The sequence below is a fragment of the Mercenaria mercenaria genome, chromosome 12 (genome assembly GCF_021730395.1).
Source record: "Mercenaria mercenaria strain notata chromosome 12, MADL_Memer_1, whole genome shotgun sequence".
In the NCBI taxonomy this organism is placed as follows: domain Eukaryota; kingdom Metazoa; phylum Mollusca; class Bivalvia; order Venerida; family Veneridae; genus Mercenaria; species Mercenaria mercenaria.
The window spans coordinates 46,654,201-46,726,289 of NC_069372.1; the positions used below are offsets into that span (position 1 = coordinate 46,654,201).

At 34.2% G+C, this 72,089-nt stretch overlaps 2 protein-coding genes across 2 annotated transcripts in view; both read right to left on the reverse strand.

The window, feature by feature from the left end:
- Positions 1-28,092: 28,092 nt before the first annotated feature.
- Positions 28,093-58,937, reverse strand: LOC123534956 (sodium-coupled monocarboxylate transporter 1-like). The gene is made up of 15 exons (XM_053519956.1): positions 58,407-58,937; positions 48,184-48,252; positions 47,040-47,091; positions 46,392-46,459; positions 45,393-45,473; positions 39,621-39,694; positions 38,406-38,543; positions 38,027-38,162; positions 37,390-37,478; positions 36,650-36,762; positions 34,574-34,644; positions 33,739-33,825; positions 33,231-33,460; positions 31,965-32,083; positions 28,093-28,947 (listed from the first exon to the last, which is right to left on the reverse strand). Exons 1-15 carry the CDS (start codon positions 58,740-58,742, stop codon positions 28,766-28,768), a joined length of 1,845 nt encoding a protein of 614 aa, XP_053375931.1. The 5' UTR covers positions 58,743-58,937; the 3' UTR covers positions 28,093-28,765.
- Positions 58,938-65,000: 6,063 nt separating this feature from the next.
- The window catches only part of LOC123534772 (transcription intermediary factor 1-alpha-like), a 14,137-nt gene continuing 7,048 nt past the window's right edge, over positions 65,001-72,089 (reverse strand). Inside the window, exon 2 of the mRNA XM_045317195.2 lies at positions 65,001-67,588. Coding sequence (XP_045173130.2) covers positions 66,544-67,575 — 1,032 coding nt within the window. The 5' untranslated portion in view covers positions 67,576-67,588 and the 3' untranslated portion in view covers positions 65,001-66,543. The remainder of the gene's footprint in view (positions 67,589-72,089) is intronic.

Genomic DNA, 72,089 nt, shown 5'->3' on the forward strand with positions numbered 1-72,089 from the left:
TTTTCGTTATTCTGGTACAGAATGTGATATTTCATAAACTGAGGAAAACAAGAATACCGTTTTCAACATGCCCATTGTCATGCCGAGAAGATGAACTGTCCTTGACTGGAAAAGCCTCTGTAAATACTGCAATTATAAAATGTTCAGTCAAGATTATTAAAGCCGCCTATTGCAACTTCCTTGCTCACTTAAGTTTTTTAATATATTTTTTCTGCTAATACAAATATTTTATAGATTCTATTCTTACATGCTATACAGGACTTTCCCATGTTTTTGTCTGTGCTAGAAAATCTCGTCTTACACCCCGGGGTGAAAGATGACTCATTGTCTGCAACAGTATAACAGTGCTCAAAAAGAAAGAATTAGTTTTACTTTATTACTTCTATTAATTAAAGAATACAGCATGTTAGAAAAAGAATCTGTCACTAGTTAAAGCTGCGGATGGAAATATTTTTCTCTCGGGTAACTGTTTTTCGGTAACTCTGCAGATATTTCCGTTCACACCTTCGACCAGTAAAAGTTTTCCTATATGCTTAAAAGCGCATAGCCAAACACTATGCTATGTAATAAACGAAAAACTAAATACATTACAAGTACTATAGCAAATTATTAACACATTGCAAAATTTGCTTTAACATTTTCGGTTTAACATAGCGGATCACGTTATTTCAGTATTTCTACTTTTACCTACATTTTGCAAATTTTGCAATGTTTTGGGATGTGCATGTTTTGAAACACTTTCATCACTTGGAAAACTTAGCGAAAGTAATTATGTTTAGACACAATGATTATAAACATAATGACAAAATATCTCTAGATAAAGATTGTGATTTGTTGGTAAATTGTCATGTTGGTTGTGTAATGATGTATATCCTTGACCTTTCCTTATGCAGTACTCTCTAAGAATAATTTTCATTCGCTGCGATACCGGTTTTATCTAAATAATTTATTTAATATTTGCCTTGGCAGTTTTTGCTGGGACCAATTTAATAAAGTTATTTTAAGTATACTGATACTATTTATACATAAGAGTTGAATATGTATTTTATGCATTTTAAACATTCACCCAATTATTCCACTTAACATGATGGTTCAGTATTTCGTCGGCATGTTCCAATTTGATAATATTCCCTTGAGGAATCGCACTCCGTTCGTCAAATGTTATGAGATTTTGCTACTTCTCTTATATCATTGCGCGGATTTCAACCCAGCTTTACAGGAGAGATCAGTGCTGAGCCGAATTGTTTATATCATCGGTATGTACCGCTTTGAGGATTTTAAATGGAGTAGTGGCTCTTGATTCATAATTTGTTTTATCATGTTTGGCCACTTCTCTTATATAATTTGGCGGATATCCAACAAAGCTTATTCGAGTGCCAAGCTTAACTGTGCATATTGTCGGCCTCTTACGGTTTAGTGATTGACGTGGAGTGATGTCACTTGATTAGTCCAAGTTAATCGTGTTCGCTCATCTTGCTCCGATATCACAAGGAGGAATTGCCTTTAACTTCATACAAGCAACCAATGCCTTCATTCTGTTATTCAGTTGTGTACATCGTTATCATATGCCGTTTTGGTGATTTTCGCCAGAGTTACGGCCCCTTATTTGTCAAATTTATTATTATTATTATTATTATATACCACATTTATATAGCACTCTTTTCATATAAAAATACGTTCAAAAGTGCTTTACATAAAAACATTTATATAATGTTCAATAAAAATGGAAATTGAACTATTATAGAAGAAATTAAAATTACATTACGGTAATAAGATACCAAGCATTTTAAATTGGAAGGTAGGCAGATCAAAACATGAAACAAAAATACAATATCATAAAACATTAACTGACCTATCAAAGACACAGGTCAGAGCAGAATAGAACAGAAGATATCTTACATTTTGAACAGACAGAATTAAACAGTATGATGTCTGCGAAATGCATCACAGCATGCAAACCGACCCGGATGATTGGGTCAATCCCTACCTAAACGGTCCGGAGAACATCCATGATACATCCCACAGAAAAAAAAACACCGCCAACATTATTCTGTCACACTGGAGTTCTTAATTAAAGTAATTAATTGGCCGGCAAAGTACCTACATTATAAATCAGGTAATCAGTGAGATGTTAGTTGCCAAAGAATTGTATGAAATAATGCGTCTTTAGCGCTTTTTTGAAACTTTGCACGGTCTTGCACTCTCTTATGCCAGATGGGAGGGCATTCCATAACCTCGCAGCAGCTGTCTGAAAGCTCCTGTCACCAAATCGTATTGTTCGACATTTGGGCACCACTAGTTTTAATGCATTATTCTGCGATCTCAGATTTCTGGATGGTGTATATATTTCTAGCATGTTCGCTACATAAGCTGGTGATTGATCTTTGAGTGCCTTATATGTATGTGTTATAATTTTGTATTCTACCCTACATTGCAAATTTATGACGTTTTGGCAAATTCTCTTGCACAATTGGGCAAGTTTCCTCCCGACTTTAATCAGCACCAAACGGAGTTATGCATGTCATGGTCATCTTTCAGTACATGTGTGGCGGCCGTAAACTGTCGCCCCGACTTCATCGCATTGTTGTTATATTTTCTGGTTCTTCGGGATCATTGATTATAACACATAGATTTGAAGATTGAATACAGCTTAATTGGTGCTAGGAGGCATGGGCAGTGTTGCATTTTCCATTACTGCTCAGCTCATGGACAGACTCAGTCAAACCGAGTCTGCAATTTTCAGTGCTTGCCGAGGGATCTACTTTACATATTTTACGTTAGAGCTATTAATGCATTCGCTTTTGTTTATGTGTACATTTGCTCAGGTGCTATGTACGTGTTTACATTTACATCTACCCGTATCTATATCTTGGGTGATGTACGGGCTGTTGTTGTCTTTGAATGTTGACTTTGTTTCATTTAAGATAAAATATATAGAAAATGGGGTGAGTGGGTGAGTTGGGTTTTACGGCGAAACGTCACAAAGTGGTCATATATCGCCGTGAAGAAGCCACATTGCAAAGGCCAACTGTAAAGTATAAGCATTTTTGTAAAAATGTAAAACATACCTAAAAATCCATGTAAAAATGTAAAGCACACTACATAATTTAAAGCATATCTAAAATCATCCATGTAAAAATGTAAAGCATAAGTAAAATCAGTTTTGTAAAAATGTATATACGTATGTGTCAAAATATCAGCTGCAAACATAATAATATTGCAAAAGATGTAAGTAAAAATATGAAATGTTAGATGTTTTGATAAATTCCTATCTGCTTTAAAAACGAAACTGAAACGTTTTCAAATAACTCTTTCATAGATTGAACGTCATAATATGCACTGCGTTGTGTAGCAAAGTCCACACAGTCGATTAAAATATGTTTAATTGTTAGCGGTGTTTGACATGGTACACCTTCGGGTTGATATTCTTTATTCAAAAGATAAGAATGAGTCAAACGGTTATGACCTATTCGACAGCGAGAAAGAACAACTTCCTCCCTGCGAACAGATATGTTCCCTTGGTGCCATTCTCCACGAGTAGGTTTGAATTCATGAAGTTTATTGAATGAAGCATTGTTCCATGACGATTGCCATTTAGATAAAATGTGTTTTAACGTTATTAATAAACGTAAAAGACTAACAATTTCACAAGGGCGTAGCCCGAATGATTGATTGTTACGACGTTTAACCATTTTTTAGTGAACTAATTTAAGAAAAACACGAGCTATACATTATTTCTATTCTAATATGCCCGTTAATTAAACAGAAGATAAAACACAGTAGCGCTTTTCTTGGTGGCAACAAAAACACTGCCGTCGTAACGTCATTATAGCGTAAGCGTGTTTCTCTGAAAAAGCAAAAACAAGCGTATCAGAGAGATGAATAAACTGGATAGTAACGTTGAATAAATTTGGTCAGATAAAAAATTCTCTTTGGCACCAGATTTATCGTATACAGAAATATGTTGTCCTTTGCATTTATTTCAAGTGAAGTAACAGAAAATATTCATAAACTTTTACTGAAATAATTTTAGTTGTTTCGTTCAATTGTTATAGAGTAAATATCGTACCTCGTATGCGCTAGTCAGCCTCAGTGGCTGCGCTAAAGGCACGATGAAAATTGCCTGTATAAGATATGCAATAGTCACCCCAAAGATCGTGTAAATCACCATAGTGTTATAAAGATAACTTTCACTAGGGGCTCCAAGTATGGAAACTGCGGACTGAAAGGTTACTGCCAACGACAGTGCAACTGGAAAAAAAATGTAACTGCCGATTGCCAAGAATGTACTCCTCCGTGGTCCTCTGCTTCTTGTAAAAGCCGTAGTAAATTCCGATCGCAGAGGATATAACAACAAATATCACCATAACAACATAATCCGCAGGGTGAAATTCTAATCGTTTCATTATAATTGTTATTTATCAAATAATAAGAAATAACAAAATAGTGAAGTAATGTTTAAAAATGTGTGTATGATCTTTCCTTAAATGTATCTAATAATTTTATTCACTGTTTATTTGTAAATATCCAAATCTGAAAAAGGTTCGTACAATAATTTAATTTTTTAAACATCTTTTAGTTAATTGATCGTATCTTTACATGGCGGGGAGCAGTATACTGCCTCAGTTGAACTGGCAAGTTCAGTATAACATGATAGGCATGGTGGCACATTTAAATCTATTATGATAAATATCGGTCAAGTATATGATAGAAAAGATTCAGTAAAAATGTTGGATATAAAATCTTGCTCAAGAAAAGTATTGGGTCGCTGAGTACGTGGAGTATAATTTAAAATCAATTGCAAGACAGGCTAAAACAAAAAGGTTGTTGCAACAGAACGGAAACATGACAGTTATCAAAGAATTACTAATCACTTAATTAATTATTTATTTTTCGTCTTTTAAAACGTTCTTATTGATAGCGTATTACAGTTTCCTTTTGCATCAGGATGCATATTTGTATTGCATCTTATTGATTAAAGATAAGTGATGCTTATACATGTGTTAAAACTTGATAATTTCAATGAATCAAATTAAAAATGAATGTACACCTAATCTTCGCTAAATAAACATACACTTGAAAAATTAAAACATATGTAGTGTTAACAGTATGAGCAATAAGTACAGCAATATCAAAATAAATGTAGATAGAAGAATTTCCTCGTCAGTTTTAAAAAGGAAAAAAAATACTTTGGTCAACAGAAACTGTTTCAAACAATTTTAAAATATATATTACGTTGTGGAGCAAAATCAACACAATCAGATAAAATAGCTTCATAGTAAGTGGTGCTTGACATGATATCTGTCAGGATGACCTTCTTTCTTCAAACGATATCAATTAGTGAGACAGGAATGGCCACTTCAACAGCGAGAAAGGTCAATTTACTCCCAGCTGCCAGATCTGTTTCCCTGGTCTATTATCTTACATACGGTTAGAAATCACAAAATGTATTGAACTTAGCATTGTTTCAAGATTATTAGCACTAGGGCTAAATATATGAAATTACAGTTTATGGTACATTTGAATTAGACTGTGGCAATAAAAGAGAAATCTTTGGTCTAATATAAAAATCTTCGCTTTCATTAATTCTTACAATTTAAAGATTGAATCGCATACCACTATACTTCTTAAATTTCAACAAATAACAAATAATAATAACATAATTGAGCCTCACCATGAGAAAACCAACATAGTGGGTTTGCGACCAGCATGGATCCGCGCAAACTGGTCAGGATCCATGCTGTTCGCTAACAGTTTCTCTAATTCCAAAAGGCTTTGAAAGCGAACGGCATGAATCCTGACCAGATTATCTTAATCTTGACTTATTTCCTGAGTAGTTCAAACGTTTTGATAAATTATCACATGGAAACGCAGTTAGTCCGGAAAAATATCCAAAGGGTTAAGTGGTATTTACATACAAAAATGGTCCAGATTTTTATTTCTGCACAAAATAATGACAGCAGGTAAAATAACCAAATTTTACCACGTTGATGTCATATCTTTCTGACGAAAAGAGTGGCATAAATCATTCCAAATTACGGTTACAAAAATATTTCCGAATTACCACAGGTATATAAACATTTTCACAATGTCTGTGTACAAAACTCAGAAACCAAGACTTTCATCTTAGAAATTCGTTTTAAGGAAGTTCTCCGACAAAAAAATATATATATTGCTGTCAATCATCAGTTAGACACTACATGTGCTGGACGAACCAAATTTTCCCTTACGTCATGTTATAAAGGGGAAGGCTCGAAACGATCCAATTTCAATGTTTTGGACAATAATGCAGTCCCTAGGGGTAGGGCTGTCATTGATTGGGTCTTTGTCATATCGACGATACCGATATATCGGAAGACAGATATCGACGATATATCGAATATTAAGTTAGAGTAACAACCTATTTGTTCATGTACATGCTATATACCTTCTTGTTAATGCTATTTTTAGTTTAATTGCCTGCTTTTCATGTGTTTTATTTGTATTTATGTATTTCCCCATACAGGTAGTGTCGACTAGTTAGAAAAGATTGCTACGGTACAAGTTTAGACATGACCTTTATTGACAACGTCCGTTACTAAGGGCGCATTTTTGCAGGCAGAAAAGTTGTTTTAGAGGGTCTGAGTGTTTATCTGGATAGTTTTTTTCTCTGTGTAAAATATCGATTTTTAAAAATGGGAATCGATAATCGATCGACCAAAAAATATCGTTGATACATCGATATCGTTTCTATCGATGACAGCCCTACCTAGGGGTATTTGCGTGTGTGTTTGTTATCATTTTTGTCCAGAGCATTTTTGTTACCTTTTTGTAAGGGGAATATTGACGTTTAATTTTATCTAAGGTGGACACTTGGTATCATGCCAATTTCCGTGGTCGCCATTTCTTTTATCCTTGACCAGTCTTACTTTTATCTATTTTAACAATATATAGTGCTCGCATATTTTGAATTCAAACTGTGGGATAATTCATGTACAGATACATACCTGTCTAATGATCACCATATCAAAGTCAACGACGAAGGTTAAGGTCAAGGTCATTTAAATGTCAAAATGTAAAAACGACGTTTAAAACACATTTCTACGATAAAACGTTTGGATTTTTTAACACCAATTTAGTCATGTAGCTCTAAAAGGTATTTTATTACAAATCGTTATAAATACAGGCAACAGCAAACTTCGTGGTCTGATATTGAATAATCATAAGATCAGATAGAAATGTGACACTACATCAATCTATAATATGGATGAAATAAGAGGGTTTTAAAATAATCATAATTACATTTAATGGCTTAAGGGACACAAAATGCATCTTATCAACAATATATATATTTGATATTCCACTTACAGATAAAATTTCCAACCAAAATCTCCACTTTAAGGTCAACAAAGGTTAGTGTCATCTTAAGGTGATCTTAAAATTATCATAAATACATGCTATGTGTGAAGTTGCATAACATATATCAGCAAAATATGTACAGATTTATATAATTAATGTTTTTGCATGTGATTAACTAAAATCATCAAAACTACACATTCCAAAGATCAAGGTCATAACGTGGTGAAAAAGTTAAAATGAAGAAAAACATGTGGTAACAGAGTCATCTTTTTTCAGATTTTTTACCTAATATTGTTAAGATTCATCTGCACTAAATAGACGACATAATAAAAAACCAGATGTGTGTCCATAGGACACAGGTGCCCCCCACTCCTGCCACTGTAACATGGTTTTATGATTCAGGTTAAACAAGTTTTAAGATGTTTGCAACACAAACTTTTAAGAACCTTATGTGTATTTTTCATTTAGTTAGCCATAACTCTGGCCTAGCTGAGTAAAATCCTAAAGAGAACACTTCACGGGCTATAAAACAATCCTCTAATGTTTTATGATTCTAGGTCAAGTACATTTTAACATACACGTTTCACAAATTTATTTTTTTTTGAGTAATCCTGGACAAGAAGTCTGGTCTTGTGTAATGAAAAAACTTAAAAAACAAAATAAGTCAGGGGCCATAACTTCTACACAACTGAATGAATCCGGACGTGAAACCCCAGGTGCACAACTGCACATGCAGACCAACATTCCTGTAAGCTTTGGTGAATCTAGGTCAAATACTTTTGGAGCTACGCTCGACACAACATTAAAATGACTATTTTTTTACTAAGTCAGGGGCCATAACTCCTACATGACTGAATGAATCCGGACGCGAAACCCCAGGTGCACAACTACACATGCTGACCAACATTCCTGTAAAGTTTTGTGACTCTACGTCAAATATTTTTGGAGCTACACGCGACACAACACTAAAATGACCAATTTTTACAAAGTCAGCGGCCATAACTCCTACACAACTGAATGAATCCGGACGCGAAACCCCAGGTGCACAACTACACATGCAGACCAACATTCCTGTAAAGTTTTGTGACTCTACGTCAAATACGTTTGGAGCTAGGCGCGACACAACACTAAAATGACCAATTTTTACAAAGTCAGGGCCATATCTCCTACACAACTGAATGAATCCGGACGTGAAACCCCAGGTGCACATCTACACATGCAGACCAACATTCCTATAAACTTTGGTGACTCTAGGTCAAATACTTTTGGAGATACGCGCGACACAACATTAAAATGACCAATTTTTTACTAAGTCAGGGGCCATAACTCCTACACAACTGAATGAATCCGGACGCAATACCCAAGGTGCACAACTACACATGCTGACCAACATTCCTGTGAAGTTTTGTGACTCTACGTCAAATACTTTTGGAGCTAGGTGCGACACAACACTAAAATGACCAATTTTTACAAATTCAGGGGCCATAACTCCTAAACAACTGAATGAATCCGGACGCAATACCCAAGGTGCACAACTACACATGCTGACCAACATTCCTGTAAAGTTTTGTGACTCTACATCAAATACTTTTGGAGCTACGCGCGACAGAACATTCTCGGAAGTACGGACGGACGGAAGGACGGACGTTCTAACGAAACGGTATTTATGTGACACCCCCATTGTTCTCTCTATTGTTCTAACAGTCACATAAAAAGAAAAAGGTCACATAAACAGAACGGAATGAATGACATCAAAGAGAAAGTACCGTTATGCAGTCACTTAACCATCATTTCGCGGACACGGACGGACGGACGGACGGACAAGAGCAAATCTATATGCCCCCACCACTCATGGTGGGGCAGGGGGCACATTTTTTTTCACATCATGTAGCCAATGCAAATAATAAATAAGCCACAAAATGTGCAACCAGATAATTGAATTTCAGCTCATCTGAGCACGAAGTATTCCGAGTGAGCTATTTGGATCACTAATCGTACGTCATCCGTCCGTCAAAACTTTTCTTCAGATGGCATATCCACTGAAACTACACCAAACTTGGTCAATACGGCCCTCTATCATTTTTGTTCAAATGTTTTAGCTTGGTCCACTGTAGGGGCCAACAGAACTGATAAAAAGCAAAAACACTAAGATGATTTCTTCTAACGAAACACTTTGGATTTTCATCAAACCTGGTCTGTAGCATTAGTATAAGGTCCCAACTTTTTTCAGTAGGGGCCACTAGAGCTAAAACAAGTCAAACCGCTGGATGGACATTTATCAGATTTGATCTGCAGCATCATTATAATGTACTCTCCTGATTTCATTCAAATGGATGGACTTGGTCCCTTTAGAGGTTGCTAGCGATAAAAATAAAAATACAAGTAAAAAACTTCGTTTCATGAACTGCATGGTGGATCTTTATCAAATATTATATGTAGCATCATTTTAAGGCCCTATCACATACTTGTTCAGTTGCGAAGCGTGGACCCTTTTAGGGGCCATGGTGTTGTATCCAGGATGGGAAAAGGGCAACAATTATGAAATCATGCGCACCATTTCGGGCAATTTGGTGGCATTCTGTTTGTATTTGTGTGATGGTGTACCCTTATAATCCTTTTTAAAAAAAAAAACATTTTATTGAAAATATCTGCTTGTTCTTTCTCCACACAGGCAATTGACTGATGTATGAATTGACAATAAGAGCTTGACCAGTCCAAGGTACTTGAATATTTTATTGAATATAGGCACTGAGAACCTTTATGGTCAAAGTTGTTTCAGTAATGTACAGTAAATAGACAATAAGAGCTTGACTGCTCCAAGGTATCTGCATACGTATTTTACTCAAAATAGGCACTGAGAGCTTTTATGGTCTAAGCTTTTCAGTATTTAAATGGAAATTGACAAGAGCTTGACTGGTCCAAAGTACTTGAATATTTACACTGAGTGTCTTTAAAGTACAAGATACTTACATTTGTATAGAATATAGGCAATATGAACCTTTCAGGTCTAAGTTATTTGAATATATCTATCTTAGAAAATTTTCATCTAGAGATATGCACCAGTTCTGCAGCAATAACAATAGCATTAACAGTTCTGCACGCCCCAGTAGCACAAAACTATTTCGCAAAAGAACATGTGCATGCTTCAAAAAATCATATCTTATAACATAGAAATCTACACATAAAAATTATCAATGGTATCACATGTCATAATTAAAGAACATGATAAACACAACAACTCACATGAAACTAACATCAAAATAATGCCACACACCTGATGAGAAATTTGAATGTCAGTATGGTCTGTTCTGTATTGAACTGTATACAATGTATGAAATCGCAGCCTCTGGTGCATTTTTGGTCTAAATGTTTAGGTATGTGGAGGGTACCCGCTTCCTGATAGGTGGATCAAGGGAGTCTCCCACCAAACAGTTTTGAAATATAGGCATTAGATGGAAGCTTTTGGTGCATTTTAGGGTCATAACTTTGAGGCATATGATGGGATACCTCCCTTCCCTAAGGGGGTCAGAGGATCTCCCCTGGAATTATTTTTTGAAATATATGTTTAAAATAATGGCCACGGTTCAAAAGTAAAGGTAGGGAGGGAAACCGCTCTCCTATTATGGGGTGCAGAGGATTTCCCACCAGACATTTTTGACATAAACGTATTATTTGGATTTAAGTTATGAGGTACAAGAGGGCAGACATCCCTTCTGTTAGTAAGAGTAAAAGACTCAAGTGAAAAATGAAAAATGTTTTTACATTGTTATCCTTTCACTTACATGAAACTTGCATAAAGAAATTTTATTTAATAATTCCAAGAAAAAAAAGGTGCATTTTTTCTTAGGATTAAGTCAACACATTATGAATACGACTTTATGAGGCTTCTGATGCTAAAAGTATTGAATTGGAAGATGTTTTGCTGAGAAATTGTTAAATGTGCAATTTCTAACAGTAATAATTTATATGGAAAAATCCTAAACAATAAATTTTTAACCGCACTTAGAATTGATTAAATATGGTAATGATTTTAATTTTGTTGTATTATACCATTTTCTTAGTTGTTTAAAGAAAATAGATGCCCACGGGCAATATGTCGAGGATTAACATTCATGATACTTTTTGGCAAACATTTATGTTAAGTTATTTTCGAACATCTTTATCTATGGCTAAGTTACAGCCAATACAAGAGAAACTGCCTCAACTTTTAATCTCTTGCCCCCTAAGTGTGACATTGACTTTTCAACTACCTATGCCTGACAGACTCATTGAGGCAAACTACTTAGTTATTTAAGACACCCTCAGTCCATGGCTGAGTTACAACCTGGACAAGGGATCACATAAAGTTTTGACCTTTGATCTCTACGTATGACCTTGACCTTTAAGCTACCAATCTGGCTATTGCACTTGACACACCATCTTAACGAGGCAAACCTTTGTGCCAAGTATTTAAGAATCTCTCAATCCATGGCTGAGACAAGCAAAATTTTGACCTTGACCTTTAAGCTACCAATCTGGTTCTTGCAAGCGACAAACTGTGTCGTAGAGGCAAACATATGTGCCAAGTTATTTAATAGATTACATCCCAGACAAACTCAGACAGATTGATGGGTACACGCACACACATACACCGAACCGAAATATCAAAGTGAAATAGCATACTAACTCTGTGCAACAGAGACTTATGTTGAGTATTGACCATGTTGCACTGACTAAAAGTGTCTTCCCGAGTTAAATCTTTAGACAATGTTACTTTTTACTTTAATTTTAAGAATGTGAGTTATATATTTTAACAAATGATGTCTATATGTGAAATAAGGCAAATTATGTAAAGAAGTGGATTTGCTTAAAAAATCAAGTTACGACCCGGTTGCACTGACCCATCGATCTAGTGATATTTTTTTTATTTAAAACTGGTTTCTTTTCATTTTAGTTACCACAGAGCTTAATATAGAAATATCTTTAAATGACGTCTTCTTATGAACAACCTCGATAGATCTTCGTCAAATTTGTCTATAGCATCATACCCCTTTTTGTTTCAAATTGATGTATTGGCATTTTTAGTGACAGCTAGAGGTAAAAATTGAACCATTATAAAAAGACCTTCCAAGACACCCTTAGCTTGCACCAATAGTCTGTTGATGTTTTTTCCATTCCATTTTAAAAACATAAGAAACATATAGTGTTTGTACTATTTGTCATTTTACATACTCATTTATGTAACCTCTGGAACTTTCCATTCCAAGTCTTTCAAAGTTACATACTCTGTAGACTGTTTAAGTTATGAAACTTAGGTAAGCGACTAACATTGCCCTCTAGTTATATATTAAGATGCCTGTGCTATATTAATTTAGCCAAACAGCATAAGTGTAAAAAGATGACATTTGGATTTTTACAAACATTTCCAGATTGTTTCTGCATGTAAAATATTTCCAGCATAAAACCCGACTTTTCCTGCATTCTGAACAATTTACGCATGCGCATGTCACAGCTACTACTATGAGGTCTGGAATACTCCTGTATGTGTGGGCACTTTCATGTTCATCATCAAGTTCCATCATTCTGCTCAGGTCAATACAGTGTACATTTTGTATTTTTAAGGATGTTGTATACTAGCACATTAGTATATGATTCAGGGTGAGCTATTTGTATAGGTGGATGGTCTGACATCCGTTATCAACATTTTTACTTAAACATCTTTTCCTCTGAACTACAACAAACTTTACCAGAGTTAAAACTAGAAAAAACCATTAAACAACTTCATCTCATGATCTACTTGGTGGATTTTCTTCGGACTGGGATTGTAGCATCGTTAAAGGCTTCTCTCTCAAATTTGTTAAAATGGGAGTGCTAAGCATCTTTAGGGATTGCTAGATCTAAAACTGGACAAAAGAAGCATTAAAGAACTTCATCTCATGAACCACTCAATGTATTTTCTTCAAACTTGGTCTGTAGCATTGTGATAAGTTTCTCTCTCCAATTTGTTCAAATGCTTAGATCATTTTTAGGAATTGCTGGAGCTAAAAATAAAAACAAAATACCTTTAAATGCCTTCGAATAAACTTGTTGAAGGACATTCAATAAGCTTGGTCTGTAGAATCATTGTAGGGCCCTCTCCGAAATTTATTTAAATTTGGGCACTTCGCCCCTTGTTGGAAATCTAAAGGTAACAATAGAAAAATCATTAAAATTCTCTTCATGAACCGCACGTTGGATCCTCATCAAACTTGGTCTGTAGCAACATTCTAAGGTCCTCTCTTACAATTGATCAAGTGGGGGGCACTTGACTCCTGAAGAGTTAAAAGCAAAATACATTTAATGACTTTTGCTTATGAACCGTTTGCTAGATCTTCATCAAACTTGGTCTGTAATATCATCTTATGGCCCTCTATCAATTTTGTTCAAATTGGGGTAGCTATCCCATTTCAGGGGTCACTAGAGCTAAAAATAGAAATACCTTTCTACAGATTCTTTTTGGCTTTATGGATAATAGTCAAATTTAGTCTGTAGCATCATTGTAAGGTCTCTTTTCAAATGGGGGCGCTGACCGCTAGGACTAAATTGGAAATAGCTTTTAATATCTTTTTCGCACGAACCGCTCGATGGATCATTTTAAAACATTGTCTTTAGCATCAACATAACGTTCTCTCTAAATGTTGATCAATTGATCAACTGAGGGTGCTTGACCACTTTAGGGATTGCTAGAGCTGAAAAGGGAATATCTTTTTACGACTTCTTCTCATAAACTGCTTGATGGATCTTCACATGGATTTGAAGATTGAATACTGCTGGCAGTGTTGCATTTTCTTTTATTGCTCATGAACAGACTCAATAAAACCGTGTCTGCAATTTTCACTGTTTGCCTAATTCTCGGTGCTTCGGAAGGATCACTTTTCAGATTTTATTGATCTGTAGCATCATGGTAAAGTCTGCTTCCAAAGTTAGAAATATCTTTTTACAACTTCTCCTTATGAACGGCTGGATGCAGATAGCAATTAACAAGAGACCTTTCAATACATATTTGGACTGCTTCAGTTGTCTGTGTGTATTTTGTCCTCCCAATATATAAGGCCTTAGAAGCATATAGTGTTTTAACTATTTCTCATCAGTGGCACTAATTTATGTTTTCAACTAATACTGCATCTGGAACATTTGACACTTGCAGAGCAGATTTTGTTCCTGTTTCAACGATGCACACTCTCTCGTCTGTTTAAGCCCCGAAACGAAGATGAACGAATTCAAAGGGGCACTTGGTCCTCTTTAAGGGGCAATTATAGCTAAAATATACACAATTCTTTAACCTACTTCTTCTCATGAAAAATCATTTTGAGGTCCTTCAAATTTGGACACCTTTTTATGTTTTGTATGCTAACCTAACATATTACCATTCATAATTCAGTTAGGGGAGGGCCCCCGATAATGTGATAATGTTGTTATAATTTCTGGCCCAACCTTTTTGTATATTTACAGCGATGTATTTATGTATGCTTGTTGTATGGGTGCAAATAGAATATATAAGATTAGTTTCGATGTTGCTTAATCTATATACGAACCCGAATTGTACTACAGATTCGTACTGGTTCAACATTTGTATATATATAATCTTATTTGGGTTAGTGGACTTGCTGTGGCATGTGCATGCTCGTTTGTACTGCTAGGCGCTTTGCCGTAATTGGTCTGGTATATTGTGGCAGTGATTTAGTTCGTATAAATTCTCCCTACTATAATCATTTATAATGCGAACTTGTATCCTAGCGGATCTCACGTATGGTAAAGTCTACTGTTCTGAATATAATTATATCCCTTAATGCAAACTATCTCTATAAATTCAATGTATCCTCGAGATCCAGTTAACTTTCAGAGAGAGAAAATATAGCTTCTCTGGTCCCAATTAGTTAAAAAGACTAAAATGTTTCTACTAACTTGTGAGACATGAAAACAGAGATTTGTGTATATATATGCAAATGTTGAACCAGTACGAATGTGTAGTACAATTCGGGCTCGTATATAAAGCAGCATCGAAACTAATCTTATTGGGTTAGTGGAATTGCTGTGGCATGTGTGTATTCGTTTGTACTGCTAGGCGCTTTGCCGTAATTGGTCTGGTATATTGTGGTGGTGATTTAGTTTGTATAAATTCTCTCTACTGTATAATAATCTATAATGCGAACTTGTATCCTAGTGGATCTCACGTATGGTAAAGTCAACTGTTCAGAATATAATCATATCCCTTAATGCAAACTATCTCTATATATTCAATGTATCCTCGAGATTCAGTAAACTTTCATGATTTAGTTCGTATGCATCCTCTCTAATATATATATATATATATATACAATAATATTTTATCAAACTAAACATAATTCAGTATGTCATATATATATATATATATATATATATATATATATTGGAGGGCAAATAGGTATAGTCAGGTGGGCGACTTAGGGCACTGTGAGCCACTTTTTGCATGAAATGTTGGCGGAAGGCACTGTACGTTTGTTTAACAAAGTTCGATCATCGTTTTATATTTGAAGTTTGGCTTTACAACCTGGACCATATATACCTCAGCATTAACTAACACATCTGGCAAATGTCTGGACAAACTCAGTCAAGAATTCTTGTGGTGGAGCCTTTAAGCCCGGTATTGTATTGTCATATCCAGTAAAATGTGTGCTGCGGTCAGTACTTGGCCAAGTGATAGGTTTGTCTCTACGATATAATGAAGTGGAATGTAGCGAAATGTGTTTCCCTGTCCAGTGCTCATCCATAACTCATCAATACCATTTTTGACAATAAAATTTATCACCAGAAGGCAGACAGTTCTTTTATTGTTGTGCTATGTGTCACTGATTGCATAGGGCACGATACAAACATTCAGCTTCTTCAAGAAGTAGCTTCAGTGATATTACTACGAACATTATGTTTTAACATTTATGTACATGTTAAACTTATAAGGACATGGGCCTCGATGCACTGACTTTGTCTTAGTCCATGAGTCCTAAATACACTAATATAAATGCTTATACATTTAGTGCAATTTAATGTGTCTAAACATGAAGTATGTAATCCTGATACGACATAACTGAACTCTTAATTTTTCAAAACAAATCAAAGATTGAAGTGGTGTCACATTATCATTTCTCAACAATTAAATGCATGATCATGAAATACAAAATGCATGATCATGAAATACATTTTTTGTTTGATAACAGTAGTTATAAAACATATTTTGAAAACATTTGGCTTTAACTGTTCAAACGTTAAGGAGTAAAATATGTTTTATGGGGATTATTTAACATTTTGACCATTTAAGGAGTCAACAATATTTTTTTTACATTTAAGAAAAGTAATATGTTCTGGAAAACAATAGACTCTGAAATGCCCTAATGAAAATTGCTGTTTGTTTTGTAATTATGTGTATGTAGACATTTGCCCAGTGAAAATTGCTAAGACCTGGGATTCCACATATGAAAATGGTACAAATATTTTCTCAATACAATGAACAAAAAGACTATATAATATTATCAGGTATGGATAGATTTAATTAAACTGTACATCCTTATATGACTCATTCAACAACATAGAACTACATTTTACACTACTTCACATTTAACATTCGGTAGTTGCATCCTTTTTTGATGTCAGTTTTGGTCAATGCAAATATAATTGTATATAACAAGAAATGAAGTACCCTATTGTAAGAGTAAAAAGCTGTAAAAGTCACTATAAATTTTATGTTTATAGTTTGTTTGCTTTTTTTGCTCCTTATGTATTTCGGTTCAGTAACAATAAAATGATGTAATGAAGATTAACAAAACTACTAATATTGAATGAATTACAACTAAATTTTATGTTTATAATTTGTTTGCTTTTTTTTTTGCTCCTTATGTATTTCGGTTCAGTAACAATAAAATGATGTAATGAAAATTAACAAAACTACTAATATTGAATGAATTACAACTACATTGAAAGGGACATAAAAACAAGAACCACCACAACAACAAGTGAACTTGACTTCGTAATGTGTTGACAAATGGTCTGAACACACAATCTGTAAAAGTACTCACACTGGTGGAAACCTATGCAGAACAACCGACCTTCCATCAGCTGGATAGCTCCCTCACAAGAAGATTTCGATCTACACAAACGCATTTTTTTGAAAGCACAGTGCCGATGCGAAGTGATTCGAGGTCATTGATCTTTACCGTTCGTCCTCATATTCCCCGGACATAACAGCAAAAACTCAATTTTTTGTTCTTTTTTTTTGCAAAACACACAGCGAGACAATCAACAGAACTCTACTATTTATAGCGTCTGTCATAATAACAAACTTGTTCACCTTTCCTATCACTTTTGAAATTAACACCATGTACCAGATTATTCTTTGTCCGTTTAAAAAGACATTTATAAAGTAAAGTATAGAAATGTAAAGTAAAATGATTTTGAGTGTTTATCATAATGTCACCTCTACTAAAGGGCCAACCAAGTTGGCTTATGAGAAACGTATATATATTGAACAGCATTACTTCCCGATCAATATGTACCAGGCAGGTCGGCAATTAGTAATTATTATTTCACTACCTGGCGGCACACAAACCGGTATCTCTTCAGATAATGGTTAGACACGAACCTTCGATCTTCAGATTGCGGGACATGCTCTTTAACCATTAAACAACCGCAGCTCGGTGTATGCATTTTAGCATTATAGTTAAACGTTCATTGTAGAGATGCCTCTGTGAATAATTAACTTCCTAATGGCAACAATATTAATATTGAGGTAGCACAGTAGTAAAAAATTTACTACATTTTCTACAAAATAAAATAACAATCTTCTGAGAGTATTCACACATAGCTTGACCGATTTGAAAAATCGTTACTAGCTTTATTTTCAAATGACTTATAAACCACAAAAAAAAACACCAAGAGATGTAGGTCATGTATCTTCCAAGATATTTTTGTCTGGTTAACACTATGGAACATCTTCCGGACTGTCAGCTAAAATGTGGGTATGAACACATGTGTGAAAATGTATGTTTACATTTCTATAGGTCTACAATGAAATAAAACAGGAACTGATTTACAGAAATATGAAAATGTCACTTTGATAAGGAATAAAGTGGATTTTTCTTTCCGCAACTATCTGACTCGGAAGTGCTGCTTGATTACCTATTTAGTACTTACATATCTAATGCAGAAAATACGCTTTTCTGTTATGCTTATTTTATTTATGTAGTACCTTTTATTTACTTGTCGCGACTCAATTTTAACCAGTTCCCTTAATCAAACCTTTTTTTTATCATATTCTGTCATTTTCTACTCAAATCTGCAAGTAAGACATTGGCATTGTTCAATATATATTATATCAACTTTGACAGCTTAATATAGGCATAATTTAGGTTCTGAACATGCATGTTTTTGTTGTTGTTGTTGTTGTTATTTTGTTGTTGTTTTTATCAGAAAAACAATCCACACATGACAGTGAAAATGTGATTTTCAGGTTTTCCTAAACTATTTTTGCAGCAAATTACATAGCATTGCCCACGTTCATGCAAATATTCGCCTTTAAATTGTTACAAAATGTCAAGTATAGGTCTGAAAATAAAATAAAAACAGGAACTGGCATACAGAAAACATAAAAATGTTACTTAAACTGGGAAAATTGAGGATATTTCTTTCTACAATTATCTCACTAGCCCGGAAGTGCTGCTTCATTTCTTATTTAGTACTTTTATACCTTGATACGGATGTCTCTCAAAAATCATTTTGATGTTTTAAAATTAAGAAGAAATATCATGCGGATAATGAAACATTGCTTAAAACCACTTGCTCACAGTTGAAGTTAAAGTGAAATCTTCATTGACGCGGAGTTTGATTTTTATCCGACATGGCAAAATAACTAAGGTAAGAACGAAAGAAAATAAATATTTATTAAAAAGGCTTTGTTGATTTTATTAACATCGTACATGAATGCAGGACCTATTCCTACATTATTTCGGTACTTTCGGGTATAATTTGAATATATTCAACATGATTGTAGTAGGTTCGTAAATGTCTTCGGCAATATTTCTATATGGGCTCCGGTCAGCTATATTAACAAATAGAATTAATTGGTTATAAACCGTAGCTTGTATCAAAAAGTTTAACATGTTTGTTTTAAAGCTAAATGCGCTTGTACCGTATTTTCCGGACAATAGGCCGCTGCACCGTATTGGCCGCAGCCGTATATTTTAACTATATCAAAAATAAAATTTAACGTATAGGCCGCTCCAGCATATTGGCCGCGGCCTATACACCCCTATGGGCGAACATGAGCATGTCGTATAAAGACTGTCCTCGATAAATAGTCATTGAAATCGGTTGTATTTACAAGTAATCACACGTGTTATTCCGTCAAATGCAGTGAACTGTTAAGTCCGAAGGTAAGTTTCTTGAGCTGTTTTCAAAGGCCCTCTCGGCGATAGTGTCCATTCTTTACATTTTACATGATTCTATCGGCTTTTAAAATGCAAACGAAAGATTAAACCGCTGCATAGGCCGCACGTAAGGCCCATTTAGAGAAAATAAATTGACGTATAGGCCGCGCCCCTGAAAATTTTACTTTTTTAAACGTATAGGCCGCGGCCAATCTATATGTCCGGAAATACGGTATGCAGGCGAAAATACAATGTATTGCAATTCCTGTTATTAAACAGAACAGAACAGAATGGAATATAGCCTGGAGTTACCAGTATTGGTGGGGATAAGGATTCATCTCCTATGCATTTGTCTAAATTTTAATTAAATATAACAAAATAAACTTATTTTGATACATTGTTTACTTGCGCATCCTAAAGAGATCCAATTTATTTAAAACCAGCTTTCTATTTCAAATCAGAGCCATTTTAATAACATGACCCCTATAAGCAGTATGTCTTAATGCCGTCACCTGAATCAGTGTACTCATAGTCCATATAGTTAAGTGATATTAAAAGGAGAAGTATGTCAAAACATTAAACTTATCATTAAAGCAATACGTTCTTATCATGAAAATGAATGTATTTACTTATACTTGTACTGTTTGTAACAAGTAAGGTTTACCATAGCACTGGCAGTGAAAACCACCATGCAGTCTGGCCACCATTTGCAAGCAGCAGTATAAGAGGTAGATGATGGTGACATCCTTTGTGGTTACATTCTCCAAACTGAGTGGATACAAATGAGATGCAACTATTTCACTGTAATCTTTCTATTACTGGCCGAAAACATTCAGATGTAAAACAAATGGAGGTAAAACAGTTCTTCTTAAAACAAAAATATATAAGAAGACGAAATTTTGGGAATACCCTGTATGCTAATTCTGGGTAATGCATATTATTTTACTATATATTTATAATTTCGGCAGATCTTGAAATTATATCCTACAACACAGTGGTAAAAAGTAATAAGAAATTCATTTATTCATTCATTTAACAAAATTTACACATGGGCATTTTAAATCATCATTACTTTTTTTATCTAAAATCACATTTTGCAAAGTTTGACAGTTGTGATGTAGTTAATAAGTTTACACAACCAGTGCAAAGACTTATTATGTCATACGAATCCCTGTTCAAACAAGGAGCATGCTTAAACAAAATACACCGATTCTGGTGCCCCACTGATTCAGGTAACTGTACGATACATTTTATTTTGAATTAAGCATATACAGCTCATTTTCATATACAACAATATATACATACATGAATACAAAAAATGGTGATATCTAGTATACTATACATACCAGTAAATTAAAGTTAGTCAGCTTGAAGTACTAAAACTTTATTTATGAATTAATGTAATTATCAACTTCTACTTTCATAAAAATTAACGTTGAAACGTGAACCAAGTTTGTAAGTGTGACATTAAAGCGTAACAAAGAATATCTTCAAAGACCAAACTTGAAAAAATACAATTCTTTTTAACTGAGCATGTTAAACAAACTTATAAGTTTCCATCCTAAAAGCTTGTTTTATATCCCAAAATGCATTCTTTTGATCTTTTGGTGAAAGAAAACATGGATAGTCAGTTGGTTGCTAATACGTAAAGGTTTTAAGAAAGAGATTGTGCAAAGATTATTGCATTGACTATACGTACACATACATATTAGCTAAGTAATCAGCTACCTTTAAAAAGATTATCACGTATATAAACAACGAAGAACATCCAACAGGGAAAGCCACGTTCCACAAACGCAGCCTCGAACAACACTCGCACACAACACACACACACACGCACACAAAATAAACACACAAGGACAAACAAACGAATACAGGAACACAGTGGGGCACCGCCTTGGAACGGTCAGTGACAAAACCACCACTGGGGGTTTAAACCGGTTTATGGTGCACCTAACCTCACTCTTACCCCCACCATGTTCCAAAGACACAAGGCAGTGTAAATAAAAGTTATCCCTGCCAGGTGAAACCCTAACATACGTAAAGGCAACAGAAGGCATGTAAAGTAAAACAAAAAATGCTCTTGTATATATACTCAATGCCTTTGCAAAAGACAGAGCAAAAAGGGAAACAGTCCTGGTAGGATTTAAGAACTAATTACTAATCACGGAGTAGTACTCCACCTGTTCCGTCAGACACAATCAAAGAGAAGAGGAAAGCGTAGCTTCCAACTGTAAAAGGGCTGAACACCAAACATGCTGTGTCTCAAAACAGATGGGTCATAACCTCTTTTTATAAAAGTCACTTTTTTAAAAAATTACCTGACCTGTTTCATTCTTATAATTTCCTTCACCTAAATACAGGAAAGATTATATCTTAACACTGCTAATAATATGATTACGTGGATCTTTCTCATTTCTTTCTGTGATTGGAATTTCAAGTTACATAGTAGCAGACTCGGTTTTATCAAGTCTTTTCCTGAGATACAATGAAATGAGCAACACCCCAATGCTACCTAGCATCGGCTTAAGTAAAATTCATTCTTTCAAAGGACCAGAAAATATAAAGACACTGACACGGGGGATACTAGGCACAGTAAGACTTCTTTATAATAAAATTTGTAAAAAGATCCTTTGGAAGCATCGAATGCAAAGAAAAAACGGTTCACTATGTTTGGTATAAGTCAGTTCATGAGAGGTTATGAAATATGCAGCACTCCATGCCCGCTAGGACCCTCTGAAGTGGATTTCTTTTTAGTAACATTCCATGACCTCAAAAACATACAATGTAACAACAAAGAGTCCAAATTCGGGGTTACATTTGAAAGCCGCCACACGGCACTTCCGTGAAATGGTTAGTTCTCTGATAACTTATGTCATATTATACATAGTGATATTCTGTTTATTTCTGTATTGGTAGAATTTTGCTTGACAAGATTCAAATCGTCAGTAATCGGTACGCTGTCGATATTACTTACAAATGCTAGTAATATCGAGTTTTCAGTGTCAGTCCAAACACAAGGAGAAGAATAAAGCGACCGATGAAGAGTTTTTCTGGTGCAATTCGTAGTCCAATTTACAAAAAACTCCACTCTTCGGATTTCTTAATGAGGTAGTATTCCTTAACATAATGCCCAACCTGAAGCAAACGTGGTGATTTACGACAAAGTTAACGACAAACTAAATGTGTTTGCAATGAATAAATTACTGCAGAAACGCTACAAAACATTGTTGTATTTAAATGACATCATCGATATCGTGTGACTTTTTTGGCTTGATTCGCTCGCTAATTTACATATATAGATAAGTTTTCTTGATCATACATAGAAAAAAATCTGCATATTAAGTAGTTATTGCTAGCGAATCGTGATTTTTTAAACTACGGTAGTAGTTTGACGATTGGATACATACAAAAATACAGTACATGCCGATGATGGAAATATAGACATTCGCAACACTCCTAAAATATTCGATAAACATGACAAAGCGGAAGGTTTTCCAGTACAGTGAAAGCATTTTCATTGATTGATATAAATCCGCGCTAAAGTTGTGCAACCGGGTTATCTACCCAAATATAACGTTTAGTTCAAAATAACATGCGCATTGCCAGTTTCAGTTACAAATGATTATATCGTCACCTTAGCGCAAAAAGTGAATAAGTCCTTCTTTAAGTCAATGCATTTATCCACTTCTTGCATTGAGGTGACGATATATGCTACGAGTGATCAGCAAGATGTTTGAGAAGATTCTCCTGCCATGACAGACAAGCGGTTTTCATCGCTAATCCTGGTACATATTCACAATTCTTTTCGATTCGACATACTGGCTATAATTATACACCAACCTTTGCTCTGAGAAATTTGAGTTCGAAAACAGGTTTGAAAAGGGAAGTGATTATGGATCAGGCAGTCGCATTGTTTTATATTGTTATGAAAGAGACTTTATGTTGAGCCTTTCTCCAGATACGCAAGCAGATATTATAACTGCATTTAATAATACATCACGCTATCTGGGTGATATTCTTAATATGGATAATCCGTTTTTTGGTCATTTGGTGGGTACTATTTATCCTAGGGAGCTTCAGTTAATTAAAACTAACAATTCGGATACTGATGCTTCATTTTTAGATTTACATCTCTCTATTTATGACAATATTATACATACCAAAATTTATGACAAGAGGGATGATTTTAATTTTAGTATTGTAAATTTTCCCCATTTGGATGGGGATGTACCTCAGGCTACATCTTATGGGGTATATATTTCTCAATTAATTCGGTTTGCCAGAGCGTGTAGTCATGTCAAGCATTTCAATGACCGTAATCAATATATTACAAGTAAACTTCTTCAGCAAGGCTACCGTTATTACAAATTGCGTAAATATTTTACTAAATTTTATTATCGTAATTCTGATTTAGTTTTAAAATTCAATAGTAATTTAAGGACACTTCTGCGAGAAGGTATTTCTAAAGCAGTTTTTTATGGGGATGTGGTTTACAAACTTCGTAAGATCTTGGGTCATGGTAATTTTCCAAATGTATTTGAAAAGATTATCAAACGTTTTATTAAAAGAGGTTACGACCCAACTGTTTTGAGACATACCGCATGTTTAGTGTTCAACCCGTTTACAGTTAGACACTACGCTTCCCTCTTTGATTGCGTCTGACGGAAGAGGGGGAGGACTCTATGATGAGCAGTTTTTAAATCCTACCAGGACTGAACTGTTTTGATATTTGTCTTCTGGCCTGTTTCGTCGGGCACTTAAGGGTGTTTCTCTTGTTGCTCTATCTTCTGAAAAGGCATTGAGTACATACGTTTTTGGTTCTTAAGGTTTGCTTTTTATATATTTATACACGAGCATTTTTGTGTTTTACATGCCATGCCTTTTTGTTTCCATTACGTGTGTTAGAGATTCACCTGGAGGGGATTACTTTTATTTACACTGTCCCATGTCTTTGGAACATGGTGGGGGTAAGAGTGAGGTTGGGTGCGCACCATAAACCGGTTTAAGCTCCCCAGTGTTGTTTTTGCCACTGACCGTTCCAAGGCGGTGCCCCACTGTGTTCCTTTGTTTGTTCGTTTTGTCCTTGTGTGTTGACTTTGTGTGCGCGCGTGTGTGTATGCTTATTGTTCGTCTTGTCCTTATGTGTTGGCTTTGAGTGTGTGTGTGTGTTGTTCGTTTTGTCCTGATGTGTAAGCTTTGAGTGTGTGTGTGTGGTGCACGCGTTTGCGTGCTGGGGGTCCGTTTTGAGGAGGCTGCGCTTTTGGTGCGTGACACTCCCTGTTTCTTAGGAGTTTTTTTTTTTTTTTTTTTTTTTTTTTTTTTTTGCTTTTCGTAATACAAATACAACTGAACGACAAGTCGGTACTAGTGGGCATGGGCAGTGTTGCATTTTCCATTACTGCTAATGAACAGACTCAATCAAACCGAGTCTGCAATTTTCACTGTTTGCCTTGTTCTCGGTGCTTCCGAGGGATCTACTTTCCAGATTTTATTTGCTTCACAACAGCTGGTGTTAATTGCTGTGTGGCGGCCGTAAAAAGTCGCCCCGACTTCATCTGAATGTTGTTATATTTTCCTTCGGTATCAAATACTGCTTAAGCCGGTGCTAGGGGGCGTGGGCAGTGTTGCAATATGGCAGGGTTGTAATAAAACAATTTCATTATGAAATAAATTATTGTTTATCAATATACACCTGTACAGAACTAGCCAATTTTACACCTGTAATAATTTGCATATATAAGACATAATCAGTTAAGAAAAATGTTTCTCTCATAAAAGCAATTTAGTATTTTCATGTATTTCTACTACATACAAATTAATAAGATGTGAACATATCAAACTAAGTCTTTCCCCTCTAGAAATCTTTATTTTTGCTTGTTTTTTGTTTAACGCCGTTTTCAGTTGTATTTTAGTTATGTAAAGGCGGAAAGTGTACGAGTGCAAACTTGTTCTCCACAAGTAACTGCCAACTTCCTCACATGAATCCGAGGAGGAGGACAAATGATTTCAGACACAATGTCTTTTATCAAATCGTCACGAAGAACATACGCCCCGCCCTGGGAGCGAAATCACGATCCCGCGATCCGTAGATCGGCGCCCTTCCTACTTATCTAAGCGGGCGGGTCTCTCTAGAAATCTTTTTACATCCCTTTATTTCAAATCTGTCTTTATCTTTTAAACTTTAAATTTAAGGATATTCATCTTGAAATATTTATGTGCTGCCTTAAAATTTGATTAGTAATATTTTTTTAATTGTGAAATGTGTATTTTGAAAATGACTTTGATTTGCTTTTGAACAATTATTGTGAATTTAATTATTGATTTTATACAGGTATCTAGCGGAATGTCGTAGTACATTCACCGATTTAATTTTGAAAACGCGTAGTCTGTTCGTTTTGCAGTATAAAGCAACTGCATACATATCATTAATCTAAGGGAGGTTCTTTGATATATATGCGATTTATCTTCCATATTCATTCATTTTTGCTATCATGAGTTTTGACATTTCTTGCACAGGTGAAACTCAATAATCTGATTTCTTCCTGTTGCGTTATATTTCAGAAGCTGTGCATAATTGTACGTTTATTATAAAAAAAATAACCATTCTTCTGTATTTCCTTTTAAATAAATACAAAAAAATCAATTACTTTGATACGACATTTTTCATTATTTTATTATTATGATACTCTAAAAACTAAGTTTTCACTAAACGTAGATATTTATCTTTTACCTTACACGGCCACATTGAAAAACAAACTTAACATAATATTATAAATAGTAACACAAAGAATGCATTCGTTATATAAATATAATTTTTATCAGATCTTGTTAGCAGATAAATTTTATATTATGAAAATAACCGGAATAATCTAAGCAAATTATATTTGAAATTATTATTATTAAAGATGATGAAAAGCCATTTACATTTTTTATTTTTTCCTCTCAACAATTCATGTTAAAATTCCTGTCAGTTTATATGCATTTAACACTGTATATTGTCAATTATAACGTCATTCCCTTACCTGTAAATCGCGATCCACCGCAATTCACCGCGAACGACCGGCACTTCACCGCGATGCGCTGCGATTTGTATTCACAATACACCGCAATCGATTTATTGCTTTTGGTCGCGGTGGTAGCTGTAAAATTTATTACGGGGATACAGTGAAAAACGCGCATCTCCGCGGCTCATAAAAGTGTCCGCGATAGTGTCGAATCGTGGGGAAGCGCGGACTTTGAAAAATCCGCGAGCCAGGGACTGTAATAAACTGAATAAGCACGGGTGGTAAACGCGCAATCCAATTCCCACTGGGAATACGCTAAAAATGGGTTGCGCGACTTCCGGTGCTGGTGTTGCGCATCAATATATACAAAATCGAGGTAGTTGGGTTTTTGTTTTTGTAAATAATGACACATTTACGAGTGTTTTCGAAAAAAAGCAAAATGCTGTTCGACACAAAAATGAATAAAAATCATATGTGTGAAATACCAACTTATTAATTTAAGAATCAGCTCTGTTATCACGAAAGCTCTGCTGGAATATTACCTAGACTTGAATGAAATGTTGCTTTAGGGGGAAAGACTGGCAAAAAATAATCGGGAATGGAGTTCCCCTGGAATGGAGATGCGCGTATACATTATATACATTATGACGTATACGAGCAACTCCATTCCCGGCGGCAACCCCATTCCCGACGATTTTTTGTCAATTTTGTCCCCGTAAGCAGGATTTGAAGCAAATAATTTTGATAGTCGTTACTTTATAACAGTTGAGTTATCATAGAAAGCATCAGATGTCCTCAGATTTGGCATATGAGGTCAGAAACTTCCATTTTTGTTTATTTCATACTTTTTTCACGCTTCGTGTCGCCTGAGTTTTTGTGATAATAGAGCCGAATCATAAATTACAAACCAGATATTTTACACATATGATGTATTATCATATTTGTGTCGAATAGCATTTTGCTTTTGTCGAGAAAATTTATTCTTGTCTCATATTAAGCAAAATCATAACTTCACATACCTCAGTGTCGTCTTTTTTTACGCGCAACACCAGCACCGGACGTTGCGCAACCCATTTTAAGCGTATTCCCAGCGGGAATTGGATTGCGCGTTTACCACCCGTGATATGGGCATTTGAAAGTATAGAATGCATCCAAGCAAAATGATAGCATACTCAGTTTTAAAGAGTCTGTTCAAGATAAGTAATGAAATGTACTCAAGATATAGAACTGCACCTACTCATGGACGGTTTCTTTTTAGTTCAATACATCAAAGTGTCAGACTTAAACATCTTCAATCATCAGTGAACATCAAATATATATTAATAATATGTATAAACAGTATATCATTGTTTATTTCAAAATATTTATAAACGTTTGAAATATGGTCAACCTTATACATGCAAAATTTCAGGACGCTACTCGAAAGTTCGCAAAATGTCGCGTTCTACCTTAAGTTATTCTTTTTCTCTAAAAATCTCAGTTATGGTATTTTACACACATGTTTTCTATGAAATTCAATTAACTGGTTCTAATACGTTTTTCGTCTTTAGATCAATCACTTTCATTTCATTTAAAGATGTTTATTTTAAAACAAATTTTAAGAAACTATGTATTCGGTCTTTTCAATTTCCTTTAAATTTAAATATTCTCACACAACATTTTTTTCTCAATGTGTGGGAAATTTGATAAATGTTCATTTAGAATTATGGAAGATGATATATCCAAACGGCGTTAAAAGATCCCCAAAAGTCATTATATGCTATAGAACTACATTCTAAATCGACTTGGCCTCGTGGATGGTTTCTTTTAACTGCAATAAATCATTGTTTCCGACTTAAACTTCTTCTGCAGCCATTAGTGAATATCAAATGTATATCTATAAAGAGTGTATTATATTTATAAACGTTTGAATGACAAAAAGTTTCGCTCTTTGACGAAGGTATGCGTATTGTTTATTTTTCTAAAAATCTCACTTATGGTATTTCACACACATTTCTCCTATGTAATTCAATTGATTGGTTCTACAATGTTTTTCTTCTTAGGATCAATCACTTCCATTTCCTCATCAGTTGGAACGAAACAGTATTCACTTTTTGGCTGTCCGTGTAAAGTTGAATCATCAAATGCCCACACATGTCGTAGTAAAGGTATGATGTACATTGGATCCGTGGGAAAATCTTTATCTTTACCTAGAATTGAGATTTAATTTTATCATTCTTTGTTATATGTAAGAAGAATAGAATGCCAACTACAATTTTTGTAGAAGAAAAATTATCAAGCAAATTCAATAAGATTTTTATCCGTTTCCGTACAGTTTAAAAAAGTACTGCATATGTCTCCTCCATACACCTAAACGTTAGATCGAATAAGAGAAAGATAATTTTAAAGTAAGCCCGTGGATAAAAATTTATTTGTAAAAACAGCTTTCCGCTAGCCAATTAAATCGACTGTTTAAACATAAAGAAAAATTCAACCTTCACAATGCAACACTGATGTGAGTGAGTTTGGTCCGATTGTCTCATTTATTACTGTAATAATGACGATAAAGATGATAATAATGACTTCATTTACGACAGTGACATAAGCTGCCTTGGCATGTGTAATAATTCTATCATCCTCAACACATTTATATGTAACTCAGACGATGGTAAAATGAACGTAGAACTGAATTTAAACAACGTGCAGGTGTACAAACTAATCTCTATTGACATAAAAGTACTTTTTAAACAGTACGTAGTTCCATAATCTAGGCAACATCAGAAACTACAAGTGTTAGAATAAAGTTATTTTCTACACTTGCACCTACTTTCTTCCAAAAAAGTATTACTGGTGTTACATGTATTATGTGTATATCATTTTCTATATCAGTAATTATGACCTTGACCTTGAACAAAGCAACAACAAGTTAAACAGAACCTTGGTGTATATGCAAGCTGTGTAGTATGTGATGTACATCTCTTATTACTAACTTGAAATAATATAATGAAAATTCATCCAATAGTGACATTTTATGTCTTTTAACAAGAGTTTATAAGAATGGAATATCTTGTTGTTTTGGTGTTGTTTAGGATTCATATAAACTGAACGTTCAGCCTCTTACCTTTATTTGACGTTCAGATATCAAAATGAAAATTGGGACATAGACAGTATATTTATACAAAAACACAGATTGCATTTCGTTTCAGTGGAATGTCAAGGCCATTGTAACCAAACATTGAGAAACAATTTACGTTCTATAGCTTTAGATGGACTGGTCTTAGCTTATAGGTAGCTTCTAGAAAACAAATCTAGTTTTGAATTGTATACAGGGTCATAGGGGTCAAGGTCAAATTAACTTAATTTATCTGGCTACTTTGAAAAGTCTGCTGTGGCCAAGTGGGCTAAAGCGTTGGTCTATTGTACCTTTTGTAGCGTTGAACGGATAGATAACGGTTTAAATCCTATTCCGTTTTTTATCTTTTATTAGAAAAATAGCCATTTAGTTGCCATAGGTGTCATGTCATAGTTACTGAAAATAGTAAAACGTCAGGAAAGTTTTTTCTGGTCAACAACTTTAGGATATACTTATTGCAAATAAACTTTGTGTACAGCCAACCTTTTTAACTAATCGGCTTATAATTATATTTAAAGCAGCATGCCTCCAGATTTGGCTAAAAAATAATCTTTCTTTCAAATTGAAGTTTGGTCATATTATGAACATTAGAATATGAATTTTTGTTTCTAAAGCATTTTTAAAAGTTCCGAATCAAGAAAAAAAAGATGACCGAGTCGGGAATCGAACCCCGGACCGCCGCGGCAATAAAGATATTTTCCCGTCGTCGTAACAAATAGCGCTATAGCTGAAGTAGTGAATAATGACTTCAAAATATAGATATTTATAATCGAGACAGTTTACCTGGAGTAAAAAGGTGACAAAAACTTTTCGATTTTCATCGTAAAAAGTAGTAAAAGCAGCAAATTCTCATGTGTTTCCGCAACATGAAGTTTGTCAGTAATTAAGTTTTAAAGCCTTCATTAGAAATATAGCATTTATTTCAAGATATCTAAAAAAATATTTTTCTTTTATATTTTTCGCTTTAAGGTCATCTTCATAACTGTTATCATGGAAAAAAGGTTGGGAATTTATTCGGGTGACAATAGGTTCAAGTCAGGGTCACTTTTACAAAAAAAAGAAAAAGGCACGGTTTCTGCTCAGTAACAATCTGTCTCCTTACATCGAAAATTCCACAGTGGTTATGTGGACTACATAACGACCTGTTGCACCTTTTTATGATACAATAACAGTTGCGGTTGAAATCCTGGTTCGGGACATACTTTTTTTAAATAAAAAGCCTTATAAATGCTACAGTGTCATGGTCAATGTCGCAGTTATTGAAAACAGATAACAGTATTTTCATTGTAATCATCAAAAAGGTGGTTTTCCATTTTATTACTTTACTTTGACCAAACTTGATAGATATCAAACTTATATGAAAAAAATGGTTTTGAATATAGTACTTGGGGTCAATGCTACTAAAATAGAAAATAAAGGTTTCAACAAAAGTTAAAAACCTGGATCCGTGGAGTTGCCGCATTTCTTTTTCCTTATTTAACAGGCTACTATATGACGATTTTAATAGCAATCGCAATCTCATCCGAAACTAAAGTTATTCCGAGAAATCTCAAGGTAATAGTACCCTAGACCTTGCCAAAGCAACCAAATATGTATTTGGACCTTCGTTAGACTTAGACCTCGTACAATATACCTATGTATAGGTCAATATACCTCATTCTTACTAAGTTCAGCATGGAAACATCCGGAACATTTTTTAGTTTGTTGTAACAGCAACCTTGACCTTAACACAAATAACTAGATGTGTACATCGGTTTCCAAGAAAACTGCATATGTACCAAGTTTAATCGCAATATCCCATCCTTTAAAGTTATTGACCAGAACGAGGACTTACCCAAAGCAAAACCTTATTAACAGTTGACATGTAAACATAAAGGCCCATTATTAACGTAATCTTAATGTAACCCTTTTAGCAGTGAACCATAATACATTGTTCAATTCAAATACACACATCATGTTTTAGATTTTTTGGAAGAACAACACCATGCACGTATACTGCGTCTTATCAATAACGGCTACACATATTGATTCTGTATAGCACTTTCATGTAGATAAGTTAGTAATATCTTAGTATTCTGGTTGCATTTGTATTACCTGTAATAAAACTGACAACCAAGCCGATGATTATTGCGATCAGAAATCCTATAAATCCAAGCCAAACATAGGATAAATCATAGATGGCAAGGTGGTGGTTATCCGTACTGTGATGGTAACTGAAATAGAAAAAAATATGTAAGCCTATAAAATCAAATAAATTGCTTTTTGGTGCACATGCACGAACAAATACTTGCTGTAATTATTTCTGAATAGCACTTACAGGCTAAGATATTTTTGCTTCTAAGTGACACGGCTCACTGTATTAAACGTTAAAAATAGTTTTTAAAATCAAATATCTGTCGTCTATTATCACAGTTAGTCGGTTGGTATGAAATGATTAGAAAATCACTTTTCACAATCATGTTTTTTTACATCTATTTTATTTATTTTTTTTATACTTCTATTAGGAAATACAAACTTAAGAAGTGTGGTGTAAAATTTCCAAACTGCCTCTCATTGATATGAAAATACATCAAAACTTCTGTAAAATGCAGTTTTCGATAAAAAAAAAACTAATTAGTTATAATGTGATTACGTAGTTTTCATTGTAATAGTTGCAGCTGTAGAACTGTTCAGTAGCAAAACATTGCAGTAGTACAATAATTGATTTTAACTGACAAAAGACGTTTTGTGCATGCATCTTCCACATGTCGCCAGCAATTGGAAGACTTATTTTGGAATGTCTGATTTCATTACCTTTGTGCTTACCTAAATCTACACATTTCTACAAATGCCAAAAATGTAATTCAAATTTGGTAGTAATAATATATAACGGGGTTTCATCTATTGTTTTAGACAGCTTTCTTCTGAAGATTGTAAACTCTGTTGACATCACTTATTGCCCAGGAAGTGCAAAAATGCAAATGTACAATTTTGATATAACGTAAGTGCAATTAAATTTAGACGTTGATGTCATAGATGACGTTGGTTGAGTTGACTAGGTTTGTTATAGATAAATAAAGATGGAATTTCTTTGTTTCTGTGGAAAAACCTTAAATGTATTTTAAAGAATATCATATGTGTGTCTTTCCACACTGAATTTGTTAAATTCATTGCATAAAAATGATACAAAGACTGAGCATCATATGTTATTTTAACTCAACTAAGTAGTTTAATAAGTTCATTGTGACTTTTGTGTAATGTTCTTCTAAGGTGGGAAATTTATGATTACGTTTAAGCAACGATATTTACACGCTTGTTCCAAATTATCTTTATAACAGCTATAGACTTATATTTAACAAGCTGATTATAATTAATACTTGCTCGAGGAATTCCATGGTTGTAGTATTATTTCCATGACGATCAAAAGATATATCAAATGTTGAACTTCCAGTTGGCAGTGTTACATTCATCTCAAGTAAGTCCGTTTCATTCTGGTAGCACCCGGATGTAGCGACTGGGGTTGACAGTGGAGCTTTATTTCCATACAAAAAGGAGCCAAGAGCAATCCACATGTTGATTGCGATTCCACACATTCCCCCTATGAAAGCACCCTGTAATCAATGCAATAACAGAGGCGCAATAATAATGATTTCTACGTATCCAGATAGCTTCGATAGCGTAAGAATAGTATTTATTATCACATTGGTAAATATATTGTACTTCGATCATTATACTTGGAAGAAAGCTTTTAATAATCATTTAAATATAGAACCCATTTACAACGTTCACTTAACAGATTTGGAGGTAGACAGACAGACAGAAAACCTATTGCCAAATTGATTGTAAATGCTTCTTCAAACAACTAAAAGACGTAAAAATCACTTTTTACCTTTTTGTTAGCCTGTGGAAAAACAGCACCAAGGAAAAATATACCAACAATTGGACCACCGGCTGCACCAAAAGCTGTATTGCACATCTGTTTTCGAGAGGAGAAATAATTAGATTTCAACTTGAATTCGATTTCGGGAGTATCTGTTGGATAATGTATCAAAGAGAGATCGATAAACTTTCAGGAAAGTAATGAAGAAATGTTGTATGTAAGTGGAAGATGGTGAAATGGTAAAAAACACTTGGATTGTCAAAAACAGGTTCGATGTCCTACCTAGGCACTGAAATATCTTATTTACTGACCATTTTGTTAGAAGTATGGTGAAGGATGCAGGAAAAATCGTTTATCGGTGTTCTTTACACCACGTATATTTGTTTGTTTGTTTGTTTATCTATTTCGAAACTGAGAATATGGTAACAACAACAACAACTTTCATGACTAAATGTTAAAATTTATCAGCAATTACAAAAATATCATGAACTATGCATATGTAATGAACCATGTCAGTACATCAATACCGGTGATAACACAAAAAAGGAAGAAATCCCTTATTTCCATTGTGGTCCCTATTAAAGAACCAGTATTCAAAAGATCAAGTCTGTATTAGCAATTATATCTGCATCTAATTTATCTGATTTTTTATTGTCTTCTCTTTGTCTTTCTGTATTTGCACTGACAGATGAAGAAATTCGCGCCCTGGCTGGCTGCATCTATATATTGCAACGTATTAATCAAGTATAATAAAATACTAATACACTTTCCAACACAATTCAAAATGATTGTATGATAAGTAGTTGTAAACCTCATAACATCACATAAAACATAATATAATTACCTGTGTCACCGGGCCTGTCAAATACTGTGATAGATACGCTAATACAACAGTAACAATGCCATATACTAGAACTAGAAAAATGAAAAAAAAGTAGAAGAGTTCATGTCTGTTCTGTATATTGTTTCCGTATGAATAAAAACGTTTGCCTGACAGAATCTTCAATGAATTCGTTTTCAAATTTACGTGATACCTATTTTTCTCTATCTACTTCTCAGTGCTAATCTAAGCTGAAAATATTAACATAATCAGAGCCACAATGCTAATCTAAGCTGAACACATTAACACAATGAGAGCCACAATGCTAATCTAAGCTGAACACATTAACACAATGAGAGCCACAATGCCAATCTAAGCAAAAAAGAATTCACAATGAGAGCCACAATGCTAATTTAACCTGAACAAATTAACACAATAAGAGCCACAATGCTAATCTAAGCTGAACAAATTAACATAATAAGAGCCACAATGCTAATCTAAGCTGGACACGTTAACATAATAAGAGCCACAATGCTAATCTAAGCTGAACACGTTTACACTGTAAGAGCCTTAATTTTAATCTAAGTTGAACAAATTAACATAAGGGCCACAATGCTAATCTAAGCTGAACACATTAACACAATGGGGCCACAATGCTAAGCTGAACACATTAACACAATGAGAGCCACAATGCTAATCTAAGCTGAACATATTAACACAATGAGAGCCACAATGCTAATCTAACCTGAACAAATTAACACAGTAAGGGCCACAATGCTAATCTAAGCTGAACACATTAACACAATGAGAGCCACAATGCTAATCTAAGCTGAACAAATAACACAATAAGAGCCACAATGCTCATCTAAGCTGAACACGTTAACACAATAAGAGCCGCAATGCTAATCTAAGCTGAACAAATTAACACAATAAGGGCCACAATGCTAATCTAAGCCGAACACATTAACACAGTGAGAACAACAATGCTAATCTAAGCTGAACACCTTAACACAATGAGAGCCACACTGCTAATCTAAGCTGAACAAATGAACACAATGAGAGCCACAATGCTGATCTAAGCAAATTTAAGTTTTCAAATTTAAATGATGCCTATTTTTCTCTATCTGCTTCTAAATGCTAATCTAAGCTGAAAGTATTAACATAAAAGGAGCCAAAATGCTAATCTAAGCTGAACAAATTAACATAATGAGAGCCACAATGCTAATCTAAGCTGAACACATTAACACAATGAGAGCCACAATGCCAATCTAATCTAAAACAATTTACAGAATGGGAGCCACAATGCTAATTTAACCTGAACAAATTAACACAATAAGAGCCGCATTGCTAATCTAAGCTGGACACTTTAACACAATAAGAGCCACAATGCTAATCTAAGCTGAACAAATTAACACAATAAGGACCACGATGCTAATCTAAGCTGAACACATTAACACAATGAGGGCCACAATGCTAATCTAAGCTGAACACATTAACACAATGAGAGCCGCAATGCTAATCTAAGCTGAACACATTAACACAATGAGAGCCGCAATGCTAATCTAAGCTGAACACATTAACACAATGAGAGCCGCAATGCTAATCTAAGCTGAACACATTAACACAATGAGAGCCACAATTCTAATCTAAGCTGAACACATTAACACAATGAGAGCCACAATGCTAATCTAAGCTGAACACATTAACACAATGAGAGCTACAATGCTAATCTAAGCTGAACACATTAACACAATGAGAGCCACAATGTGCTTCTCAATGTTAATGTTAGTTGAACATATTAACATAATGAGAGCCATGAAACTAAGATTCATCTACACAAACAATATATCACATATATGCATTTATAGACATATGTTTTTTTGCTATTTAGAAACGTTGAACTGTAACTGTATATATAACCAAGGCTATATTGAATAAGTGTGTATACCTAATAGTTTTAAAATGAATTATTATTGTTGGGTTTAACGTTATAAAATGAATGACAACATATAATGTATATATATTAACAGAAATATATATTGCAAAGTTTAAACATTTAGATGTAACATAAGCTAGGCTGTATCAAATATGTGTGTATACCTAATAGTTTTAAAATGAATGTCTTTTTAATCTGTTGAGCCTCCTGTAAGTATCCAGATAGGATATCCTGAAGAGCGTTTGTAGCCATTGAGTTTATACCCGAAGACAAGGTACTAAAATTAAATAAAGAATTTGTTTACAATAATATGTTAATTACTCTTTTCAAATACTCTTGGATCCATTTTGTCTATCCACTACATCATTTTATTCTAAATATGGTGTTTTATATAATTACTAACTTTACTTAAAAAAGGAAATGAATCTTTTATTGCTCAAATGATAACGAAAACAAGCCATGTTTACAGTAATTGAACGTATTTTAAATTATGTTCAGCATTTTCTTTTGTTTTTGTTTAAGAGTAAAGTCACATCGCCTTAATTCTAAATGGTGCAGCTGTTGGTAGTGGACCCCAAGTGCCCCGTCTAGCAGTAGGCAGGTATATGGGTAAAGCCACAGAACTTACGACAGCTTGATCGGTCTGAGGCCCATATTTTTAGTTATCTTACGCACCAAACTACCCGTGAAGATATTAGAGTCAAGAATCAATTAATTGAATAGGTAAGAAAAGCTTGTTCCTTTGTCAGTATCTTGTAAAATCGTCACAGAGTACAATCATACCAAGGTGGGATCCGGGTAACAAGAAATGCATCCAATTTGTTACTATTATGAGTATTATTATAAATAAATAATATGATTAACAGAAAAATCTAGCAAAGAACGGTTCATTGATATTATTTACCTTAAAGCTCCGCTAAAAACTGCGGCAAGAAATATCCCAGCAAGTCCTGGTACATCGCTTAACACATTCAATACGAAATATATCATCAACTAAAAATCAAAGCATATCCAACATACCTGCTTCAATTGATACAATTATTTTTATTTCAAAACATGTGTTATTTTCGGTTATATTAAAACTAGAAAGAAGAAAATCTTTTCCTTCATGTAAGTATATACTAAAACGAACAGTTTTATACCCGTTAACACAATAATACCTATATTTTTAATTTCAAGTCGTCAATTTATGTAACTAGAAAAGAAACTGTTCAGCGTTATAAATAGCTAATCAACATAATTGAGCCGCATAATGACAAAATCAACATAGTGCGTTTGCGACCAGCATAGATCCAAACCAGCCTGCTCACCCGCGCAGTCTGGTCAGGATCCATGCTGTTCGCTAACGGTTTCTCTAATTGCAATAGACTTTTAAAGCGAACAGCATGGATCCTGACCAGACTGCGCGGATGCACTATGTTGGTTTTCTCATTATGTGTTTTATGTTTATTCTGAATAAATATCAATTACGAGGTCCATGTACACAGGAAAAAGTGAAAAATGTGCTTCTACTTCAACTTACAGTTCTGTAAATAACAAACCTGATTCGGATTTGACACCTGATCCCCAGCCAAAGGATCACATGCTTTTATAACGAAGTATGCATAAAGCACCAGCCCAGTCAAGATAAGGATGGAATGGAAGGTTATCGCCAGTGGTATATTCAGGAGAGTGGCACTAGTTGAATTGATGAAAAATAAAAGAATCGAAATTGATTGAAAATAATCATGTAGAAAATCTGACAGAACATATTCAATGTATTAAATTTGAAAATAGTTCATACCGATATAAAGGAGAACTTTTTAGTAAACATTCACTAGATAACGGAAAAAGATGGAAGTGAATACCTGATCAGCAATAAACTTAAATGGTGAGTAAGTCATGATTTTATGAAATCAGCATACCAAACAATATACATACTATTTTGCATCCTTAGCTTTTTCTATGGAAGAAATCCTCTGTATTGACGACTGGCTACAACAATTTGGCAGCATACTAAACGCAGCACCGATAACACATCCCCACACTGTATGACGTACACGAGGATCCGGGTTTATTCTACAAAAGAAGAATATAGATTTAAACTATTTTGTTTGATAATACATGATCTTTTTCATTCAATTTGTATAAGATCTGTAAGTCAACTGAAAATAATAATAGACCGGTGTAACTGCGTTTCTTGTACCTGAGACGCTGTGTCAGCACAATTTAGATATAATACCTTAACATGACTCCACGGACTCCATGGTCCGAATGCACTGGAGATAGTAACAGAGTTTAGTCAAATGATAAAATCAACAACTTTTCAGTTTTTACTCGTGAATGAATACAATAGGGGACAAAATATCTGGACCTGGTGGGTATCCGGCATTCAGTATTGCTCTAACGGTGTAAGTTCGAAATAGTTCGAAATCAACTCACTGTATTACCAAATAACGGTCATAGAGGCCACATGTATAGTATATTCGATATTAGACTGTATGATGCCCTCGATATTTGTCTGAAGGTTGACTGATTCCATGTATATTCTTGAATAACATGATTGATTATCTACGTATTATTTAAGAAAAGAAGAATGATCTTTAATCTTCAGTTATGTAGATCACATACAAATTGTGAAATCTACACTTCAGAATCTTTCTAATTAGGTAAGGGGGCAAGTGGCAACAGAAATGAAGGCATATCTCTGGAGAGCCATTTTGGTGTCCTCATATTGCGAGATATAAATGTATTGAATATTCTTATATACATCTTAAATCTTAAATAAACAGCTGAAGCAACAGAAAACCCTGTAATTGAAACGTAGCACTGAAATTTAACGTCCGTGTACAGAATTGATGTCGTTGCGCTCACAAATATAGAGTTTCCATTGAGTATTGTTATCTGTAACGTAACGTTATACATTTTCATACAATAAACATTTTCTGAATCGAGAATTTTATCATAAGCATGAAGGCGCAATTGTCCGGTTGTTTGATATAACACCGTTTTACGTAAGATAATAAAATAATGCACGATGCACTTTTTTTTCAGGTTACTTGATGAATAGAACACAAGACAATGGCGCAAGTCGTAAAATATTATAATAACGTTTAAGAAAAATCACCACAAAGACCAAAGAATATAGATATATACTCATCAAATTTAATCCGACCACCTTCCGAAGACAAACTGAAAACTTTTGATAAGCTTCCTATTTCTTTTACACTCTGCAAAGAAGAATACATTAAAGTAACACTGACATGGTAACAAAGATCATAGAAAATGGTCATAGAAATACACTGACATGGTAACAAAGATCATAGAAAATGGTCATAGAAATACACTGACATGGTAACAAAGATCATAGAAAATGGTTATAGAAATACACTGACATGGTAACAAAGATCATAGAAAATGGTCATAGAAATACACTGACATGGTAACAAAGATCATAGAAAATGGTCATAGAAATACAATGACATGGTAACAAAGATCATAGAAAATGGTCATAGAAATAGTGTTATGTGTTTTATGTATGTACATGACAAAAAGTTCTGAACTTGTTAGAATCGGTTTAAGTACTAACTGCGGTTGCTTTGCCACTATTCGTTCTCAGGCTCTTCACATCGTCTATATGTTTTAACTTTATTATATATATTTGGTACATTCCTTAAACCTTTAACACATCTGAAGTGTATGGAGGCGTCAAAACTGAGGTTTGGTCTGCCGTTAACTGATCAAACCCTCCAGTGCGTTCCAAGGGTTGATTTAATCCTCGTTATCTAAAAGTATATCTTATATTATCTATATAGTAGTTTTGTGTAAATATTATTCATATTTACATTCATACATGTACTGCTGTGTGGTTGTGGTTTGATCAGGATGCATTCTTGAGTCGTGTTGTTACCTATTGAATATTAAAGAGAATAACCAACAAATTTTAGGTGAATAATAATTTCTCTCAAAACTCCATAAAAAGTGAGTACTCTGGACGTGACTAGATTTATAAACTTATTGACAAAAGATTTATGCAAGACATTCTTATAAACAACCAAAACTATTTACAGAAGGTAGTAAACCGTTAGTAATGTAACAGGTTTGAAAGATTCTTAATTTCGTATTTTTATAAATTGACATGGAAAACGTGTATTAAGTTTTCTGTATTGTCAAACCCGCCAAAACAACATGTAGCCCAAAAGTTAAGCCTGTCTACCACATTTACATAGTTATTTTCCCGGTTCAAACTAATAACGTTCTAGGAAAAAAAGGCACGGCGAATTGTGTAATTTTATATAGACGCCAGACTGATGGTTTGTTTATAATGTCGAAAATAATTTTATGTATACAGATGGGAGAGAGATGGGAGGGAACTGTTAGGGCAGAGTCATGAGACTCAGAGTTAAGATGATAGATTACTGAATGCTTTGCACGTGAAAATGTTGCTATATTAAAATAGAAACTGGTTAAAAGCTTATGCTTTGTTGTATTAATGCCAGCGCTACGTTACACGTTGATACGCTTTTGAAATCATGCAGAAAATTTACATTCTTCTTGCATGTTTACCACTAACTTTAATTTTCACCCACTAAATTGTTTTCAGTGTCATATATGCATTCAATACCAAACTTAGTGGAAATGAACATGGTAAAAATATCACCCAAACTGTTGGCGAGTAGCTTTCACTTGTTGATCAAGACGTATTTTTCTTTCCTTTACGTACGTCTGTTTTCAAACGCATACTTTGATAAAGCCACATACATTAAATGAACTAATTGACGAACATTTCAGCATTCCATAGTTTAGTCAAGGTATTTTATCATAACGACGTATTTGGCCCGGGTACGTTTTTTAAATAAAATAGACATATGTACTTTACAGGCATATATATTCAACTGGTTATTTATGATGTTAATAGAACTAAGGATTCCTGCGTACGAGTGATTATTGTGTAAAATAAATATGTGCATGTATCGATTTTCCTAGCTCCATGTAGACGGCCGGGTCTAAAACTTTACCTGAGGTAACGGAAGTCAGACGAATTGGAAACGGTCCTCCATCCATCCAGCTTCAGCTCAAATTTGAGGAAAAAGTAAACGGTTATGTGATACTTTTCTTCCCACCATTATTTTCGTCTGGCCACATGCTTTAAAAATATGCATGTGTTTTAGGTCAGTCATTTGCAGATAATACGGTACAGGTCGCACAAGGAGTGCATTTTAGGCCATTTTTGTCTAAACATTTAGTGTCCTGAAATCTGCGTTTAACTCGTTTTTATCACAGAAGAAACAGAATCGGCAGACTGAAAATGTCACATAATGAAGTGCTATGGCTATGCGAGACATTCGCTCAAAAATTGCCTTGAATTTGTCGAAACTGGATTTTTTATGATTTTTTTTTTCGCACTGGTATCAGCGCAGAGTTGTGGAGTTTTCAAATTTACTGTCCCTTGCCCCCATAAGCATAGTTTTGAAAGAACACAAGGGAATTGCCTTAAAACGGTGTGCAGGGATGGCACCACTTGTGAGTTTTGCTCAAGAAATTGTGCACAAACCACAACTCTTTATGCCCAATAACTCTCACAGTTACAAGACAGTAAAAATTGTAGATTTAACCCTGCAAGGTGAATCTCTAGCTCTTGTATCAATAACAAAATGAACGATAAGTTATACAAAATACTTTCTTATATATAACTATAACTTATATCTAACAAATTATATGCACATATGGACAGACGCAACAGAAACACCATAAAGAACGATAAGCACCGGTGAGCTTTACGGACAAATCATAATTGATTCTGTCCAAACACAATCAAAATAAACAAAGTAGTGTAAACTGTAAATGGGCTGAACACTCAGCATGAGGTGTTTCTCTAAATAATCTTACAGTAAAATGTTTCGCGATTTTAGATATTGTTCCGCACTCTTAATGTTGACCCCACTATATTAACCAGTCACCGAACAAATTGTGTTTCATGCCAAAGGGCAAGCCCCCAGAGCTCCAAAAGTATAAAGAATTGATAAATTCAATGAATTCCTCATTTCGCAATAAACCATGACGACTGATAGTAAAATGAAATAAAATATTATAAAATGAAATAAAATATTATTATATAATAAAATATTAGTGTCTATTTCATTGCCTATATAGTGAACATGCTCATCATTTTAGTACCCAAATGACTACACGCATGGTCACATCTCATTACTGAGTAATATTTAAAACATAAAATGTAACAAGGGCTAGACTTCTGTCTATTTGAGAGAAATTTTATTGCTATAATATTTTATACGTATATACGTTGGTATGTTTTATACGCGCATTTATTCTTTTATAAATTTACTAAAAGATAAAATATAGATAAGATGTCGCTCGAGATAAGATGTCATGGACTCGAGATAATGATTATGTCGTGAGCTGCAGATAAGATGTCGTCCAAATAAGATGATTTAAAAATAAATGCAGCTCCTTAACAAATAACTCTACATACTGTATACTATATTTTAAGGTATAGGTCTGTCTCAAACTTAAGCTACATAGCAATGTATTTCATAATCTCTCGCATACCCTTACGATTCTTCAAAGATAATTACATCTTAATTAATGGGTCATATCATTAATAAATATAAGCACCATCAATGCATTTTGTTCATATATGTTTAATGAAATTATCAAATAAACATTTTGATTTGCTTAAAGAGAATTCCGATAATTTTTTTCCTTTCATAGAATTTTTTTAAATTCATATATATGATAGGAAAATGTTTGCTGAAAACAATGCACAAATAAAAATAATAGGTCACCAGGCTTGTTTTTATGAAAAATTGCTTTGAACACACCCAATGTTGCTGAAACTGCCAGCGATTTTTGAACATTTTCATAATTTTCTGCTTTTTTATAAATACCAACCAAAATATACATCCAGGCAGCACAATACGGTTTTTTTCTTATTACAGATTTTATCATATACTTACTTGATATCATAGTCATATTTGTAATACTCTATCCTTACAATGATGGGTACAAATGAAAAAAAAATATTGTTTCATATTTACTTTTGTGAACTTTTTTCAATGAAAAATACCCATAGTGAAGAATATTTTTTTAAATTTTGAAAAAAAACTCTTTCATAGATTTTTTTCCTTTTTTTCTTGTGTATAGATAATTGTATTGTGAACATAAAAATGGCTAAAAATGTATGGGTCACCAGGCTAAATTTTATGTTAAGACCGCTAGAATACAAACACCTGTTCGGACGGAAATGGCGCGAACCTGCCCAAATTGATTACATGTATGTCTGCTAAAAGTTTAAAAAAAGTTTTAAAAATTCTGAATTCTTTCTATAATTTCATACTAAATAATCTGAAAGGTGATATTATCTTATCAGTACTAAGTCAATTATCTTACATTATATGAACAACACTGTCTTTATACTAAAATGCGATGTGAAAACACAACCACAAAAATAGCAAGATACCTGTCAGGCATGATACTTGTCAATACAACATAAACCAGTATCAACATCTGATTACTGATATAACTTACCAAAAATGTTATTTCATTCAAGATTCCTCATATTTAAGTTTGTCTGTAACATGTTTCAACAAATGTTGACTTCAATTCAGTTTTCCATAGAAGGTGTCGGCTGCGCAGAAAGATGCGCATTAAAAACTATAGGAATTCCCTTTAATATGCCTGTAATCTATTTTATTTCAAATACATGAGCCAACTCATATTTAAGTTCTTATGTTTAGGAAACAGATGTCATTTATTCAGTCAAAGTATACTGAATATTTAAGCGAAGCATTCTTAGACGATACTTTCTACTTTTGAAGTATCATATTCACAACGAACAAAAGTTGCAAGTCAGCAAGGGAAATTGGAGAAGGTAAGAAACGTACTTAAAATCAAGCTTTCTATCCTATCTATTTTATATTTTTTCAGTGGCAATAAAATTTCTATATTGTTATAACAAGTGATTATATTTCATAACAAGATTATAAGCCTGATAAAACATGAAAAGGGAAAAGAAATTTAAAATTATAATATTGAGCATCATTTAACCGCATTACTACCGCTTAAATTGATCATTTGGATTGATTGTACTTCAGCCATAAACACTGCATCTAAACGAGAACATTAAATTTACGACGAATTCATGCAGTAGTTGAATTAAACTTTAATGTCAAGTGGTACATGGATAACTGAAATCTATATCTTTTTAAACAAAAATGAAAGTGAAAAATTGTTACAGCTGCTCATTGTAGCGTAACGATTGCACATATATATAATAACAATAGCATGTTTCGATTAAACTCAAGTTCATACTTTAATCATATAATGGTATGCAAAATTGTTTTGGTCAGATCGCCATACAGTTAAATTTTGACGAACCTGGTGCAACTGTTCTTTTCGGTAAATGCTACCGACAATATATCGCATGCAAGAATTATAATTCCGATTATTCAAATACATTGGTAAGATCCTAGTATATGATCCATTTCATGTAAATACATAAACTAATTTTCAACAAAAAGTTCCTATATGAATATCAATAATCGACCAGAAAATAGGTATAAATTCATAATTGTTTGTGAAAAGGGGATGGGTTTACAAACTTTGTCATAAATCCACATGATAAAATAGGTTTTTTTACAATTACATGAGAAAAAGAATGCATACTCCCTAACAAGATAATTTTCATTAAAGCAGTAGGTTTAACATTTGTTACAATTGGTTGGAAAGTTTTGTATCTAGTAAACGCTTGAAAAACTTTACGATTCTTCATTTTGAGTTCATCAAGTATTTTGTCAATTATTTCCTTTACAGAAAAGTACGTAGTAGATTTATTACAAATATGTTTAAGTAAGGTTTATCATTTCAAGTATAATTGTTAGACACTTTCAATATCAGATTAATACTAACCAGTATAAGGATCACAGCCAGGCCACCATATATCAAAACAAATTGGAATGTATCTGTCCAGATTACGGTTCTCATTCCCCCCTGGTAAAACAAATGTTCATTTATTGATATAATTATTTTAATGTGAAGAAGTACGCAAGTACTTTTAGAATATCAATTATTCTAAAAATGACGTGCCTAAGTTCATATTGGTTGCAATACCTAAATTGAAAATTATTTATTTCGTGTAGATAATCTCCTTTTGTCAATTCAGGTCTCGTGCATAATTCGCGATACATATCTAATAAAGAACGGTGGATCATGGAATGCATTCATTTTACTTTAAAAGAGTTCCGCATTATGATGAAATCCTAAAAAGGTTTTCTTTAAATAATTTCATTTGTTGTTAAAACGACAGGCGTTTTATTTTAATATATAATTAATGACAAACATATTAAGACTTATAAATTACTGGAATACTTAGAACTATCCTATCAGTTGTAAAACATGTCTCCGATTAAAATAGATAAAGCCTGTAAAATAAACTCAAATTTTGTCCCTGATTAATTTCTAAATAAGTTTCCTATGTAGAAACTAAGATCTGGTATCGATCAACATGACTGCGTTGCTGAGCAACGAAAACGAAAATATGTGAAGTTTTAGAGAATACAATGCTATTGGACAAATACGTAAAAGTGGTATCATATTCAAAGACACTTCGAAGTCTCTGCTACAAGTAACAACATCGTTGCTGCAAATCTAATGTATGTGCTGCGCCAGAAAAGTCCTCTCATAATATTTACGGAACCCGTTCATAGTTGATAATGCCATTTGATGAGACCCTTCAACCTAGGGCATCAGATAAACATATATTTAAAGTACATTAAAATTATTCTGGCAGTTGTATATCTTTTGAATGACCGTCATAAGTATAATTATTCTGTCGTGATATGATTTAACTAATGAAAACTGTGGGTATATGGAACGCCAGATAAAAAGCACAAGAAGCAAAAATCTTACAATAGCTGTGTAAACTGTTCCTATTAGTCCTATTATTACAATAGATAACCATACTGGAATTCCAGCAACTGAAACAGAAAAGTATCATGAATATTTATCTTAAAGGTTACCCTCTAAATTAGGATCTAATTGCGTTGGTTGTGTTGCTAAATGTAATTTGTGGTATGTCAAACTTATTACTTTGTACTCGTTATATTTTATCAACATTCCTGTTACAAAAGCTTTAACAACCTGATATATATAATAAAACAATATACATTAATAGTTTTCGAACGCAGAGCCAATGAGTAATTGTCTCAAAAACTAACATGTCTTTGATAATAACAAATATATTTCAACATAATTTAGCCGTGCCATGAGAAAACCAACATAGTGGGTTTGCGACCAGCATGGATCCAGACCAGCCTGCGCATCCGCGCAGTTTGGTCAGGCTCCATGCTGTTCGCTTTTAAAGCCTACTGGAATTGGAGAAACTGTTGGCGAACAGCATGGATCCTGACCAGACTGCGCGGATGCGCAGGCTGGTCTGGATCCTTGCTGGTCGAAAACCCACTATGTTGGTTTTCTCATGGCACGGCTCATATCAAGTTTGATACAAACATCGTTTAAAAAAAGATGATGCAAGTGAATTGAACTATATAATACTACCTGCTTCTAGCGCAAGTGCTGGGGAGTACAGGACGATGCTCACATATAGAAGCTGAAACAAAATACATAACGATGGTACAGCTACATGAAACAAGACACATAATGATGCAATAGCTACATGAAACAAAATCACAAAAAGACGGAACAGCTACATGAAACAAGACACACAAATATGGAACAGCTGCCTAAAACAAGACACATAAAGATCGTGCGGCTACATAAAGTAAGACACATAAAGATCATACAGCTGCATGAAACAAAACACACAGCGATGGTACAGCTACGTGAAACAAGACACATAATGGTGGTACTGCTACAGGAAAAATACATATAAAGCAGATGCAGCTCATGAAACAAGACACATAAAGATAATACAGCTGCATGAAACAAGACAAGATAAGATGATACATCTACATAAAACAAGACACATAACACTTATAAAGCTACATGAAACAAGACTGACAACGATGATACAGCTACTTGAAACAAGACATAAAACGATGACACAGCTACATCAAAAAGGACAGAGAACATGGAGAAAGATGATACAGCTACATGAAAAAAGACACACATATCGATTGCACAGCTACATCAAACAAGACATATAAAGATGACACGACTACATGAAACAAGACATATAAAGATGACACAGTTAATGGAAATAAATCACAAAAAGATGGTACAGCTACAGGAAACAAGGCACACAACAATAGTACAGCTGCATGAAACAAGACAAGATAAGATGATAAATCTATATGAAACAAGACACATAACGATGATACATCTACGTAAACCGAAAAGGTCATACAGCTACATAAGTCAATGATATTAAATGATATTGTAAATGAAATAAGCGCACGTATGAACAGTATGGCGTTTCTTTTTGTTTAAAAATAAAAGCATTTAATGCTTACACGATAATATTATGACGTAATTTCTTATGAAATATTCATTTTATGTTGACGTATCGATGCATACAGCCTGTAATTGTTTAAACTAAGTTTAATGGCTATCCACGTTTAATGAATTTTTATGACAGGCTGTTTGTCTTCTTGCTATAAAAGTATAATTTCATCGTAATTTTATCTTTTCGTTATTCAGATACCAAATTTTATATTTTATGAACTGAAGAAAACAAGAATACCGTTTGCAGCATGCCCATTGTCATGCCAAGAAGTTGCACTGCTCTTGACTGGAAACGCCTCTGTAAATACTGCAATTATAAAATGTACAGTCAAGATGATTATCGCAGACTTTGCTCATTTAAGTAAATGATATATTATTCTAATAATACAACTATTGTATAGATTCTGATTCTATTCTTCTATGCCAGACAGGATTTTCCCGTCTTTTTGTGGGTGCTAGCAAAACTCGTCTTACTAGTGCATATCAAATTGTTGGAATATGGGCTGCCGTGAGAAAAATATTGAGAAATTTAGAGACCTATACCACATTGTAGATTGAAGTGAGTTATTGTAATTTCCCATGCACCTCTTTCCAGACACGCGACTGGAAAGAGTTATGACATCATAAATATGGCGGCTTAAGAGAAAATAAAAAATTGTAGGCTGCTGAATAAATACAGGTGACAACGTCTTTGAAAACTATGTTATGATTGCAAAATTGATATATTTAGTGAAGGTAATGTTTATTCTAGCAGATAAAACACTTTTATGGAAAAGGATGGAATTCATTATGCTTAAAATGAAAATAAAATCCATATATATAAAAAAAAAAAAAAAACGACTGAATAACGGCATTAAGTGAGCAAATGTCTATTTAATGGCCCAGTTTGTTCGATTTAAAATAGAAATAGTCTGATAATCTATCACTACAACAGTCAATTAGCATAATTATATGTATCTATATACCTTTGTTATCTGTATGAGTGTGTCAGATCAGCTTAATGCCCCGATACTGTGGTCAGAACTCAAAATCAATAGAAAAATATCTGTTACAATTTTAAGAATGCTTTATCTAATGCATTTACAACTTGTTGTAAACTACTTTGTAATGCAGACTCTCCTATTGAAATTGATAAATCCAATCAATTAAAACTAAGTTAAAGACATCTACGAAAGGAATCATCAGAAGAAGATTTCTCTAAGAATGTTTTTGTCCAGCATACTAGTGGTCTATGATGTCATCTTCGTTTAGCGCTACAGTATATTTACGTTTTGCAGAAGAAAATTTATAATACTAAATATTACACATTTAGTCCTTTCAATGAACAAGATTTGGTCACTAATCACATCCCTTCATTTGTAGTTTCAAGCAAAGCTCGCATATATGATCAGCAATACTAGTTTTGATTCCTTAATTGCATATACAATTAGATTATGTTCGTTTCATAGATAATTTTACCTCCAATACATATACCACTTCTAATTTATTAAATCGTATAACTTCATGTCGAACTGATATTTACCTCAAGTGAAAAAAAAATACATTGCGACAAAGTATATGCAGATTCTGAAAAAAAAAACATTTCCAGAAAAATTAAAAACCAGCAATTACAGGGTGTGCTGTTCCGTCGTTTCATATGATTCCTTTACTCTTTATACCTATTTACCAAATAATCCAATGAATTACAAAGGAACTGCTTTAATTAAACGCCTTTTTTGTGTATTTAATTTCAGTTAAGCCTTTTCCTGCCTGTAACATTGCTAAAAATAATTTCCATGTGAACCTGTGAGGCAGTTTGTCAAAGCATCTCCTTATTATACGATGTACGGTAGGGGAATGCAGTTTTTCGAGAGATAATGAGTAATCCATGAGAACTACTTCTGCCTAGCTTGTTGTATGATTTAGAAAACGTTAAACACAGTTATGTGTGGCTACTATATGAAAAACAATTAACGCATTCTTGATGAAATTTTCAAATACAAACAATCAGTTGTTGCTCGAATAGTTGACATTTTTTATGTCAGGGAGGTGTAGTTATTAAATGAAACTAACAATTCAAAGACTACAATACTGCATCGCTTTGGATTGATATATCTCCATATCTTAAATTGATTTACACGTTCAAGTTTATTTACTGGAGCTTTTCTCTATTCAAATGGGGATGTTCCCCATACAATCTTCTGCAATTTATCAACTTAAATAACTATCTGTTACTAGATACATAGTTTGTCACAATCAGCTGTAGGTCATGTTGTTTGTCGGTTATATGCGACGTTTAATAAATACGCTTTCCTTAACTTTTATATAATCTTCATATATTTGCAAGAGCGACTTTCAAGAATTCAGTGAATGTTATCAATATGTCCTTTTGCAGATATATTGCTATTATCAAGTGCAAGAATATTCTACTAAATTCTACGACTGTAATTCAGACTTGTGTGGGTTATTATTTTTTTTTTAAATATTGATAGCAATTTAAAAACACTTCTATTACTAAGTGTATCAAAACAGTAGTTATTTATCAATTTCAATGCAAATTTTCACAAATGATGAAATGTTATGCGGTTCTGACCCTCTTATTTGGAAATATGTTGCATATTCAGTGTTCATTCTTTTGCCAGCTGGATGTTACACTTTCCTCTTTGATCGTGACAACGAAAGAGGTGGACCACGCCATGGCTGGTGGTTCTTAAAGGCCATTGGGACTGAGCTGCTTTGATATACTTCTACTTTCCTGATTTGTCGGATCCTTAATAATGTTCTGCTGGTATTCTGCTTTCTGTAACGGCATGGAAAACATGCGCAAATGATTTGTTAAAAGCTTTAAAAAGATCCCTTGAAAGTATAGAACGCAAATAATAAAGATAATAGAAGACTTGGTTTGACTAAATTTGTTCCTGAGAGGTTTAGAAAGGTGAAAAAATCTCATGTCCTTTAGCACCAGCTTAAGCTGAATTATATTATAATGATATTTAACGAACTTCATAATACTAAAGGACCAGAAGCTATTTAATGTAGATAATTACTCGATCATTTTTGTGTTTCAATTAATAGCGTGCCCTCAGTTTCCCTTGCGTGAATAAGACACTCAGCGGTCGGGGTATTAAGTTTACGTATAATGTTCTATAACACTGGAAAATGGCGGAGATATAGAGTGTGGGCATTATTGCCAAACTACTGTTTAAGCACACCAGCATTGTTTTGCAACTGACCGTTCCAAGGCTTTGCCGCACTACGTTCCTTTATTTTACGTTTTAAGCTTTCTGTCTATTGGCTTTACTTCGTTCAGGTATTTATCATGTTCTAACCTAAACAAGCATTCAAATATGCGTTGCATTAACATGAATCAGAGTTTATCACAAATCAAATCTGTTGAGAAATATTTTCAGTTTCAGAGAAAGAATGATGAAAGAAAGAAAATGAAATGATTATCCCCTGCCCCTGATGCCCCTCCTCCTGCAATTAGCTAAACATAATTACGGAAAGTCCATAATAAACGTTTAAATGAATAAATAATATTGTTAATAGATACTTTTGTTATCGCGGAGCTGATGACGAATTAAGTAAAACGCTTTCAGTGTTGATGTCAAGTTTGAATGCATATGATTAACCAGTAATTCTCAGTAATTGAGTCGACTATTATGAATCTAACTTTAAGAAAATATCTGTTAAATTTCCACTGGCATAGTCGTCTTGATCGTACTTAAATCTTGTTTAAATAAAATTGCAAACAATGCATGTAATATTCACATGTTCTAATAATAGGTATTTTTAGTCTATCCCGATGACGAGTTGTACACCGGATTAAGGACGTATTTACCTGTTTACCTGTGTAAGGGGACATCTCAAAATATTCAAGTGATATAACGTAGTGTAAGAGTAGCATTAATTAATCTTATTCAGGATATGTCATCGATTAGTTTTTTAAACGTTTTAAATAGAGTGAACTTGTACACGGATATGAATTTTCCAAGAATCTGAGTAATGTTAGCTATCAACAGGAAGTTGTTTTGAACTCAGACTTTTGTAACCATGTTTTCAACAAGATAAATATAAAAAAATCGATAGTAAAATGTAAAATAATGGATAAACGCATAATAAATAGATAAACTATAGAATTTTAGGCAAGTTGAAAAGGCTACATACGAAAGAGCATTAATGCCAGATACGTGTTATTGAATAAATTATGTAACTCTTAATTATATCCCCACCAAACATGTTTGTGTGTGCGGGGGAGTTGGTGGAGTGGGGTGGGGGTGGGGGCTATATATGAGTCAGTTTTATCGCGTCACGTCGCGTCATGTCGCGCGTCCCGAAATCTATATATTACTAAATGGATTTGATTCAAATTTGAAATAATTTTATTGATGTTCCACCTTATCACCCGCATCATGTGAGATATGGTGTATAATTCTGACACCAACTTTTCATAAATTATGCCCCTTATACTTAGAATTTAAGGTTAATTTTGATGCTTTTATACTATATCTCAGTTATTACGATGTGCATTAGTTTCAAACTTGAAGTAGTTATTCCACATCATCACCAACATCATATGACATAAGGTGCATAACTCTTGCATCAATATTCCCTGAATTATGCCCCCTTTTTGCTTAGAATTATACTTATATATTGTTTTGATATACTTTATCTGTAACTCTCTTATTGTTTGATATTTTTAACACAGACTCAAGCTATAATTATTGTGCAATATTCATCCACCAATGGAGTTCTTAAACACTCCAGTGACATTTCTTGATAGATTTAAATGTTTTTGGTACACATTTGTAACATGATAAAATATAGGTAAAGTTCGAATTTGGCTACAAACTACCAACTTTATATGTAGTTATAGCCCCTTTCCTACTTAAAATTTGTCAAACTCATGGTTGCCGGACAATAACTAACAAAAGGCTTGACAGATTTAGATAAATTTTAGTACAAAAGTGTAACATCATAAAATACAGGTCAAGTTTAATTGATATTGCACTTTCTTGTGAACATGTCTTTCTTATGGTTGCCATTCGTCTATGACGATACCGTATTGTGGGGGTATTTGTCACTCCTGTGACAGTTTTAGTTTCGAGTTACGTACCTTTCTAACCCTATATTTTGACCTTGCTCGAAATTTTACTTCCTCGGCATTTCGAATTAAATAACTCGAAAATTGGATTTTCTAATACGTAATACTCAAAAGTTTGATTTAGTATCTCCAGATTTCGTCTAAACAATTCTATGATAAAACTGGATTTCGATAACAAGCATTGCAAGTTCCATCTCCAGAATTCACACGAAATGTCACTCATCATGTAGCCCTAGGGTGACCACCCGATACTTTGTTTGTAGATTTTATTTGAAAGCCATATGACTGATCGACCGACAGTCTGTATTTTCTTTCTTTGGAAGTCACATGTCAGGCCGATCGACCGACCCTCGTAAGATATATAGCTCCATCCCATGCTAAATATTTCGTATCATGCGCCGACCGTATATCATTTCCGTATTCGCACATAAGGAAAGTGGAATCACTCTCTCACTGCATTTTACTGTATTTTCTACTACCATTCTATATGTATGGTGTTAACGTTTGCTCTGTCGCAGCGACATAACAACAAGCGTGGTTATGGCACCATGTCAAACGTCGCCCCGCAATACATCGTTATGGCGCACAGTCAAATGCCGCCTCCCCGAACGTCTCGTACAGCCAAATATGCCCCGTTGAATGTTGCCCCACCAAACGTCGCCCCGCTTAACGTCACCTCGCCAAACTTCGTCACTGCTGAACGTCACCCCGCCTGACTTCAGGGCTTGTGTTTCAGCACTAGCCATATCAATGAGGATGTAAAACAGGTTTCTCTATGAGTGTTAAAGCTACTGCTCGGATAATAATTGCCATGATAGTCTTTTCCCAAACCCACTCACTAAAGTGTAGCATTGACCTTTCGGAGAGGGATCTAGTGCTCGCACGACAATTTATCGCGCTGAGGTAGACTTAAGGTGTTTTTCCAATGTAAAACAAATTAATAATCTAGATAAAGATAAGACGTTCGGACGGACGGACAGACGGACGAACACTTGCACGCACGCACACACGCACGCACACATATTGCCCTATATCTATATTCAAAGAATAATTGTGTAATTTAAGACCGTTGAGTGGGAAAATTTGGGGAGGGGAATGGTGGTGAGATTGAGCAATATTCTCTTGTAACATTTCATAAAGGACAAACAAAATATTCCATCAAAATTAAAATCTTACAATCTTAATTGTTTCCAGACACGAACGATTAAAAGAAGTAAAATAATGCTATATTTCAATTACATATAGTAACAAATCTATCTGTTTTATTTTCTAAAACAATGTATAATGATCCTTGGAAATAAATTACGCGCTTTCTACAGCCCTGTATCTTTACATGCGTATACTTAAATGCATTTGAGAAAACCCCCAATGTTTAATCGGCATACGACATCCAAGTCAGCATCGGGATAGCCTAAAAATGCCTAATAACAGCACAGACAATTACTTGTGCCGACATTGATTTGTATTGCATTTTCGACAAAATCCTTTCCTTCTAGGTACTGATTAAAACCAGATATTAATAACGTATTTTCCCTTATTGCATGTTATATTTCTTGTAACGTTTGGAAATAATCTTATTTCAGATTCAACGCCGTAAGATTAGTCAAAAATATTTTATTTCAAGAGGTAGAAGCGACATGTAAAATTAGGTGCATTGTAAATTAGGTGGGTGGGGTACAAAAAAACAATTAAAATAACTTAAATATACTTTCTACTGAGAAAGTGCAAATATAATGTATTTGATATGTCCAACTGACTTGTTTAATAACATCATATCCGATATTGTTAGCAATTTTACTAATATTTTCAATCATTATTCAGCAGTATTATTTTCGTAAACGGTCGCCATATTGATGACGTCATTTCCGGATCCAGTCGCGGTCCCCAAAAGAGACACATACATATTTTTTTTGTCTTGGATTAAAGAATAATTTGGTATATGTGGCTATATTTCTCAACTTCTTTCGAGCGGGATTACGAATGGCCGTGGACTATACACCCCGGGGTAAAAGATGACTCATGTGCTGCAATTTACGAATGAATGCGTAAATTTATAGTCTACTACAATATAAAAGTACTCAAAAGAAAAGCATTCGTTTTACTTTATTTCCTTATTACTTAAAGGGAACAACATGCAAGAAGAGGAATCTATCACTAGTTAAAGGTTCGGATGGAAATATCTGGCTCTCGGGTAACTGTTTTTCGGTAACTCAGCAGAGCATCGTTAATGCCTAAACAGTTACCCTCGAGACAGATATTTCCGTCCACACCTTCAACTAGTGAAAAATTCTTATATGCTTAATTCTAACACGATCCAATTTATTTTCCTATTAAACAAAGAAGGCAGAAACAGTGAATTATTATACAACAAATCACTGCTCTGACGTCACAATTATTACGTCATGGCGTCAAACGGCATAGCGGTGCGCTGGAAAAGAAACCGACTGAAAACGGGCAAATATTTAAAAAATGTCGTCAAGGATGTACTTAAAAATCCTTGGTAACGTGTTAGAATCGAAATAATATATCTCATTTAGTGATTTGCTCTTGAATAAATCATGGTTTGTCGTTCAGATACGTATTATTATATCACTCGGGCTGCGCCCTTGTGATATAATTCCTTCGCATCTGAACTCCAATGATTTATTCAACGACAAATCACTGGATGAGATATATTATTTCTTAATTAAAAGTGTATAGCCAAACGCTACTCTATGTGATAAACGAGAAACAAAATAAATTAGATGCACAATCACTGTTGCAAATTATTAACACATTTCAAAATTTGCTTCGATTTAACATAGCGGATAACATTATTTCAATATTTCTTCTTTTACATTCATTTTGCAAATTTTGCAATGTTTTGAGATGTGCATGTATTGAAATATTTTCATCACTCGGAGTACTTAGCAAAATAATTATGTCTAGACGCACACATCGGATGAATTATAAACATAATGACAAAATATTTTAGATACAGATTGGGGAGCGCTCTTGAAAGTGTCTTCTTCTTATTTTGAACAAATTGGTTTTCTTTTTATGATAGGCAAATGCCTGAGAGGCGTAAATCCTCAAACAAGCATTCACCTGAGGGAAGCTTTCAGAACACTTTACATATCCCATAAACGGATCAAATATGAAGAAAATCAACAGACTTACTGTCCAACTTAAGTTCTAATGTTTACAATTTATTTAATATATTCTCATACTATTTAGATATTTGAGCCGCGCCATGAGAAAATCAACATAGTGGGTTTGCGACCAGCAAGGATCCAGACCAGCCTGCGCATCCGCGCAGTCTGGTCAGGATCCATGCTGTTCGCTACCAGTTTCTCCAATTCCAATAGGCTTTTAAAGCGAACAGCATGGAGCCTGACCAGACTGCGCGGATGCGCAGGCTGGTATGGATCCATGCTGGTCGCAAACCCACTATGTTGGTTTTCCCATGGCACGGCTCATTTGTGTTTTAAGTTTCACTTTTTCCACTTGTTAAACTTCTCAAACTTAATAAGACAGATAAACGACAAAAAGCTAGCTGCAACAAATATATAGAATTTAGACCAGGAGCCAGTTGTTCGAAACTTTAACAGTTGATTAAGCTAACAGCGGATTTAACTTTTAGATTAATATTTTGACACTTTAGAAAACTTAGAAACACAAATGTATGACTTAAGGTTTATAAACACTAAAATGTCTTCACAGTAAAACTAAAACATCATACCGGTGTTTCCCAAGACTAGTAGTTTGAATCAAAATTTAACAGGCGATTAGTTTAATAAGTCTGTTAAAGTTTCGAACAACTGGGCCCAGTCTTTGCCATAGCTATAAAGTATATAATTGAGATTAATTTTTTATCTAATAAATATTTATTTGATCAATTTTCTTTCATTTTGTTCTTGTTGCCTAAACGCTTTAATGCTTTCAGTTCCTAAACTCAGTTTTGGTATGAGTTTATCATATGAATTTCACACCAATGAAACGCATTTCTGATGGTAATATTGTATCTACTGGCATTACCAGGTCTGTCTTTGTCTTGACTTGGTATTTAACGATCAGAAGGTTAGAACTAGATATATAAGCATCAGAACTCCAGGTGTTGCCTCTTTTTGAGAAGGCATTAAAATTAGGGCAGTTGCATTTTTATATCAGTTGTGTTGCTGTTTCATTTATAACTTTTATATTTCATTCAAGATAGCTGCTTATTTACTGATTACAATAATTGTCTAAATCAGTTGAAATGTCGGTCGAGGTTAAATCAATTTCTGATCAAGCCATACATATTCACTGTAATCACGATTTTGTACAAAGAAAGATTGAGTACCGTATCTAACCTTTCAATCAGTCCATATTTTAAATTTGTTTCTAAAAGATTTATTGATAAGTCATAACTAAATGGTGTTGAACTTTCATCGTTAGTGGTATCTGAGGTGGAGAAAGTATGCGCATTATCATGTGAAAATTAATGTCAATACTACGATTTACACGTCCTGTCATTAAGTTCCCATCAAGACTTATTTATGATGTATTTATGTGTATAAAATAAAAGTGTTGAGAGGCGCACAGACAAAAATGATAAAAGTGCTTTAAGGTATTAGACCCCTAATAGTAATATTTAAAAATGGCAATTTGTTTGGTATATTCTTATAGCTGATCGTGTTTCGCACTGTGTTGCAATTTTCAAACAACTTTTACCGTGCCGTTTTTTATAAATTTTATGTAATTTATGGTCTTTCCTCAAGCTCAAGTAGAGACAAATTTCAAAGTGATGGCCTTTATCCAAAACGTTTGCAGAGAATTCATCAAACCATTATTTTTTTTTATAAAAGAAACTCCAAACTTTTGGTAAACAATAATAAAACTTAAAATAAAATTGTCAATATCATTTTTTTCTAGGGTGCCTCTAGTAATCGGATTTAATGAGACAAACTTCAAACTCCAACATCGAAAAATTAAGGTCGAATCTTGGTCTATTTTGACTTTTGCCCACTTCATTCAAAAATAACATTGGGTCAGAAGTAAAACATACCTACATTTCTTCCACAATATGTAACCTAAAGAATGAAGGCAAAACAGAGAACTTTTACCGCATGTAACTCAGTATTTTTAAAGATGTCTAACTCTACCCCTTTTGGTTCAGAGGTAAATTCGCTTTGAACAGCAAGAAATCGCTTGTCAAATGAAATTTTTCCACTTTTGTACAATTAATCAATAATAAGTCTTGAAAGAAGTAAAAACTTACTATAAAAAGGGAAAATAAGGGAAAACATTTTGGTCCCAGTGAGGCTTGTAACAAAAACAAAAACATATTTATACACTTCAACTGAAATATATCTAATTTCATTTGTATTTGTTCAATTGTTATAAACTATAAGTCGTACCTCGTATGCGCTAGTCAACCTCAGAGGATGCACCAAAGGCACGATGAAAAATGCCTGTATAAGATATGCAATAGATAGCCCAAGGAACGTGTACGCCACCATAGTGTTATACAAATAAATTTCACTTGGAGATCCAATTATGGAAACTGCGGACTGAAAAGTTACTGCCAACGACAGTGCAACTGGAACAAAATGTATCTGCCGATTGCCAAGAATGTATTCTTCCGTGGTCCTCTGCTTCTTGTAAAACCCGTAGTAAATTCCGATCGCAGAGGATATAGCAACAAAGATGGCCATAACAATATAATCCGCAGTGTGAAATTCTAATCGTTTCATTATTGTTATCTATTCAATAATAAGAAATAACAAAATTTCTTCAACAAACAGTGAAGTAATGTTTAAAAAGATATATATGATCTTTTCTTGAATGTATCTTATTATTTTATTCACTGGTTTGTAAATATCCCAATCTGAATGAGGTACGTATAACAATTTAACCGTATCTTTACAAGGGCGCGGAGCAATGCACTGCCGAGGTTGAATTTACAAGTTCAATATAACATGATATGCATGATGGCACTTTTAAGCCTGTTGTATGTCGATCGTTTAGTTCATGATAAAATGAAAAAGGCAGTTATCAAAGAATAACTGATCACCTGATTTTTTTTTTTTTTATTTTTTTTTTTTTTTTTTTTTTTTTTTTTTTTTTTTTTTTTGCTTTTAAAATGTTCCTTTTAGTACCTAATTAAAGTTTGTCAGTCAGTTTGCCCAACAAGAGTTATAATATAAAGTTATACATACAAATGTTTAAATAGAAGGGATACATGTGTAAGAGGAATCCTCGGTTACCTCAAAACTTGGTTATTCCAAACTCTCAGCTGTGGTTAATATCCCCTCCCACTGCATAAGTATAAGGGGATCTTACAGCTTAGAACACTGAGTTAATTCTTGGTTGCAACTAAGTTACCTGTTACAAAACGCTCTACTGCCTTATGTAGCATTATTTGCTGTACAATTATATAATTCATAAATAAATGAATGAGGAATGAATGAGGTGGATTCTATCGACGACAAAGAATTAAATGAAAGCGTACACCGAAAATCTTCACTTAAAAGCTTTTTTGTCAGGTTTAACGTCGCACCGATGCAGTTATAGTTCAATATGGCGACTTCCCAGCTTTTATGATGGAGGAAGACCCCAGGTGCCCTCCATGCATATTTTCATCTTGGGTGGACACCTGGGCAGAACCGACCGCCTTCCGTAAGCCAGCTGGATGGCAAAAAAATTGTGTCGTTTCTTAAGTTATACGGCTGAACAGGGAAATAGACTGTTTAAAAATCGTACAAGACTTTTGGTCAAGTATCCAACAATTCTTAAATGACAAAGGCATAGAATATACATTTAACTTCCAAAATGTTTCATTTAGTTCTCAAACAAAATTTACAACTCAACAAATACTAAATTACATCATAATCTTAGCAAAATACTTTATATATAAATGCAAATTAGGAACTCAAATTCCAATGATAATTAAAACGTTTATTAATTATCTCAAAACATTGAAAGAAGTAGAAAAGCACATAGCATTAAAAAGAATAAAATAACCAGCTATAACAAAAAGTGGGATCGGCTACCTTTATAATTTGCAACAATCCAACTTTTGGAGATCTTAGTGAAGGACACTTCTACTTTCTTCGGTCCATTTTATGTACATTTATTTTCTTGAATTATCTTTTTCCACTCGTACTCTAACTCTCTGTTGTCTTACGACTCTTACCTCATAACAAAATATCATACTTTACACGCCCAAATTCGGATCATAATATATTGAATTACGTACTATTCAGAATTATGTATCTATATATGTATATATGTTATGTGTGTGTAAAGTTTTGAATAAACGGGCTATATTCTTTGTAGCTAAAAAAAAGTGACATCCAGCCGATTTCATATAAGAACCTTTCAATTGATACGGACCGCGTGAGACCTTTAGCTAGTCTTGCTGCTTCATATTGAATTTTATCAAGCTAGTCTTTTTCGTATTGTGTACAGCGCTGTACCAGGCAATGGACGCATATTCTATTAGGGGTCTTAAATAAGACAAATATATCTGATTAAGTGTAGTACGTTTATGTTTGTATTTTGACTGACGCGTAGATCCGATCCAGTTGAATGCTGGTCACTGTATGGTAACTACAACGGTAGCCTTATGTTTGGAACTTTCCAAAATGGCCGCTCAAAAAAAAAACACAACAATGGAACTTCATGAAGTTCTTGAAGATATTTAATACACCTTGCTACCTTTCGTTACCAAACTCTGTTCAGTAACCGAGGTAATGTCTAGAGAAATAATCACTGGACTAACATGGCGATCGAATCATTTTGTATAAATATGTCTTATAAACTAAAAGAAATTGTTCAGTTTTGCGTCAGATATTCCTAAATTTCATTTTTATCATATGTAAAATCAAAATATTTGGAGTAAACGGATGTAAATATACTTCATGATAATCTCTAGTATAAGTATGCATAAGCTGTGATATGTAAAATGTACCTATCAAAAGGACACAAAACGTATAGTGTAGTAAATGTACACCGGTTTGGATGACTTAATCTGCTAGGATGTTTGCGATTTGGACTTTCACTTTTTACTGCTAATTTTAAAGTAATGTTTGTCTGAGTAATATTTTCATATTTTACAACGGTACATGTTCAAATATGTCTTCCGGCAAACCAAGCATGGCCATCAAGCATTTATTCTAGATCATTTTAAATATATACTCTTACAAAACAGGAATGTATACTTTAAAAAAAACACACCCATATATTGATCAATAAGAAGGCCATTTTGCTTGTGTATTTAATAGAACTGATGTTACTGTTAACAATTTTAAAAATCAATAATTTTTTAAATGAGTATACACATATCCTTGCAGATGACCATGAAATAAAAGTGCTAAAACTGAGCAAATGATCAATGTATGCTGAAGATTGCTTCAGTTCGCTACACATTGACGCACAACTCACAAGTAATATTTGCGTAAGCACTTGCCCAAATGAACATCCTCGTGGAATTCATGTTCCATGATCTGCCGGAAATACGTTAAGCGACATGTTTAATATATAGTGTTTAACACACGACCGGTACACCTTATCACCTTTCTGTATGTAGTAACATGTTTATTTCCCCGTGATGAGTTTGCTAATGACAGTTCCAAGGCGACGCCCAGATGTTTGTTTGTTTTTTTTATTCTACTTTACAAAATTAATACGTTATAGTATGTCCTCACATTTTGATAATAGTTTAATAATGGTTTTTCCTATTGGATATGTTTCCCATTTTATAATTTCTTTTCTTAAGCGAAGCAGTGAACTTTCCAATCTAAAACAACAGTGGAAGTGGAATTACCACGAAAAGCATTGGTCGACACCATTAATCTTTGTTGGAAATTTAAACGCAAAGGCCTAGTACTATGTAATATAGGCTGCAAGTGCAAGAATACGTAATATTGTTAATTAAGCATGAAAGTTAAATAGTTGAGCCACATTAAAAGATTTGTTTCCTGTCTCCCGATCTTACGGATGCGTGCAATAGCCCTTCGTATTCATCAGTAGCCGAGATAAATCATCTTTTTGAATGGTGAAAAAAAACAGGTGTACAGGGGTTGTTTTTAAGTTGGTACCAGAAAAAAAGCATACAGACCTTTTTGTTTAATTATTATTATTTTAGGCCTTTTTGTAAGCATTCTAAACAAGCAGTTGACAAATAGAATAAACAAATGAGCATATACCGGTATTTTAAAAGAAATGAAAATTAATAAAATTACCCGCGAGACGGTAGATGGAACCCAGGGTTTCAAAAACGAAAGAATATGATTTCTAATCAACCTGGCACTCAAACGTACTTACTTATACGCTGCTTTTTGTTAAAATCCTTTTATCCTACCTATCAGGATATATAGGGGTTTATTTTGAAAATGTTCCCGGAAATAATTTGGTTATTAAAAGTAACACATTTTTATGCACCGGTATAGTAGTCGCAACTTGACCGCGATGGTTGACCTTAGGCTGATTATTCATATCGATTATTTCATTATAGAAATCAAGGGTGCTTAGGGTAGCCGTGTATATTTATATGGAATTAGTTTGTATACAATGCAGTATAAAAGTATATATACTTACATTTGATCAGTTAAAACCTTCCAATAAACTTATTCATATTCACACAAATTTATATTTCCTCTTTCTCGTGCAGCTCGTGTTTTACGTACACTCCTTTTCAATAATAGGTTGTGCTTCATTATGTTTTATAATGCAAAGGTCAACCATCGGGGTCAAGTTGCGTCCACTATAGCAAAAACAATTACAGTAGGTACAGTGATCGTTTATACACAGTTCTTCATTTCAACTTAGATATTTAGTTTTATGACCTACAGTTTATTTCTTTCTTTAGATTTTATACAATCCATACAAAAGGTTACCTCTGATATCACAGAAATGAATGAAGGAGATAGATGTGGTTTTATCAACTTTGATACCGATCTTCCGTGCAGGAATGTGAATTAAGTTTCTGTCTAAACCGTAGCATACACTAATTCCAAACCGTTTACTGTTTTTCAATTATTTGTATCGAAACTGTTACACACTTGATACATGTGATTGACTTTGGTTGGTACTTTTCTGAAACATACCATACTTTTAGATCAGAGATAAGATAATTTATGTGAAAATATATTTTTTTAAAATACAATTGCAATAGTTTTCAAACGATCATTTAAAAAATTCGTTTTCGCTTTTTGGTAATAATCAGCACGTTTATATCACTTTCTAACTTAAACTGGCATGTTTTGATCTTTTTATATCAAATAACTTGCACCTTGGAATGAAAACTGAAAACTGAAAACAAAGATGTGTTAAATCGTACAAAATATTAAAAATTACGTGATGTTTTTGATTTTGACATTTTTTGCTCTGTAGAGGCCATATTGGACAGATCCAAACACACGGCTACCGGTGTAGTTACCATGCAGTGACCAGGGAGAAAACTAGATTGATATCTATATATTATATTGCTAGAATGGACATGATTATAAATATTATTTTGCCAACACAACTGACTAAGGATATGGGTCTATAATTAGATGGCAATGGTTTTTCCCCCTTTTTCAAAATTGACATGCCATTTGCATGTTTCCATAAACTACGATATGTTGTTTTTTCTTCTTCTGATTTTCTGATAGAGAGCGAATAAGTAAGATTTTCAGTGGTAAGGAGATAGTTTTCGATGTTTCTCTAAGCATTTTGTGACTTATTCCATTTGGTCCACTCGCTTTATTTATAACTAGAATAGATAAGATGTATGTTACTTCTTGTTCTGTAATAATTACGTTGTGTTTTTCAAAGATGTATCTGCTTTTAAGTTAAAATCTGGAAGATCAGTTTGCGAATCATCTAGTGTCGAGATAGTTTAAAACGTTCGCTCTATCTTCATCTGAGATGAAGTACTCGTTTTGATCATTTAACAATGGTGGTATATAGTCACTATTGAATGAATGTTCTTTTACCTGCATTCTGAAAAATTTCCAATATTGTCTTTGGCTACTGTGGTTTACGTTGTAGTGTAACTTGGGTTAAGGAACGTAGCATTCCCTTTGTATATTCATCCCTGTTCTACTTTCCCTTTCAACCCCCTCCCCCACCCCTCCCCTTCTCTATCCCTTACCCATTCCTCCCATTTATTTATATTTTGTATAAAATTAAAGTGTTCTTGATGAATTTTTGAAGCAACCCTTCTGTAAACTACCCTTACCTATTATCTTTTGATGAGCTAATTTCACTCATAGAAAGTTCTAAAGTGTTAAAAAAATAGTACTTTTGAATGTTTTTTCGTGTTATTTATTTTATTTCTTAACTTTTTGTAATTTGTCCAGTCTGAAATTAAGTTCGTCTTTGACTGATATTAGCATGTAAGCTATTTGCGACAGGTTGTAAGTTCTGTCGGATCATGTTATGAAATGTCCATAAAACAGAAGCTTTTAACTGATGGATTATATAAATTTCCCATTTTTCCTTAACCAAAAGTTATCCAAATGAAAGATCAATAAAACTGAAGAATAGTTTATTACCTGTACATTATGAATCCCTTAGTATCAGTTATAATGTGCATTAGTCAAAGCAAGGCAGTGATTAGGGCTACATAATTATATTTTTGTTTGTCCAGCACAAGTATTTATTTCAATCAAATTGGTCAATGTCTGTCTGTATTATAACGAATGTGATGTAACTTTAACAAACTTCACATTCAGCGGTCGTTACTTTTTGTCCTACGTGGAGTGCGCATGCGCGAAATTTTACTTCCGTTGCTAAGGAACGAGCCGAGTGTAAAGCCCTCTATATAGCAATATCGCAATAAAAGTATTTCCTGTTCAAATACTATGAAAGATTCCCGTCTGTTGGCTTTGCGACCAGCATGGATCCAGACCAGTCTGGGCATCCGCGCGGTCTGGTCAGGATCCATGCTGTTCGCTAACGGTTTCTCTAATTGCAATAGGCTTTGAAAGCGAACAACATGGACTCTAACCAAACTGCTCGGAAGCCCAGACTGGTCTGGATCCATGCTGGTCGCAAACACATTGTGTTGGTTTTCTCATGGCATGGCTCGTAGGTATAACAACTAACACAACAAATAACATTAAGGTTTTTGTTGTGTTCTACTTACTGGGTTAAGCCCGTCCGCTGAACTCAATAGGGAGAGCGCAGGTCTACGGATCGCGGGGTCGTGAGTTCGAACCCTGGGCGAGGCGTATGTTTTCCGTGACGATTTGATATAAAAGACATCGTGTCTGAAATCATTCGTCCTCCAACTCTGTTTCATGTGGGGAAGTTGGCAGTTTCTTGCGGAGAACAGGTTTGTACTGGTACAGACTCCAGAAACACTGGTTAGGTTAACTACCCGCCGTTACATAACTGAAATACTGTTGAAAAACGAAGTTAAACCCAAAACAAACAAACCTTACTGGGTTAACCCACTGGCATTTGTAGCCCTCTAATCATCTTATTACCTATAACAACTAACAAAACATACATACATTAATTCTTTTGTTGAAAACAATCTATTTACAGGAGCAGTTTTAACTATAGATAAAAATTGCAATCTTTTTACACAATACATGTTTATATAGTTACACTTCAATACGTTGCCTATTTACAGTTTCTGCGTTCCCTACGAAGAGTAACAGAATATAGAGTCATTGACTCGTCTTTTCCAAGTCTGCTTAAATCTCCGTTCAAGTTTCTCTTACTTCCACTATTATCCAACCTATAAAGTTTCGTTCACTTAAAGATTACCCATAACACTGTTTGTTTCACTGCAGTTAACTGTTGTCAAATGGAACAATTTGAATCCTGGTTTTTGTTAGGAACTGTAAGATACTTACCTGATAACAAAACTGAAACTGAAACTGAATAATTTGATTAAACGCCTATTTTAATACAATGATATATTCAATGGCGTTGTGTGTGTGTGCGTGTGTGCGTGCGTGCGTGCGTTCGGGTTTAACGTCTTTTTCAACAATTTTTCAGTCATATAAACGACGGTGTCTACTTGTAGCAGTGAGCACAATGCCCAACTTTATAATGCTGCCTCACTGAAATATCACGCCGTAGACACCTGACATGATACCCCACCCAGTCACATTATACTGACACCCGGCTGACCAGTCCTAGCACTACCCTCTGAATGCTGAGCGCCAAGCGAGGAAGCTACTATTAGCATTTTTTACGTCTATGGTATGACGCGGCCGGGGATCGAACCCACGACCTCTCGCACTCAAAGCGGACGCTCTACCACTAGGTCACCGAGGCGGTATCAATGGCGTTGTACATAATAATTATAATAATAGTCATTATGACGATACTAATAACGACAATAATAATAACAACAGCCTTATTGTAATAAATAGTCCTGGTCGCACCCCTTCCCTTGAGGTCATTTTACCCCTTTAACAACGTCACATCCTATGGCTGAGAATGTTCCATGTCTGAAATCACAGTCTTGTCCTTAATGTCCTTAATTTTGAAGTCTGAATGATCATATTCAAAAACATCAAATATCTCTCCCCAAACTGACAGCACCAGTTACACTCCAGAAACATTTTTAACTGATGTATAACCGTCAACTGAATCAGACAATTGAATTGAATTCGTTTGATATATCATATGGTTTTGTCTTTCATTCTGAAAGTCAGCAGCAATGTTTGTTTGCGCCTCTTCATCTGCTATCACGAGCGTTCCTAGACTTGTCCCTGTTTCCAGTAGCGAGTTGATAGCCGCATTTGGTCGAAATGTCCAGATGTCTACATGAGCGTTTTGTTGCAGTGTTTTAACATGTCTTAGGTGTTCTTTTATTGATTCTTTACATCTCTTGGCATATATGTACATCTTGTCGCTTTTATTTCCGGACTGTAGTTTCTTTAAGTCATCTAGTTGACATTCAATAATTCGTGTAGTTTTCTTGCATTGGTTCAGTAATGATTCTGTCACCTGGTTCTCTTTAGAAAAGAGGTGTTCAATTTCATCGGAAACTAGGCCCTCCCATCTGTCTAGTGTGAGGTTTATTTTCTCTCTGAACATATGGATATCTGCTTTAACCTTGTCTTGATTTTCTTGAATTAGCGTCTTGTTCATTTTTGCGGATTCTGTAAATCCTTTAAAATCTTCAAGTATTTTCTCTAAGGACATTAAAAGACTTTCGTATTCGGGACTTGTTATGTAATTCTTGGAAACTCCTGGAATAAAATCTTTCTTGCATATTCTGTGATTCTTCGCCATACAAGTACTGCAGCCTAGGCTTTTGTGCATTTGACAGAAGTACTCTATAACTTTACCAATGTGTTGATCACACTTTTCTGACATGTCCTTTGATGTAAATAGCGGATCTTGAGGTTTGGTGATGGTATGGTTCCTGCAAGGGGCTGGTTTCCTGTGGCTTTTAAGACATTCCTCGCAAAGATGCTCGGCACACTCATGACAATAGCCATAGGCTGGTACCCGACATCTATCCCGTTCGCATGGCAGACAGTGCCTGCTGAACTGATCTCCGTCATCAAAACTACGAGAAAAGGGTGAAAAGAAATTCCTCTCTCCCTCTCTGTTTCCAGAAACTTCCATAATTCACTAGTATCTGTAATTAAAATGCAAGTCATTGTGAACAGTTCGAATCAGAATTGTATTATTACATTACATTTCGGCATAGTTTACTATAAGTTGCCTTATGACGGGTCGGTATTACGATAGGATTTTTCTTTAAATAAAACGAAAAAGACCGAAGCCATCGAATCCCATAGAGACTTTTTACCTTGTTTTCTGTGCGAGCAATTGCAAATACATTGGCAAGCTGAGGACCAGCTATTGCACTATAAACCCAAAGAGACTCTTTCTAAATTAGAGTTGCTTCCATTTTGTGTAACTGCTAGATGATAAATCATTATATTATTGTTATGTGCTTCACAGATCTTTCAGCGTCAGTTATATTTAACAATCAGCATAACAAAGGGGCCACTGAATAGCTTTTGCAAACGGCTAACCTTGTCTATTTTACTGTAAGCAGAACAGCAGAACATAGGAGTTTTACCCTGGTTATAAACGGAGAGGTGTGGGGCTTTTAACTAAATTAACGGATCATTAGGAGATTGTGTTAGTCATAATCCTTATGCAAAGTATGCAACTCCTACAAAATTATTCTCACATCATATTGTATATTTACAGATATCTTATTTCTAGACTAATGATAATTCGGTGGTCTGTATTTGGAAACTCGCTCTATGCAAAACATTCCTAAGTATTACGTTATAGGGAATCGATCCCTCTACGGTAACAAGCGATATACCGAATGAGATATATACTATCAAATTAACAGAGCGTTTTACTTCGGAAGAATACACTTTTTCCTTGTGCTTAATAAGCGTCCATATAACTTGTCCGAACCGCAGCGTCTTGCACATCAGTACAAATATGGCCATTGTTGTCTTTAGTCCAAACTCTACATTTAAAATGATACGGAATCGATCCCTCTTCCGTAACATGCGATATACCCAATGAGATATTTACTATCGTTCTTCCGTGCTGCCATTAGACAGTTCTTTTCAAATTTTATGGGAGTTAAAGTCGGATCGATCCCCGATTGAGGCAGTGCCTTATTTCATATTATTGACTATATCGGGGTTGCCTAAAATAATGCATAGCACTATTTTAATTGTGTCGTTATTTCATTTACTGGTACACATACGGAAATATCAAAAAACCTAAACCTTGAACCCCATACAGATGTATCTATAAACCATAAAACACGCGTTTGCTTAACTACACTGAAACCCTTATCTGAAGTATGAAGCGAAATCAAATTATTCAGAGAATTAACGTGCTGTCTAATAACTAGTTCATATTTACAGAGCATGAATGAGCACTTTTGGACAGATTCGGTTTTGAAATCAATGAGCCTGGAAAAGTTTCCTACACGAAATGCAATGCTTGCCATTACATATTACTTAAAGGTACACCTGACCCAAATTTTGCATTTGAAAATTTTAACAAGTACTATACATAGATTATGTAAACATAAAATTAACAAGTTTATTTATATCAACATTACTATGCATTAGGTTTAATACAAAAATATAGTACATATATAGCTAAACATAGTGTAAACACTAAACAACTGGAAGATTTTTTAAAAAGTGTTTTGTTACTACATGTCATATTTTTATTTAGCATTTTAAGTAAAGATATAAAAATATATAAAATATCTTTAAATACGATAATTAATGACTTCAGACTGTTGAGCATAAGGACCCATGCTCGGGTTTTACCTTCAGTTCATAGTAAATAGATAAGAGCGAATATCGTTTAGATAAAAGTATCAGATTGTTAAATTTACAAATGTTACAAGTCAGTTAAACTGTCAAACACTTGAATACATTAGATGAAACATACATGCCTGATAACCTTACACTGTTTAACGCCGTTTTTAAGTTATGCAACGGCCGGTGTAACATTGTAAACTGATCCCCATAGAATAATGACCCCACCCCGGTCATTATTCTATATAGAATAGTGACTCCCCGCTCCCCGGTCATAATATTAATATATAATAATGACTCCCGCACACGTAGAAAAGTGACCCTCGCATAGAATTGTGACCCCTATAGAATAACGCCCCCTAACCCAAACCCTAACCCTAACCCATCTAAGGTACACTTACAATATAATTATCCCCCACCGATAGGCATCGGAGGAAAATATATGGTAATGGCACCCGTCCGTGCATGCGTCCGTGCAACATTTTTGTGACCGCAACTCCTCATTCATTATTGGACGGAATTGATTCAAATTTTCAGGGATTACTACTATTAATGCTTAGTTGTGGAGGAAGAAATACATCTTGGATTTGCTTAACCCGTTCTGGAGTTATGGCCCTTTTTTCAAATGGCATAGGAGGGAGATATGGCTGTCATTCGACTGCAGCCCTTGTTTTGTTTTTTTTTTTCTAGGAAGTGGTCCTGGCTTCCCTGGTTTCTTTAAAATCACATTACAACTTTATATATAAGTCGTGACGGGTATCGTAACAGAAACTTGGTTAACATATTGTGCAATGGCTTTGACTGTTATAAAGGGGTATAATAATTGCTCAATACGTGTTACTTAAAACCTCTTGAAAAGTAACAAAAATCACCCAAACCTCCAGGGGAATGACTTTATTTTATCTGTAGGACATGAAAATAAGAAGCGACAGACTCGCCCGCACTCTGAGAGACATGTTGTTTTTAACCATGACGAGAACTGACCTAGATTTTAACCATATATCAGTAAGAGCAGTCTGTCGCTTCTGACTATTGACAATAAATAACAAATGCTGATCGAATGGGATAAGGCCGTGACTTTTATTATTATAATATAATTACAGAAAATTAATGAAATATCATGGCATATTGTATGAGATAGAAGTATCATGAAATGAAGCATGAAATGATAGATTTCTAGCCAAATTGCATAGAAACAAAATAGGCAACGCTATGATGCTGAAGCTCTAAATTTATGATAAGTACACATGTACTAGACAATGGAAGGAGAATGAAACAAAATTGCAAATTCTGCTAGCAAATCCAGCTGCCGAAATTCCGAGGCCAAGATGCTCAACGAATTCTCAACATCATGATAATGGATTTTGCTCTGATTGCCTAAATTATACTGGTGATTGTGTATACAATATGCCATACCGAAATGCACAAAGTGTGTTGAGGGCCACCAAATATTTTATGAAATAAAATTCATCCATAAAATGGTACATTGAATATTGTATCTAATTACTGAATAGCCACATGCAAGCATTCGTTTCTTTAATAATACCAGATTTTCCGGATAATTTACTTTCAAAGATGGCAATATAAGCTATATTCAACTCTATTTGGCCATTATTTCTCTTGATTTTATCTGATCAACAATATGCAGCAGTTACTTTTTCCCTGATAATTTGTTGGATCTAACCCGAAATAGGTCAGGTGGTAATCTTTATGAGACGCGCACTTTATAATTCAGCCATTATTCAAGTATGTAATTACTTATATTTGAATAGATCAAAAAATTTACTTAATAGTGTTTTGCTTACCCTGCTAGCAAAGTTTCCATTTACTTTCACCAGTCTAAGGTGAAAGAACTCTACCGAGGTCATGCCACCCTGCCACTCCGAGTTTATATTTAGAATTAGCAAAGTCTCATGTAAACCACCACATGGTTCGACAGTGCTCTCAGGCTGCGCTTCTATTCCTAGTGTATTGTTTGACTCGACAGTGCTTCTTCCTTGGTTCCGGTATAATGACATATATCGACAGCACAACGCCTGTGACAAGAGGATATAGAAGCTGCATACACAAGCAACTAAATAAAAGTAAATATAGTATCAAAATTATTATCTATTATGTTGGGTTAACCCCCTCGGAATCAAATAACTAAATAATAGAAATACTATACAGATGTTGATTATTGATAAATGATTTCGTGATTACGATAAAGTCACAAAGCGCACAGCCCTGGATTTGGCAGTGTGGACGAAATTATTAAATAGATGGCGGCATTAAGATACCATACTATTGCAATATTCAAGAATCAGTGTTACTGCAATTCCTGTACGACTAAGCCACTGGCAGTGTAATACGGAATATTTTCTTACATAATACATGCATGCGCAGGCACCATCTAGCACTGAAAACACAGTCAAAGTCGTAATTCGAAAGCAAAATTTATATGACATATGCCGTTCAAATCAGTTCGATCAAATTAACCTCCTTAGAAATTTTTATTTAACAAAAGCCACAGTAAAACAATTTAATTACAAGCGTAAACATAGATATTACAGACATAAACCAATGTATAGTCTGTATCATATACGGTAGAACACGGACCAAATACAACTTTTCAATAACATCGACTTTTTATCTTTCGCTTCTACGACATCCACATCAAAATAGTTTTTGATAAAAAGCGTTAACATAAATAATGTGGTCATAAACCGATTTAGATGGCAGAACAAAATGGACCGCAGACAACGGTTTAATAACATGTAGCTTTTACCTGACTACTTACCTTCAGGTAATGCTACCAAATAACATATTTTAACTACTTTACCCAAC

Excerpts from the sequence above, each read along its gene's own strand:
- LOC123534956 (XM_053519956.1), bottom strand. The coding sequence starts at position 58,742 with ATGAAACGATTAGAATTTCACACTGCGGATTATATTGTTATGGCCATC. Across the intron at positions 47,092-48,183 it reads CAATGGGCATGCTGCAAACG|CTTCTATATGTGAGCATCGT; the intron begins GTATTCTTGTTT and ends ATTTTGTTTCAG. Across the intron at positions 38,163-38,405 it reads AAAGCTAAGGATGCAAAATA|TGCCACTCTCCTGAATATAC; the intron begins GTATGTATATTG and ends CAATTCAACTAG.